Source organism: Scyliorhinus canicula, chromosome 9 (genome assembly GCF_902713615.1).
Source record: "Scyliorhinus canicula chromosome 9, sScyCan1.1, whole genome shotgun sequence".
In the NCBI taxonomy this organism is placed as follows: domain Eukaryota; kingdom Metazoa; phylum Chordata; class Chondrichthyes; order Carcharhiniformes; family Scyliorhinidae; genus Scyliorhinus; species Scyliorhinus canicula.
The window spans coordinates 164,259,892-164,331,980 of NC_052154.1; the positions used below are offsets into that span (position 1 = coordinate 164,259,892).

Here is a 72,089-nt window from a genome sequence, read left to right on the forward strand (position 1 = left end):
TCCTTTGGGAAGAGGAATTATCTTTCGCTTAAGCACACAAGAGGAAAGCAATGGTAAACCACTTTGTATGTTCCTTTCCCTAGTCATATTGAAATGAAATGAAAAATGAAAATCACTTATTGTCACGAGTAGGCTTCAATGAAGTTACTCTGAAAAGCCCCTAGTCGCCACATTCCAGCGCCTGTCCGGGGAAGCTGGTACGGAAATCGAACCGTGCTGCTGGCCTGCTTGGTCTGCTTTAAAAGTCAGCGATTTAGCCCAGTGAGCTAAACCACATTGAAATTGGAAATGGAAGCCTTTTATAATCAATTGCAGGGGAAAGTGCAAAATCATGAGGCGTGGAGAAATGAACAGAGGACCTGATCTTAGGCAGATCACTGCCACGTAAAGTGTGCCTGAATCCATGATGTTTCCCTTCTATATCAGGCTGGCTTCATGGTGCCGATAACCTGATTTAGTGCTCCTTTTCCCGAAAGCCCTATGGATAAAACCTGTGAGCTGGCAGGGGGCTGAGTGTCTGTATGAGGCTTCTGCAATTGAAGTAACTCAACCGGGATCTTGGCTTCATGTCTCGCTACATTTAACCCCCCACCATCTGTCTTGGGATTGTGAAATCCTACCAACTGTCCTGGCTTGAGACAATTCACACCTCTTTAACCTGTGATTATCCCTCTCTCCAGTCGCACCGTCTGGACCTGTAAAAATTTAATTACCTGCAAAGACTCACATTCAAAGTATCATCTTGCATTATTGGCTTTGTCTGCATATGCTGTGTCTGTGATGTGGAAATGCCGGCGTTGGACTGGGGTGAGCACAGTAAGAAGTCTTACATCACCAGGTTAAAGTCCAACAGGTTTGTTTCAAACACGAGCTTTCGGAGCGCAGCTCCTTCCTCAGGTGAATGCTGTGTTTTCGTAACCTACCTCTTCACTCACCTGATGAAGGAGCTACGCTCCAAAAGCTAGCGACTCCAAACAAACCTGTTGGAACACAGTACAGTGCAGAAGGAAGCCATTTGGCCCATCAAATCTGCACCAACACCCTTTAAGCCCTCACTCCCACCCTACCCCCATAACCCAATAACCCTTCCTATCCTTTTTGGACACCAAGGGCAATTTAGCATGTCCAATCCACCTAACCTGCACGTCTTTGGACTGTGGGAGGAAGCCGGAGCACCCGGAAGAAACCCACACAGACACGGGGAGAACGTGCAGACTCCGCACAGAGAGTGACCCAGCAGGGATTCAAACCTGAGACCCTGGTGCTGTGAAGCCATAGTGCTAACCACTGTGCTACCGTGCTGCCCATCTGGACTTTAAACTGATGTTGTAAGACTTCTTACTGTGCCCACCCCAGTCCAATACTGGCATCTCCACATCAAAGTAATTTTTGATCATTACACACATGGCTCAAACAGGATCCTGCTTCAGGTTGTAGCATATCTACAGCTGTGACAGCAGCCTTGCTCGCCCCCGCTTTCCGGCTGTGGTTAACAGAGGAGGGAGGCGGAATGGTGTAGATGCACTGTTATGGGAAGAAATATCTTTCACTACTATGTCCAGCTAACCGTGCTCCAAACCCTCTGTCAAGATACTTGTTGGGCTATACCACCCCCACCCCCCATCCCTTCCCAGTTACTGTCCAAGGTGAAAGGACAATTTGGTTGGTCTTCTGTCAATCTCATTCTTATACACTGCAGGCTTCATGTTGTACAATGGAGCCACTATTTTGAAAGTGCCCAATGCTGTCAACCAGTTTTACATATTAGGAATGTCAAAGTCAGATTGCAATTTTATGAAATGAAAAAATGAAAATCGTTTATTGTCACAAGGAGGCTTCAATGAAGTTACTGCGAAAAGCCCGGAGTCACCACATTCTGGCACCTGTTCGGGGAGAATGGTGTGGGAATTGAACCCGCACAGCTGGCCTGCCTTGGTTTGCTTTAAAAGCCAGCTGTTTAGCCCACTGTGCTAAACCCACCCCTTTTAGCGAAGATTGTTTCAGTGGCAAGCGAGTGGCGACTTTCACCCCTTCTGCAGTCCTCCGTTGCCAAGCCAACAAAGTTTCCATGAAAGTAGTTTCAGTCCTGTGTTAAATAGTTGCGCATTTTAGCCGGCGAGCTACTTTTCAAAAAGCGTTCGTGCGCGCGTAGAACCACAAGGGAAATCGTGTCTCTAGAAGACACCCCGGGCCACTAAACCACTGCCGACGCCACCTCGCTTAAATTTCTCGTTGAAGCTGGGTTTGCTTTTCAATTCCCGAAACCAGCTCAAAAGAGGGTCGCATAGTCTGCGACGGGTTGTAATGGATTGAGGCGGTCCCCAAGAATGAGAGCGGGGAAAAGGAGGGCAAATGAGCGCGCTGTCCGCTGAGGGTGAAATCCGCCTGAAGACCGCGAGTGGTAGCACGATGGGCCAAATGGCCTCCTTCCGCGCCGTGATTCCGTGCTCGGCGGGATCCCCGCCCTCGTCCCAAAGCACTGACGACTCTGAGCAAAACTATTGACAACATTCTCGACCAATCTGGGAACAAGGGCGGGATCAATCCAATGGGAGAGGGAATTGGAGCTGGGATTGGCCGGCCGGAGGTGAGGACAACATGAAAAATGCCTGTCAGTGAGGGGCGGCGGCGGAGTGTGTGAGGGGATGTCGGCCCTTGAGGCGATCTCCTTCTCGGGCACCTGTGCGGCCCTGGGCTCTGCCGCCTTTCTCCTCTTGGCTCTGCTCCTGATCCGCCAGCTCCTGAGGCAGAGGAGACCCCGGGGTTTCCCGCCCGGTCCCACCGCCCTGCCTCTCATCGGGAATCTCCTGTCACTCATCAATGAGCCGCACGTCTTCCTGAAGAAGCAGAGCGAAATCCATGGGCAGGTACAGAAATGAAACCGTTCGGTTAAAGAGAAAACTGCGCAGAGTGTCCGACATTCGGTGATAACCAGGGCTCTGCCATCACGAAAAGTTAGTCAACCTCCTCCTCCCTCCTTCCCACAACTAAGGTTCATTTCTCATTTGTGACTTTTAGATGTTGATCCTGACACTGGGGTGCTTTCATCTGCCGCGGATTTCAGCCGCTGTTGAGGATCGGTTCTATTTTAGCCTAATCTAACTGTAAACTGTGGAAAAAACCCAGCAGGGGACCTTTGTACTTTACTTGTTGTGCTGGCAGGGATGATCAAGCGCATAGCATCCGTACACTACACTGGAGTGAAAGGAGGTGGGAAAACCTGGGAATTACTTAGAATCTGCATTTCTTTAAAATAAAATTGTTAACCCCCCCCCCCCCCCCCCCCCGACAAAGAAAAGACAATTGAGCACGAAAAGAGTTATTAGGAAGGCGCCTCCGGACTTGGCCAAAATGTGATCAGTTGCAAGTTATGTGGACATATTGACTGGTCCCTCAATCCAATTAAATATCTGATATGCCCAATTTTCTACTACGTATGTCCTATATCCTTGAGCAATGCTGAGCAGCTGTTACACATAAGCTTCTTCAGTCTTCAGGATGAAAAATGGGATATCACACCATGGTTACTGTCTCAATTGAATCAACCATCCGATGTATAATTAGGTGCTTTGGGCAAATAATAAACTATCACCCATTTTCCATCTCTGTCTGCTCCAATACCGAAAGCTCGTATTTGAAACAAACCTGTTGGACTTTAACCTGGTGTTGTAAGACTTCTTACTGTGCTCCAATACCGGCTTACACTTGGGCAGTGGAGGAAAATCCTGCTGACTTAATCTAATTCTAATCTCTTGCTCACTCCCCATATAATTGTTAATATTCCTCTCCATTGTATTTTTGAAAGTACGAACGCACTCTGCTTCATTAAAGACCTGTGGCACAATTTCTACATTCTAACTTGCCTCAAGAAATGAAGATTTTTTCCCTACCCCATTATTCATGTTGACCTTAAATAGATACCCTTTCATGACCATTTTTCTGAACAATGGAAATATCATTGTCTATACTTTCATGTCAGGCTCATTCTTAGATTTTTTTGTGGTATTGTTCCAAGTTTAAGTATGTCAACTACTCCTGTAAGTGCTGCAGTGCTCCAGTGAAGCCCAACACAAACCGGTCGGAGCAGCATCTAATCTGTTGAGGCACTTTACAGCCCTCAGGACTCAACATTGAGTTCAACAACTTTAGTCTCTGAACTTTTTCCTCCATCTTAAAACCCCTTAAAAAAATATCCCAGACATGTATTGCTTCAATTCAACCCCCCCCCCCCCCCCCCCCCCCCCGTCCCCAAAACACACACATACACACACCGAGCCATCTGCCCCTTTGTTCTTAAAAGTTGCTACATCTTGTTGCAATCTCACACAGCTACAGTTTAATATCTAACACATTTTTCCCTCTCTTTAATTCTGATGAAGAGCCAAAGGGACTGGAAACGCTAACTCTGTTTCTCACCCTACAGATGCTACCAGACTTGCTGAGTTTTTCCAGCATCCTATGTTCCTTTAACCTTTGATCCAGTGTATATTTTTCCTGCTCAATATAAAGATAAACAATAGGGTCAAAACAGAGAGGGCTTACTCTGTTTCTGCACAGTTCTCCTCTCCTCAGAATTGTACTAGATAGTCATCCTATACGTATATATATATATATATATATATAAAATCTCCTAAAAGTGGCACTGGGTCAGGAGGATCCTGCCCACTTCCAGACTTTACCCAGCCAAGTTTGCATGCAAGTGGACAACTTTTGTGCTGCTGTCGGACAAGTTATTTAAATATTCAAACACTGGACCTTTCAATTTAACCCTGCATTCTAGCTTTAGCAGCCGAAACACAGGTTCCCCCATCTGTGCATCTCTGGGGCCACAAGGCAAATTTCCAATTGGAGAGAGTATATTCGCCCCTCCTAAATTTCCTTCCTGTCAGGCCTTATTGCAGCAAGGGGTCATTTTGCCGTCTTAGTCTGAGATATTGCTGTTCCGCATGACAGGGGGAACGGACACAGAGCTCCAGCTGAAAGGAGGTGTTGCCCCAGCACAGGGTGAACAGTGAGCTTGCTCAAGATGAGAAAAGTAACAACATCTCAGAAGCTTAAGCTTTCGTGGTGGGTTATTGCAGTTATCTGCAGCCTCCTGGAAAACGACCTTCTTCCAATAGGGTCAGGTGGCCGTCAAAGTTACAATACTCCTGTATTTCATTGCTTCTGACTTCTTCCAGGGATCTACTGGAGGTAGCTCCAGGATATCTCAATTTGCTAGCCATAATTGCATTCCCAAGCTCACCAATGCTTTGTTTTCCAATGCTACCAATGATGTGAACTTTTCCACGAGATAGGACAGTCAGACAGAGAGGGCTGTTGGTTTTGCTGTATTCTCCCAGATGCATGGGGTCATTGACTGAATGGGAAAGGATTCCTCTCCTTCAATTTCAGGCCACTTTGTGACCACGGGAAGGTGATCATGCATGTCTGTGCTAGGTATCTAGGGAGTTGCCATGTCTCACTCATGCTGTACTAATCACATCTCCTGTAGATGTTCTCTCCTGCACACAGCCTCGGCTTTAAGCTCCTGGAAGACAAAGGATAACCTGTAAAGACCTGCCTGCTGACTCCTATGAGGAAAACTATTAGTGAACTAGAGAAAAGGTATACAACAGGAGTTACATGACCACTAGGCCAATAATAGAACAAGTCATTAAGTACGCTTCATTGAAGATGGTTACGGTCTGTTGCGCCTTTCACAGCATCACAGTTTAAAGAGGAATAGAGTTACAGCAAGAGGGAGGTGCACACCAGATGATGTCTTCCTCTGAGGAAGGGACAAATATCACATACATTCTGCAGCCAGACACCGGATTCCCAGAGAAGTTTGCAATGGGCTCATCCAGGCATGCTTCACTTAATATGTGTCCATGAAGCTATCATAGAGTGCCATCAGAAACCCTGCACACCACCACGCCCCAACCCAGGGTAATCTGCATTATTACCTGAGCAAAATGCAAATTGTCAGAAAATTAAGCAAATTAGAGAATTAAATGAGTAGCTCCAAAAAATGGTGTGGGATGAAGGGAGTCTTATTTCCTTGCCAACCATACTAGAATAAGAGTTCTTCTGGGGTGGGCTCCACTTAATCTGATTGGAATTAGTGTCCTGGAAAGCTATAGGACTGTAGATGTTTTGGTATGGAATTATCTAAGCTTCTGCCATCATGCTTTGATGTTCTTTGTTGCTGTAGCCCATCTTTAATGAGGTTTTGCTGATATTATGTGGTTTTGGTTTACCTAATATTGATGAGGCTTTATATTCCTTTGGACAGGTTAGAAATAGCCGGTATGGTTTAAATTCAAACCTTTTAATAAGAACTATTTTCAAAGAGCCCATAAAAAGCATAGTATACAGGAGACAAACTGTTCTGCTCATAGTTCTCAGAGCCGCTCAGTCACCTGACTACTGATGTCACAGCTATCTCAAAAATATCATCATGGTCTCAGAAACATATTCATTAACCCATTACTCTCTACATCTCCCCTCAAGTATAATCACAAAGTGTTGCATTATTTTGTTCAATTATTTACACTACATTTTCCAACTTTTGTAAATCACCTATACTGTTACAGATTCCACCCAAACCCTACCCTTTTCCTCCCTCCTAGTCACTGTCACAAAGGGCTTCAATGTTGAAGTGTTCTCAGCTCGCTTGGAGGACATTGTGGACATATGCAGTAACTCTTTTCCCTGAAAGACAAAGACATTGGTGGAATGGGATAGCATTTTCCTCGTCGGCTGTTAACCGGGCTGTGATCTCTAAGATGTCTGAACTGTAAGGATTGTGAAAACATTTTAATGATAGTCTGATTCAAGAGTGAATTGCGCTGTCTTGAACAGGAAGAGGACTAACTAACATTCTCTTTGGAACCTTCTGCTTACTCTTTGCGTACTGGAGAAAGACCTGAGAAGGTGAAGTATCTTCAACACCTGTGAAGAATTTTGCAGCTTTTTCATTGCTGCAGGGTCAATGAATAAATGTCAATGTTCAAAAACTGAGATTTGAATAAATCTGGAAGATGAGAAGAAGAATGAGAAAAATTCTGACGGCATTGCCAGGTATGAAGAAAGTACAATTTCCCGACTACACTTAGGCTGCTATGTGCACTTTCTGCAGGTAGTGCTAATATTGTCAAACTTGTTTCAGTGCAAGACTGATCCACTGTAGGCAATGAGTTGACAATGCCAGCATTACTACACCATCTCCAAAAATGGAATAAATCTCTAGAAATGAATGTAGATGCAGTTCCTGCATCGGATTCTTCAGCTGCAGGAGCTGTGTAGTTTTGGCCTCTCTTTCTGCGGGACAATTTAGGTGTAAGGATGACTTGCTGATGAGATTGAATTCTGCTTGTCAACTTACTTCCACCCAAATTAGTAGGTTTTGCATCTCTCTCACAGTTTGACCCAACTTCAACTCAAGCATTTCATTCACCCTGGGTTGCTCACTGGTCGGCCGACTATTTACAATGCATCTCATTGGTGGGTTCAGTGGGAGAAGTGTACAAATTCAGCACTTCTGTACGAACACAGCTGCCTGCTCAAACAAAATAGAGACCTCACATGCCTTGACTGTGGGTTCGAAGAGTGCAACATACTCCAGGACCTCATCTTCCAAAGGGTCATCCATTGCTGTGACTGCCTCTTTCTCATAAGCTTTGTCAGGAAAGAGCCAACCTAGGTCTAGACGCTTCTGTGGCAGATGGTCACTGTCTTCTTCAGTGCCTACTATTACGACGCCTTCTAGCCTGTTTGCGAAAACAACAAAGAGATTTCAAGTCTCCTCGTGGGGTCCAGCGGATGATGCTTCTGTAACAAAGAACGACACACTGCTCAATGAATGAACTTCACCAACTGTTGCTGAATCAATCTGTCAGCCTTTTAACCAACTTTGGGAATTCCGCCTTGAATGGCCTGAGCTGAGACCTCACTGAGATTCTATAAGAGACCAAGTCTTAAACATGTTGACATGCTGAGCAGAGGAATTGGCTGATTGTACAAAAAATAGAGGGTTGTATTAATTAAATTTTCATCATAACAAAGGCTGGTGTTAAATCGACTCTTCACCAAGAAGGGTCCTCAGGCCCCTGTAGCATTAAATCAGATGGTTGAATTTTGACGATTTCTGCTTTATCTTTATTATTCTTTATTATTTATTAGTGTCACAAGTAGGGTTACATTAACACTGCAATGAAGTTACTGTGAAAAGCCCCTAGTCGCCATACTCCGGCGCCTGTTCAGGTATACAGAGGGAAATTCAAAATGTCCAATCCACCTAACAAGCATATCTTTCGGGACTTGTAGGAGTTAACCAGAGCACCCGGAGGAAACCCATGCAGACGAAGGGTGAATATGCAAAGTGCTTCACAGTCAGTGACCCCAGCCGAGAATCAAACCCGGTTCCCTGCCGCTGTGAATCAACAGTGCTAACCACTGTGCTGCCCCCAATTTGGAAGCCAGTCTAATCTGTCTCCGACTCCTGCCGTGGTATCAAATTAAAATCCTGTTCTATAGCCTTGAACTTTTCATTCCATTGATCAGAACTATTTATTGGTTTCTTTGATCTCTCCTAGGAAGTCACCTGGTTGGAAAGGTATAGCTCCATTTTCCTGGACTTTAAACCAGCTGGGAACATGTTCTAATTTTCTTCTCCAAAAAGGTATTCTTGATTTATAAAACTGTTTAAAATGACTTGGCCTGCCACAGAGAGGGCACTCATGCCCCCCCCCCCCCCTCCCCCAACCCCCCGGACACCTTTGTGGCAGTGTTGTCTGTTCATGTCACATCTTGAGCATCTGACTACAGATGGAAGAGTTTCCCCCATCCCTTCGCTGTTTTTGTCAGGCTTTTTCACAGATTGTTCAATCCATTCAGGCCTTTTAGCAGACTTTATCACAGACTTTTCAGTGAGGTGGCTACTGACATTGGGCCCACGTACTGGACCAAGCCTTCCCAAGCCTCCCTGTTGCCCGAATCACATCCCAATTTCAGGGTCTCAACTCTGCCTGAGGGTGACCAGTTTGGCCTTCTCCCAGGTCAGATACTGTTTTAACTCCAAATATACTGACAGTTCATCATCAAGCATGCCATCAACGATGAAATTGCAAATGAATATGTGTTTCAAAGCAGCATTACCACAGGGACTTGCGAACCAATAGAGATCACTAATGAAATAATTGATAGACATCCCTGGCCTTTGAGCTCTCTGATAAATTTTGCTCCATATATAACCAAAATCATTTTGGGATTAAAGTATTTCTCAAAGATCTCCATCACCTCTTCATATGCTGCCGTGTTTTCCTCAATACCCTGCGACATATGAACATCGCCAGCTATAGCTCCCATAGCATATAAAAGTGTATAGACCTGGTTTGTGAGGTTCCCTATGCGACCCTGAATCCTTCTGGTTCTTTTCTAACTCCAGAGATCAGGGACAGGATTTTCCGTTTCTGAGACTAAGTGTTGACGCCAACCCAGAATCCGTGCACGTTTACCACAGAAAAACTGCGCCGCACCTTGACCGATTCCGCTACCATTGAGAAGCTAGCACTGGCGCAGTGTGGAACACAATCGATTCCAATGAAAAACCGTGCGGGATTTGCCGGGTCCGTGATTGACACTTGGCAGGCTGACATGCTGCAGCCGCATATACACATTATAATTCCCCCACAATCTCATCCCAGCCAACGAGATGGCACTGGTTGCGCTGGAGTGTGCCCATACAGCTGATGGGTCGGCTGGAGTCAGAGGGCCAGGGAGGTACCCTGCAGAGGCACCTATACGACCCGTGGCACTATGTTCAAAGTGAGCTGTTAGCGGTGTGCGCAGCTGCACGACTGCCTTTCCGGCTGTGGCAATGGTGTTCCGTGCCCGTCCACCCGACCCCACAGCCCACCTCCTGCCTACTCCCCACTACTTCCCCAGCTCTTGCAGAAGCCCCCTGGCCAGCGGCATAACTGTCAGCAAACTATAGCGAAGTTGGACACCTTCTGTACCCCCTCTCTATCCCTCAGCAGCCGCCAAGCCGGTTTCACAATTTCTAAAAGCACAAGTGAATCACGCCGTCAGGAACACGGCCCATCAGAGGCGGAGAACCGCAGAGGCCCCGGAGAATACCGGCTTGGGCCCGCTAACGATTTGCAAATGGAGTCTATTGTAAGTGCGTTCCAGAATGCATTGACACTGCTGTCGAGGTGCTGGAGCATTGTGATTTGGCGTCAAATTCGCGTCTGCCACGATTTCGTAGTCAGAACCAATTCTTCACCCAATCGCCTTTCCTGATTTCAGCGTCGGCTAACAGAGAATCCCGCCCCAGATCGTTGTTCCTGCTTTGGACCTCCAATGTGTTGGAAAGGTTGTGGAAGGTGTAGTGGCTACTCCGTACCTAGTGATGAGAGGCTTTCACTGTCCCCCTCATTGCAGTAGTTTATGGGCCAATCTTTGCCGCTGCAAAATTGATTTTACCCCCATTGTTCGTCTCGCTTGGGCCAACAATCTGTGGCCACAATTTTGCAGACTGTGGCAACCAGCACTGCCACCATGTTTTGGCACGGATTTACCTAAGCTCCACCATCCTTTGGTGCTGGAGCTGATCTTTGTGAGGTTTCACTAAAACCATGCAGTCTTTGCTTCCCGAACCTTGATGATGATTTGCTTCCCTTTGGATGTACTTGAGATATTCGTTATGGTTTAGTTGAACCTTTTATTAACAACTACAAAGGCCTCCTTGTAAGCATATGATGTACAGGAGACAGACTGTTCTGCTGCTAGCTGTCTCGGAGCATCTCGATCATATGACTACTGATTTTACAGTTACATCACTAATATCATGGTTTCATTAACACATTCGTTATGCCATTGCCCTGCAGTAGAAATTTCAAAATTACCTTCACCTGATCTCTCCCCTTTAGTTTAAAGCCATTCAGGTGAAGGTTATTTTGAAATCTAAAGAAGGAGGTTGAGGTCATAGAGCTGTGTGATGATTTGGGTAAGAGCATTCAAAGTCGGAGAGGAAAGGACGGAAAATTTAATGGTAATATTATATCAGCAAATATGATCCATGAAAAGAATGATGTTCAAAAAGAAAGTTCTTTCTCTGAAAGCACAAAGGATTTGTGACAAGATAGATGAACAAGTGACACAAATAGAGATAAATGGGTTTGATTGAATCACCATTACAGGGACATGCTTGTGAGGTGATGAAGTTTGGACAATAAATTTTTCAAGAGACTTTAATGTTTCAAAAAGACAGGCAAAATGGAAAAGGAGGACGAGTAGCCCTGGAAATAAAATGAGGAAAATAGTAAGAAAGGATCTTGGCTAAGAAAGTTAGGAGGTAGAATCTGTACAGGTGGATGTTGGAAATGTAAGAGGTCAGAAAACACTGATAAGAGGAGTTTACCTGCATTGGGACCAGGGAGAGGAGGGAGGTCCTCTTCCTGGAGGGTGGCAGGAGAAGGAACCCCTGCCACACCGAGAAGGCCTGGCCGGAGATAGCTGGCATGATCAGCAGAAGGAGTGTGGTTCACAGAGACTGGATCCAGTGCAGAATGAGGTTCAATCACCACACTCACTCTGACAAGTTGGGTGCAATCCCCAACCCTCAGGACAAGCCTCTGGGTATTCACCCCCCTGATCATGGGAGGAGTGCCCACGAATCTTACTGACCCATCAGAATGACTCAGAGCGAGAGTGCTGCTGAGAACCTGCCAACACTGAAACATGCAGTGTCTAATGAATAGAAGCAATTGGCAGTGGTCAATGGAGGCCGGTAATGCCTTATCTACTTCTCTTTTATCCTTGCAAAGGAAACAAATTCATAATGCTCAGAATTCAGATGGGAAGAAGTAACTTAGGAAGATGGGAAATAGAAGCAGGAGAAGGCCATTTGGCCCCTTGAGTCTGCTCCGCTATTCAACTAGATCATGGCGATCTCCTGCCTCAGGAGCTCCATACCTGCACTTCATCACCACCCTGGCGGAAGGGATAATGGACATTTCCAGGGTTGCTAACAGCTAGGAAGTCAGGCAAGGTAAAATGAGTATCCTGGTGGAGATGGGGAATACAAAATGGAAAGTGTACATTCATCCAATAGCACACTGTCCAACAGAATGTTGAACACTGAGTTACATTGGGTAGCCTCAGTGCTGCAGTCTTCTGGTCTCCAAGGCTATTTCTAATGTTCTCTTCCTCTGTCTCCCACAGGTTGCAGTGTCCAGGAGCAATGACCAACCCATCACCGGGTCAAGAGCAGCCTGAGCAGACTTCAGAACAGGCACCATCACACCTTACAAGCACATCCTTCAGCAGTGTAATAACAATCAACTCAGTGGGTCCTCATACGCATTAAATAGGGTGGCATTTGATGATAAATACAGGGCGTGCAAGTGATAGAGGCATTTCTGGGCAGACCGTTACAAGGATGGATGACAGACTCAACCCTACTCAACTGAGCGAAGACCAAGGGCCACAGGAATCACAGAAAAGGAAGCCCAGATGTCCGAGTTTCCTGATGCAGCACAGGATCACGGGTTGAGAATGGAGGAGTCATCCAGGTCATGTCTACCACATTGGCCAGAATATTAAGCGCACAAGCTCCTCCAATCAGAGAGTGGCCAAACTCATAGAGCGCCACATCTGGCAGCACTCGGAGTGCATGCAGGAACTGTGTGCTGATGTACAGAGGATGCATGTCACACTGGTTTGGACCAGACAGTGGCGCTAATGGCACAGGGATGCCTTTAGGGGATGCCAATTAATCCCAAGCTGGTGCTCCCCTCTAGCCAACCACTGAGTCAGTCACCAAGGAGGATGAGGGTGCCGCTCCTCAACGGATGTCATACCCATTGGTTTCCTGGGCTCCTCTGATTGATGGAGCATCTATGCTGCAGGGCCCAGTGGCTGAGGTTTCCACTGCAGTGAGGTAGAAGCAGGGGCCAATGGAATTGCCTCAGTGGGAGCTTCCATGATGAGGATGACCAGTATGTGCATCTCTACCTCGAGCAGAGACAAGTGTGAGGTCACAGGAGGAGGCCATGGAAATGTGTTCAGGAGCAGGGGCCACCATGTCAGGGAGAATACTGAGGTCATCACTGGAGTGCCATCTTTCTGCAACTGTGCAATGTTTTAATGAGAACCGTGTAAATATTGACACATGAAACCAGACATGCAAGCATCCTTTTATTAATGGTGGTATATATAAAGAGGTACAAAGCAGTAAAGGCAAGCAAGGGTCCATGGTGAAACCTCATTGGCATTAAGAATTTACATGTCCCAGGTTGTATCTTCAATGGAAGTGCTCTCATATATATCTCGGTGTGAGATCCAGGCAGTGTTGTTACCCCGGTGTCAATGGAGCTCCCTCAAAATGAGTCAGATGATCCCTGATCGTAATGGCATCCTGACAAAATCCTCGCTCTCTGCACTAAGCCTGGCTACCACCCCGTGCAGGTGGGTCATGGCAGTATTCTGTATCTTCTACCGATTCTTGATCCTCCTCTTCCACATCTTGCTCCTCCTCTTCTTCCGAGGGGAGCTGTATTCATCTAGCACTTCACGGTCTTCAAGGCATATACCTGTCTGAAGGACCACGTTATGGAAAGTGCACCAGACCACCACAATATCGGAGATCCTTGTAAGAGGAGATTGCAGGGTGCCACCCGACTGATCCAGGCACGAGAATCACATTTTCAGATTCTCAGTGGCCTGCTGTATCGTTGCCTTAGTGACCAGATGGCCTCAGTTGCCATACCATTGTATCTCTGGCTCTCCTGGAGCTGAGTACCGTACATTAATATCCTTTGTGCCCTAGAATCCATCCTCCGAGTTTGAGGGAGAGGAGCTGTGTAGAATAAAGATCTGTGGCCTGGGCAACTGGAACTGCCAGGAAAGCAACTGCACACATGCAGGAGGTTCTTGTTATGCTTGAACATTGAAGGAGTGGAAGACCTTCCAGTTGATGATTTTGACTAGCCAGACGTTGGATGCCTTGAAGACTACATGGGTTCAATTGATGATGCCCTGCACCTGGCAGAATCCAGTGATCGTGGTGAAACCCAATGTACTCTGTGTCTTCAGAGTCTTGGCTGCCATGAACACTCCATCCAGGCTTCAGTTACATGAGGGATGTTGTGGTGTGCTGTGGTTTGCAAGGTAACATTAAGGTTTACAGCTGATCCTTGGAAGGAGCCAACAGTGATTTCAATGACGACTGACAAGGCATAACAAGCAGTACAGTGAGTAATGAGGTCCTCAGCAATGAGGCCAGAGATCTCTGGGACCATCTACCTGCAGATTTGCAGCCTCCTGTAGCACTGGATCTCCGTCAACTCAAGTTAGCTCCTCCCTTGCTGATAGATACTATGATAGAATTCTTCATCAAGATGGAGAGTAATGTAATTGATTCTGAGACTAGGGTCATGAATTTAAATAAAGGAAACTACAATGATATGAGGCTTGAGTTATGATGGATTGGGGAAGGTTACTTAAAGGGATGACAGTGGACAGGCAATGACAAACATTCAAAGAATGCATGGGTGAACTGCAACAATTGTTCATTCCCAACTGGCCCAAAAATAAAACCACGAAAGGTGGCCAAACTATGGCTTACAAGGGAAATTAGAGATACTATTATATCCAAGGAAGAGACATACAAATTGGCCAGGAAAACAGCAGACCTGAGGATTAGGAGCAATTTAGAATTCAACAAAGGCGGACAAATGGAATGTTTCAGAAGGAGAAAATAGATTACGAGAGTAAGCTTGCAGGAAAAACATTGGTGCAGACAAATTACCAATGAGTCCCTTACACTCAGAAACAAGCAAATTTATAATTGGGGATAAAGGAATGGCAGAACTAACTTTGGGTCTGTCTTCATAAAGGAAGACATAAATTAAAAAAACAAATGTTGGAAGCACAGGGTTTAGCGAGAGGGAGAAACGGAAGGAAATCAGTATTAGTAGGGAAATGGTGTTGGGGAAATTGATGGGTTTAAAGGCTGATAAATCCCCAGGGCCTGATACTTAAGGAAGTGGCCCGAGAAATAGTGGCTGCATTGCTGTTCATCTTCCAAGATTCAATAAACTCTACAGTTTGGAGGGTCGCTAATTTAACCCGACTATTTAAACGGGAGGTAGAGAGAAAACAGGGAGTTATAGACCAGTCAGCCTGATGTCAATACTGGGGAAAATATCCATTATAAAAGATTTAAAAGCACAGCACTTGGAAAACAATGGCAGGATCAGACAGGGACAGTATGAATTTCCGAATAGAAAAAATGCTGACAAATCTACTGGAATTCTTTAAGGATGCAACTAGTAGATTTGAGGAGAGGGAGCCAGTGGATGTAGCTTGTTTGGACTTTCAAAATGTTTTGAAATGTCCCACATAAGAGATTAGCATGTAAAATTAAAGTGGAAGGGATTGGGGGCAGGGTATTGAGATAGATAGAAAACTGTTTGGCAAACCGGAAACAAAAAGTATGAAAAAAGTGGTCTTTTTCCAAATGGCAGATAATGACGAATGGGGTATTGCAGGGATCAGTGCTAGGATCCCAACTATTCACAATATATATTAATGATTAGATGAGGGAACTAAATGTGATATCTTCAAATTTGCAGATGACACAAAGCTGGGTGGGAGGGTGAGCTGTGAGGAGGACACAGAGATCCTTCAGTATGATTTGGACAAGCTGAGTGAGTGGGCATATACATGGTAGATGCTGTATAATGTAGATAAATGTGAAGTTATCCACTTTTCTTGCCCTACCAAGACCACACCTACCTTTATTTCCCACACGGAGAGGCTCGTCAGTGCAGGAAGCAATCGGAGCACCATTTTTAACCAATTTCTCGATTCTTCCAATGCTATCTCCAGATTGCTCCAGTGCCTCAACTTGCTTGATGGGGGGCCCTCATTGCGTAAAGGCTGGGCACCCCCGGCTCCTATTGCCGGCAAGGGCAAAATGTCACCTTAGCATTACCAGCCTGGCACTCTGGCAGTGCCCCTGCCGGTGCCACCTGGGCAGTGCCAAAGTGCTCGGGTGGCATCAGCACTGCCAGAGACCAACAACCTGGGGGCCTCCAATCACCTGGGAAACACTCCCAAATGCTGTTTTGCTTGCTCCCCGTTTGTGGAGACCAGTGCTAGGCTTTCCTCGGCAATTCGTTCCTGGGGCTGGTTAACTCTGGCGGAGGCGACTTTCGGTGGTGACCATGGAATGAATGGTCATACATTTGGTGGCCCCCGTTTGCGGTGGAATATTTTGAGTTCTTTCCCACTCGATTTAAGGGGTGTTTGCTGGTTGTGATGTGCATGAGCACTGAGGAATTGAAGTATTCCATTGGCGGTTACGGTTTATGGCGGTTTGAGAGGTCGAGGATGAAGGAGTTTTTGTATTTCTCACACGTGTACCGGGTGTACTCCCGACCATCTTGTCTCATTTGGGGAATTGTCCTGTGAGAGCCTCCAGACGGGGTTGTCTCGCTTCCACAGTCGCCGTAGTGCTCGGAGAAGGGGGAGCTTGTGATCCCAAATGTGACCTCTGTGACGCGATTGGGAAACCCTGTTTTAAATACTGAACTTTCACCGACAGAGTTCGGGTGGTCACCACACCTGCCCTTTGTGATTGGCCAGGTGAGCCAGAAGTTGGATACTAAATACAGCAGCACTTTCTTCAATTAACAATGGATTCTCAACCTGCTACCAGCCTCCCCGCCGTGTGTGGGCCCATTCCATTAAGATTCCACCCTTTATCTTTAACGTGAATGGAATTTTAATTCTTTGATTTGTGGCAACAGTTAAAATGGAAAAGCTCCATTTCCCACTATTTCCGACATTTAATGCGACTGCTTTGGTGCAATAGTTGAGGCTCCAAAGAAACATGCCATGAATAAATGCAGATCAGGTTCCAATGTTGTACGTGGTAACTCAGTGACATTTTAATTCAGTCTTGAGCTGTGCACCCACCAAGGTGAAGATTTAGGGCCACTGAGGCCATCCATAGTAACACTTCCCTTAGAGGGACGAGGAGAAGCAGGACTGATATGTCAGGCCTGACGAGGAAAGTCCAGGTTGTTGCAGCCCTGGGCTTCTCATTCTCTCCTGACCATCTGTGAAACCCTCTTAACACCCTTCCCTTCCACCTTTCACACTACAGGGTGTACCGTGTTGCTGGTAACCTTCTCTGGATGGTTGTGATTGATCTCTCGGCTGCCTGATCTCCATCCCTTTCCACTGGCCAGCTGCCACATTCCACCCAAAATTTACAAGCAATTGACCAGAGAAATCCGACTAGAGTTGCCAACTCTGATTAATCTGTTGCTGGAGATTTTAACACATGACTTGAGCACACACTCCAGCCATTAGCCGGCCAATACACCGTCCTTGTGATGTACTGCCTTCCAATTGGAAAGCAAGAAGACTCGTTACCTGATTGGAAAATGTTTCACGATCAGCCTTTATTTTCCCATTTTCTACACTTTTACATCTCGTAAAGAGAAATGTTCAAAGAAAAGGACAAAAAAGAGCAATCTTTTTTAATGTCCCGATGGTTATTTCTCCGGGGTTCTGCAGATTGATCTTCCCTTCCTGGAGACTCCAGACCAATCCTGGAGGGTTGGCAACTCTACATTCAACCGAGGCCTGACGGTTAATGTTTCAGGCCTACGACTAAGGCCAAGTGGATTGCCATCCACTTTTTGCAAGATTCAAAATCCGTTCCAAAGAATTTATGCAGAAATGCACTAACTTTAGTAGCATTTTAACAGGCTGCCGTCTCCAATAATGGATACAGACGCACTGAATTACTTTGAGTGAGAGCTGGAGCTGTTTCTGGCTGAAAGAGGAAGGTGCCTTCTGGAATGATCAGGGGTGGGGTGACATCCAGGACTAGTCTCGATCTCCTAGGTGCATCATAGTGGTGTGGGAAAGGCTGGATGGGACAGATAATTTTTTCTTCTCCTTCATTATTCATATTCCAACTGACACCCAAGTCCCATTTACCTATCAATCTCCTGTGCTCACTGACCAACATTGGCAACACCTCGATTTTAAAATTCCCCTCCTTGTGTTCAAATCCCTTGATGGCCTCACTCGTCCCTATTGTGGTAACACAGTGGTTAGCAATGTTGCTTCACAGCTCCAGGGTCCCAGGTTCGATTCCCGGCTTAGGTCAGTGTCTGTGCGGAGTCTGCACGTTCTCAGTGTCTGTGTGGGTTTCCTCCAGATGCTCCGGTTTCCTCCCACAAGTCCCAAAAGACATGTTTGTTAGGTGAATTGGATATTCTGAACTCTCCCTCTGTGTACCCTCCCTCTGTGTACCCCAACAGGCGCCGGAATGTGGCGACTAGGGGCTTTTCACAGTAACTTCATTGCAATTTTAATGATCGCCTACTTGCGACAATAATAAAGATTATTATTATTAAACTGTCTTTCTCAAAGGTACTAAACTTTAGAATCGCTTGTTGATTCCAAAATTCAAATTGTGACAGCACAAATTATGAAATCATCAAATAAAATTCTATTAAGGGAGGCTTCTGACCGCTAAGATTCCCATTCCAGAGGACTCCTGGCAATTAATGACACTGACTCTCTTCTATAAAATGTCAAAGGCAGTTATTAATCACAGCTGCTAATCTATGCTTGCGTCTATTTTTTGACTTGTGCTGAGGTTGCTTGGTCCGCCCCAGCATTATTGAATTAAAAATAGTACATATGTCATTTTTCATAATTATGTTAGATCAAGCAGCCATTTATTGATGTAGAATGTAGGCAAGTTTTACAAGAGCAAAGCTGTCTTAATTGAATGTCTTGCATTGATCGAACACTTCAGAACACTATTCATAGAATTGTAGAATGAGACCTCATAGAAGGAGGCCATTTGGCCCATGGTACGCAGGCCAGCTCTTTGACAGAACTGCTCAATTAATCCCACACCCCAGCACTTGCCCACAAGCCTTTTTAAATATATTTTTTTAAGTGTTTGTCTCATTCTCTTCCAATTGTGACTACTGAATCTGCTTCCATCCCCATTTCATGGCAGAGAGTTTCAAATCACACCACTCGCTGTCTTAAAAAGAGGCGTCCTTGTGTCGACACTGGTTCTGTTGCCAAACACCTTCAATTTGTGTCCTCTAATTTCTGACTGTTCAGCACCTGGGAACAGTTTTCACCTCAGTTACTCTCAAAGCCAATCGTTATTTTGAATGGCTTTGGCAATTTTCTTTGCTTTAAGGAGAACAACATCAGCTTCCTCCAGTTTCTCCAAGGAACTGAAATCGCTTATTAATCCCCCTTCCCACCCACCCCAGGTTGCAAACCAGTAAAACTCTTCTGTAGCTTTTCCAAGAAATTGCCATCCTTCTTAAAATGTGGGTGCCTGGAGATGAACACAATCTTCCAGCTGACACCAGTCAGTGTTCTTTAAAAATATACATTTAGCATAACTTCCTTGCTTCTGTTCTCTGCCAATAAAGCCAAGGATCCCATGTGTTGTTTTTCTAATGGCCTTCTCAACATATTCTACCACCTATGAACCTCTGTGTACATATACACCCAGGTCCTCCTCTCTATCCCTGAACTACCTTTATGGTGGTTTATATTGCCCTTCCTCATTGCACCTACTTAAATGTGTCACTTTTTTGCACTTCTCTGTTAAATTTCACCTGCTATGTATCTGTCCATTTTACTAGTCCATGCCTTTCTGAAATCTGTTGCTATTCTCATTCTAAAGTTACGACTTTTGGATCATGTACAAGCTTTGAAATTATGCCCTGTATTCCAAAGTCCAAGTCATATACTTCCCGCTGGCCTGAAAAGCAACTGTCCACCACTATTTTCCTCTCTGTCCCAGGGCCAAGTTTTGTACCCATGCTGCCACTGCCTCTTTAATCTCATGCTCCACAGTTTCTTCAACAATTCTAGACATTGTCAGCTGCCCCTCCATTCGAAGATGATGTCGACTCAGAGTTCCACGTTTCTGCCATGGGTCTCCGTGTGGTGGGAGAGGCCGATTCCCAACCCACAATTCACTGAGCACAGAATGTTCTCGGACCCCATGTTGAGGTAGTGGCATCTAGAATGCAGAACTTTCTTCCTTTTACATTCCTTCTCTGCCTCCTCATTAAGCCATTGTAACTCAAAGCATGATGCAACTTTGGGCAGGTTGTCACCATTTTGAACCATTGGTGGCAAATTCCTCCCAGTCATTAATGTCAATGCTTCCAGGAGAGCTTCACAGCATCTTCAAAGCATTTTCTTTGTGCTTCCTTGGGACATAGGAACATAAGAGCAGGAGGAGACCATTCAGCCCATTGAGCCTGCTATGGCATTCATTACAGTCATGACTGACCATCCATTTCAATGCCTTTTTCCCCCACACTATTTCTTTACATCGTTGGTATTTAGAAATCTGTCAATCTCCACTTTAAACATACTCAATGACTGACCTTCGACTTCTTTAATATTAATAATCTTTATTGTCACAAGTAGGCTTATATTAACGCTGCAATGAAGTTACTGTGAAAATCCCCTAGTCGCCACATTCCGGCACCTGTTTGGGTACACAGGGAGAATTCAGAATGTCCAAATTACCTAAAAGCACGTCTTTCGGGACTTGTAGGAGGAAACCGGAGCACCCGGAGGAAACCCATGCAGACATAGGGAGAACATGCAGACTCCACACAGACAGTGACCCAAGCCGGGAATCGAACCTGGGACCCTGGAGCTGTGAAGCAACAGACAGTGCTAACCACTGTGCTGCTGTGCTGCCCCCCTCTGGAGCAGAGAATTCCGTAGATTCACAGCGCAATGAGTTCAAAGATTTCTCCTCATCTCAGTCCTAAGTGACTTCCCCCTTATTTTGAAATTGTGTCACTGGTTCTAGACTCCCAAATCAAGGTAAGCATCTTACCTGCAGCTACCTCTCTATCCCTTTAAATACTTTGCAGTTTTCAGTTAGATCATCTCTCATTCTTTGAAACTCTAGAGAAGACAGGGCAGTTTCCTCAATCTCTCTCCATGAGACAGTCCTGCCATCCTGGGAACAAGTCAGGTGAACCTTTCCTGAGCTTCCTCCCCGGCAATGTTGGCTATTTGAGAGTTGAAAATACTGGACCTAACGGGGGAGATGCTGGACAGCCATCTGGATACAGTACCCAATCCATTGTAGCTGATTTTTCAAGTGTTTTGCCTGAATGCTTGTGGAGCTGGCTTCAAGAGGGTCACTAGCATTTGTTTGACAGTTCTCCCATTGAGTCTGTGGGATGTGGTGAAGGTATTGCTGGTGGTATTTCTCTTGCACACTGTGTCGCTGATACATAGGCCGGGTCTCACTGCAGTATAGGAGTGTGGTATTGACAATTGCTCTGTGTAGGGCTTTTGTTGACTTGTAGAGGTCATTGCTGGCGAACACTGGATGCCTTAGTTTGCAGAAGGCCAAACTGGCACAGCGGGTCTGGTGTTGAATCTTCTCATCAATGGTGGCCTTCTGAGAGATGTGGCTGCCGAGGTATGGAGAGTGTTCAACATATTCCAGAGTCGTCTCTTGAACTCGGGTGGAGGTGGAATATTTGGCTGACCAGCTGTGGGTTGACGTAAGTTTTCTTTTGGCAAAATTCAAGGACAGGCCAAGTTCATGCATGCAGAATGGAAGAGATTGAGAGTGGCTTGTAAATCTGGTGCAGAGTGGGCAATGACAAACTAGATCATGCCTCTCTATGGTGGCCAGTTTAGTTTTGGTATGGAGGTGACTGAGATTAAAGAGTTTTCCAGCCAGCTGGCATTTAAAACTGACACCAGAGGGCAGTTGATCTTTGGTGAAGTATTTTTATTTTACGGGATGTGGGCTTCGTTGGCTAGGCCAGCATTTGTTCCCCATCCCTAATTACCCGTGAGAAGGTGGTGGTTGTGGTGAGCCGCCTTATTGAACTGCTGCAATCCATGTGGTGTAGGTACACCCACTGTGCTGTTAGGGAGTGAGTTCCAGGATTTTGACACAGCAACACTGAAGGAACAGTGATATATTTCCAAGTCAGGGTGGCGAGTGAATTGGAGGGGAACTTCCAGGTGGTGGTGGTGTTCCAATGTATCTGCTGCCTTTGTCCTTCTAGATGGTAGTAGTCGTGGGCTTGGAAGGGGCTAACTAAAGAGCCTTGGTGAGTTCCTGCAGTGCATCTTGTAGATGGTACACACTGCTGCTATGGTGCGTTTGGTGTTGGAGGGATTGAATGTTTGTGGAAGGGGGTGCCAATCAGGCTCTGTCCTGGGTGGTGTTGAGCTTCTTGAGTGTTGTTGGAACCTCACTCACCCAGGGCAAGTGGGGAGTATTCCATCATACTCCTGACTTGTGTCTTATTGGTGATGGACAGGCTTTGGGGAATCAGGAGGTAAATTATGCACCACAGGATTCCTAGCCTCTGACCTGCTCTGGTAGCCAGAATTTATATGGCTAGTCAAGTTCCATTTCTGGTCAATGGAACCCTCAGGATGTTGATAGTGGGGGATTCAGTAATGATAATGTCATTAATTGTCAAAGGGTGATGGTTTGATTCTCTCTTATTGGAGATGGTCATGGCCTGGCACTTGTGTAGCATGCATAGCCACTGTCAAAGCAGATTGGAAATAGTAAGGGGGAACTATCACCCAGCCTTTCTTGAAGCTTGCCATCCAAAGGAAACATTAAAGGATTATGATGAAGTTTCTTGGACATAATCTTTGGAGTAGAATCCACAGAGCCTCACGATTTATTGAGCCAAATGCTTTGGTTAGGTCGGTGAATGCAATGAAGCGTTCCCAGTGTTGTTCTTGTCATTTTTCTGGGAACAAAGACAATGTAACTGGCTACTCAGGAAGGTTTCAAGCCACACTGTGTCCCTGGAAGGATTTCCTCAGCCACAGGAAGTAGGAAATTCAGGGAACGTGGACTTTCCTGGATGTGGGCATGAGGGAAATACCTCAATCATTTCCACAGCTCGATTAACCTCCTTACTTGAAGATAGTTACAAGTGTCCCACTCCTGAAGTTGGTGTGAGCGGGTTTGGTGGCCCGGGGTTGGTGGGCCGGGATGGGGAAGTTGGGTATCCTTTGTCACCCAAGTCTGTAGGATGAGTGCACAGGATCTCAATGTAATCAAAAGCCCACTTGCTTAAAGACCTCAGTTGGAATACCATCGGAGCTGCAACTTTATTGATGGTTGTTCACCAATGGATTCTGACACAGGTACTGAGGCGTAGCCTGGAGAGTATTTCCTGTCTCTGTGGATTCACAGTGGAGGAATTTGGTGGTTTCAAAAGTGGTTAGCATTTTGTTGGGTCTTTCGGGTTTTCTCTTCTGTCCTTTATGTCCTTTATATTCCAGACTTGTCTTTGGGTGTCAGCCTTGAGCTGTCACAATGTTTTAATTTTATTTAGAATACCTAATTCATTTTTCACAATTAAGGGGCAATTTAGCATCTTCAATCCACCTACTCTGCACATCTTTGGGTTCTGGGGGCAAAACCCACGTAAACACGGGGAGAATGTGCAAACTCCCCACGGACAGTGACTCAGAGCCGGGATCGAACCTGGGTCCTTGGCGCCGTGAGGCAGCAGTGCTAGCCACTGCGCCACCGTGCTGCCCTTGCGCTGTTAGAATGCTGCATTATTGACTTGAGACCTTGGGTTGTTCTTCAGACAGTGAAGATTGCTTGTTTTTGTTCTGAAAGGTCACACATTTCAGCGTCATTTTTGTCCAACCAGTTCTGGTGACAGCAATGCTTGAACTCAATGTCTGGACACAGGAGCCTGGAAAGGAGTTCATTTGATCCCACTCTTCAGAAATTGAGTTGTATATGTAACAATTTCCAGATTGGTTCGTGAGCTGCACGTGGAATTCCTCTCTTAAGTTGGAATGCTTTAGGGCGAAGACATTGATCTTCCTCTGAAACCTTTGGGCCTTGTGATGTATTTGTGCTATCTGGATGTTCATCACTGATCAAACAAGTCTATCAGTCAACTGCATGGATTGAGCGATACAGACACCGCTTAGATCTTTGACCCAAATTAGTTTTATTCTTTCATGAGATGATATGGGTGTTGCTGGCAAGGCCTGCAAGGCCCTGACCAGAGCAGCTTGCTAGGTCATTTCAGAGTTAACTTAAGAGTCAACCAGATTGCTGTCAATGGCAGAGTTCCTTCCCTGAAAGATGCTAGTGAACCAGATGGGTTTTTACAATAATCATTCATAATTGTCATAGTCACCATTACTGAGGCAAACTTTCAAATCTAGATTTATTAACTGAATTTAAATTCTTCCAGCTGCCTTGGTGGGATTTGAACCCATGACCCCGCAGCATTAGCCTGGGCGCCTGGATTACTCGTCCATGGCATAACCCCTATTGCCACCGTGCTGGAAATATTCAGCATCCAGCAGCATGTGTGGACGGAGAAACAGATTAAAGTTTCAGGTCAATGATCTTTCATCTGAACTTGGCAAAGTTGGAAAGATGATGGAATTTGTGCAAATGAAAGGGTGGAGGGTGGAAAAAACAAAAAGGAAGGTCTATGATATGTTGGAGAACAGGAGAAATTAAATGACGAAAGGTTCTATTGACAGGCAGAGAGATCTGGGCGTACAGGTCCACAGAAAGTGGTAACACAGGTGGATAAGGTAGTCAAGATGGCATAGGGCATGCTTGCCTTCATTGGCCGGGGCATTGAGCATAAAAATTGGCAAGTCATGTTACAGCTGTACAGCACCTTAGGATACACTTGGAATATTGCGTCCAATTCTGGTCGTCACACTACCAGAAGGATGTGGAGGATTTGGAGAGGGTACAGAAGAGGTTAACCAAGATGTTGCCTAGTCTGGAGGGTATTAGCTATGAGGAGAGGTTGGATAAACCTGCATTAATTCCCCTGGAACGATGGAGGTTGAGGGGCCACCTGATAGGGTTTACAAAATTACAAGTGGCATAGATAGAGTGGATAGTCAGACACTTTTTCCCAGGGTGGAAAAGTCAATTGCTAAGGGACATAGGTTTAAAGTGTGAGGGGGAAAGTTTAGAGGAGATGTGTGAGTTAAAGTTTTTTTTCGCAAAGGGTGGTGAGTGCCTGGAATGCACTGCCGGAGGAAGTGGTGGAAGCAGATGCTACTGTGACGTTTAAAAGGCATCTTGACAAATGCAAGAATAGGAGGGAATAGAGGGACATGGACCCCGGAAGTGCAGACGTTTTTAGTTCAGACAGGCATTATGATCAGCACAGGCTTGGAGGGCCGAAGGGCCCGTTCCTATGCTGTACTGCTCTTTGTTCTTTGAAGTGGCAATGAGAAAGGTGTAGAAACTTAGAGGATGTGTGAATGGCAAGATCCTGAATAACTGCTACCAAAAGCAAAGAGAAAGTAAGAAATAAGAAAGAGGAGAGAGAAAATCAAACCAGTAAATAAAAATGAAACAAAGTGGAGGCAGCGGTCACAAGCTAAAACCATTGAACTCAACGTTAAGTCTGGAAGGCTGAAAAGGGGCCATTTGAAAGATGAGTTGCTGCTCCTTGAACTTCTGGAGAGCTTCATTGGAACACTGCAGCAGCCAAAGAGAGATAGGTCAGAATAGGAGTGTGATGCAGAACTAAATTGACAGATGGCTGGAAGTTCAAAGTCACACTTACAGACTAAACAGATTTCTTCCACAAGGTGGTTACCCAGTCTGCATTTGATCTCCCCCAGTGTAGAGGAGACCACATCATGAGCAATGAATACAGTGCTGTTGCTTTCTTGAGGATAAATCCTAATCAATGCATCAAGATTTGTCGCTGAAGTTAAAAGAAGCTTGCACCTAAATGTGCTGCACCTGACCTGGGTACCCACAATGGCAGACTGATCATTCTCCAGTTTTCACATCCCTTGCCTTGATCAGTATAAAATATCTCACATCATAAGCACAGACATTTCGTGAGATTTAAAACTTCCATAGATTGGAAGTAACCTTATATTATTGACCTCAGGTTATGTGAGGAGTACTAAACTTCTGACTGCTGAGCAAAATTACAAAAATATTTGGTGGCCAGCTTGTGAATTAATCCTGGTACCATAACTAGCTTATACAGTAAATAAGCAGATAGTGACTGTGTCTGCCCATTGAAAAGGAAATTCAGACATTTCAAATTACACACATTTATTTCATATATATTGTGTTTTATGGTGAAATTCTTTACTGGCATCTCAATTTTATTGTTAAATGTCACTTTCTTGTTTAACAGATTTACAGCCTTGATCTTGGTGGTATATCAACTGTTATCGTTAATGGGTATGATGCAATCAAAGAATGCCTTGTTCGCCAGAGTGATATTTTTGCAGATAGGCCATCTCTACCTCTCTTCAAAAAGCTGACAAACATGGGAGGTAACCCAATGTGATAAATACCATTCACCATAAAGTTATAGTTGGGTATATCTTTTGTAGGCCATTTTCTTTTCTTGTGGCTTTGAAATCTCACAGTAAAGAGAGTCTGTTCATTGAAATAACACAATGAAAGCATTTAGAAATGCACAGTGTTGCGAATACCATAAAGTTATAGTTGGGTATACCTTTGTCGGCCATTTTCATAGTTCATAAGTCATATGTTTTTGAATATAACTTTTAGTTTGAGGAATTACTGTTTTAACTGTAGAAAATGGGACCATCAAATTGACAAATTGATATTTTTTTTTAAACCCTGATGTAAATACAATTCAAACAAGCTTGGATTTATCACACTTAAAAGATTGCCTGTGTTTCTCTTGCAAGGGCAGAATGAAATAGCTCCAACAATGAAAGATCCATCTCTAAGCTTGTAATGGAGCAAGGGAGTCAGGAGAGATAGCAGTTACACCTGTTAGCAATGTAAATTATTTATATGGGTTGCAGAATCAAAGAGTCATGTTGCAGGTAAAATAGGTTGCTTGCATTTCTGTTTGAATCATACCAAAGCATGCCACTTCGCCATGGATATGGGGATGTGGAGGGGGTGGGTGGAATAGAAGGTTATTTTCTTTAATTTATCTGTGTGTATACTAACAGAAGTAAGAAGTTCGAATTGGAAAAAGCAGTTGCAACATTTGCTTCAGCTTACAGCTAGAGAAAAAAACTACAGTGGTAAGATAAGGGAAGGGGAATTAAAAAATAGAACGGAGTTTATGGCATGAGTATTTCTTAAATGTTTTTATTGAGTTTCTTGTGGTATACAAAACAAGGATAAGTGTGGACAAAGAGTAGGAGACAGAGGACAAAGAAAAATATTTACACATCAGTTGGTTTCGATTATCTACATACATACATGGTCGTTCTTTCTCACATTATTTACAGTGGTGGTTGTGATTTCCTATTTTTCGTTTCCCATTGTTTTTTAGGTTCCGGTTGTTTCCTCCCCCCCCCCCCCCACTTCTCTTTTCCTATGACCCAACCCCCCCCGGTCATTTGTCTTGCCTTCTTCCCTCATCTGTGCTTGTGCCCTGTTCCTATTATGTGGTGTGATACTGTGTCTCATCTTCTTTTGTTGGGCATGGTTGGGTTCCATGTCTCCCTGTCCCCCCCCCCCCCCCCCTCCCCCTCTCTCCAATTCCTTGCTGTGATGTGGCTGCCCCCTCCTGTTCTTTGGCTTCTTAGTTGTTGACTAAAAACAGGTCTTGGAATAACTGACTGAATGGCTCCCTTGTTTTGTGGAAGCCCTTCTCTGACCCTCAGATAGCGAATAAAATTTTCTCCATTTGGAGAAATTCCAATAGTCTGGCCAGTCAGGCTGCAGCTGTTGGTGGTGCTGCTGACTGCCAGCTGAGCTGGATTCTTCGGCGGGTGATTAGGGAGGCAAAGGTAAGGGTGTCGGCCCTCACCCCCATGAAGAGGTCTGGCTGTTCTGATACCCCGAAGACTATCACTCTTGGCTAAGGCTCCACCCTCATCCCCACCACCTTGGACATTGCCTCCAAGAAGGCTGGCCAAAACCTGACAAGTCTGGGCAAGACCAGAACATGTGGGCGTGGTTGGCCAAGACTCCTTGGCACCATTCGCATTTGTCCTCCACCACCAGGAAGAACCTGCTCATTCAGGTTCTGGTTAAGTGGGCTCTGTGTACCACTTTTAGCAAAATTAGCTTAGCCTTGCGCAAGTGGGGGTTGAGTTTGCCCTGTGCAGTGTTTTGCTCCAGAGTCCCTGCCCTATTTCAAACCCCAAGTCCTCCTCCCACTTCTCCCTCATCTCGTCCAGTTGGGTATTGGCCCTCTTAGTAGTCTCCTGTACACGTCACCACAGTTCCCTTTTCCCAGGATGTCTGTGTCCAACAGGTCCTCTCGCAGTGATCGTCATGGTTGTCGTGGATATGTCCTTGTTTCCCTTCGTAAGAACTTTTGAGTTGTAGGAGCTAGATTTGTCCCCCCCCCCTCAGCTGGAATATTTCTGTCGTTCCTCTGATGGCATGAGTGTTAAGTTTGTGGTGCTTGTTTTGTTTAATTTTTTAAATACATAATAAAGTTTGTTTTTGTTTAAAAACTTGAAATCTTGTGGTGTAGTTCTGTTGGTTTTTGGATGTCGTCTTTAAGCATCAATGGTCCCTAACAGGGTCGTAATCATAGCTTTTTTAAGAAAAAAAACCAACCTGAGAAGATGCTTTTGTCATTTGCAGGGTAGTCTAGTACTTAAAAATCAAGTCCAGCAGTGAGTTGATTGCTGACAAAAAACAAATGAATGCACAGCAGAAGATCCATTTACCATTTCTCTTTTGAAAAATTATAATCAATTTGCATTTTTCGGGTGGCATGGTGGTGCAGTCGTTAGCACTGCTGCCTACACCGCTGAGGTCCCAGGTTCGATCCCGGCCCCGGGTCACTGGCCATGTGGAGTTTGCACATTCTCCCTCTGTCTGCATGGGTCTCACCCCCACAGCCCAAAGATGTGCAGGATGGGTGGATTGGTCACACTAAATTGCCCCTTAAGCGGGAAAGAATTGGGCACTCTAAATTTATAAACAAGAAAAAAAATTGCATTTTAAAAAATAATTTATTGTCAATATCGCAAGTATGGCTGAAACCACAAACCTTTATATATTCTTTTGTTTCCCCTTGCATTTCCCTGCTCTGACATGGGTGTGTTAGGGAATTCAGCGATACAGAAATTGTAGATAAAAAGCTCATATTTTGCCACAACATAATACATTGATCATGAACATGTCAACACACTTTTGTGCCTGCAAAGATTTTGAAATAATATGATGAATGAGTGTGTTGCTTAAATATCATTTATCCAGTCTGTGACGGGAAAGATCTTTCAGGAAATGGTCCTTTGTAAGCATATACGGAGAGGAAAACCTATATTAAACACAGAGTAAGTGAAAATTCTTTGTGTTTAGCCCCCTCTGCTGGTGCATCCTCAGAATTGCCATGTGTTTCACCATTTGCAGTGATTATGGTGATTCCTTCTGCAGAGGATGATTGTATTGATTGAAATTTGTTCTTATTTCTAATTATACATATTGAACTATCCTGGATAATTATTTTTGTGCTGCAATGGGGTTTCTACTGTAAGGATAAAACTGTCAGCACAGTTTGTGGCCTTCTATTATCTTGACTGGGAGAGAAGCTAAACTTTACAAACGGTATAATTTCTAATCATTAAACAATTCAACAAACTACAATCACTATCAATTATGTAAAGCCACAGCAACATCACCCTGTGGAAGATGAGCAACCAATAATTTAGGATGAACTGGCAAGGAGCTATCCAGTATGTTGGTAAACCATTTGCAACTTTCTATCTGCTGTATAAACCGAAAATGGTGGAAATACGTGCAGCGGCGTAAGGTGGCATCAGTGGAGAGGGAAACCGATTAAATGTCCCGTAACCTTCTGGCTCTCCAGCGTCGGATTCTCCTCAATGTGTCCCTCGCCGAAGTTCCCACATAAGGGTTTACCCGGCAATTGTCCAGAAGGGCTAACTTCCCCTGGACAACTGCGCTGGGCTGGGAACCATCTGACAAAGCGATTTAAAGCGTTAACAGTTTTACCTTAAAGAGTTAGAAGGAAAAGAAGCATTTAGAACTTCAGTATAACTATGTAAACGTCCAGCACAGGTCAGGTGCTGTTACTCAGGTTTCTGATTAGCTTCATTGGAACAGTTTGGAAGAGCAAATCAAAAGTCAGATGGGAGTGGGCAGAGAATTAAAATGGCAGCCAATCTGAAGCTCAAATTCACACCTGCGCAATGAGCAGAAGTGTTCAGCAGTGCAATCACTCAATCTGCTTTTAATCTCTGCAATGTACAGGACACTGTATTGTGAGTAGTGAACGCAATATTCCAAGTTGAAAGAACAACACTCTTTCACCTGGAAGAAGTGTTTGGTACCCTAGACGGTGGGAAGGTAGGTGGTGAAAGGGCATGTGTTGCATCTCCTGTGCTTGCATGGTAAGGTACTATGGAAAAGGGAGGTGGTGTTGGAGGTGATAGTAGGCTGGACGAGAGTGTCACAGAACCTTGGAATGCTGAAAAGGGAGGGAATGATGCATTTGTTTGCAGAAATAGCGAAGGATGATCTGTTGTGAAGCTGTTGGGGTGGATTGTGAGGGTAAAAGGGTCGCTATTGAAATTCTAGAAGGGGTGCAGGCAGCGTGTGGGAAATGGGATGGACATAGTGGACGGTCCTGTCAACCGTGGTGGAGAAGAATCTTCAGACGAAAGAGAAAGCACTCATATGGAAAGTGGCATCATCAGAACAGATCCAACACAAGCACTGGAAAAATGGAATAGAATCCTTACAGGAAGGAGGGTAAGATGAACGATAGTCAAGGTATCTGTGGGGGTCAGTAGGATTAACTGTTAGATGTTGGATGAGCAAAAATGGAGGGGGAAGGTGGAGTGCAGGGGAGGGGGGGTGGGGCAGAGGACTGAAGAATTACAAATATTAACACCCTTCTTCAAAACGAATAAAGGTAGCAATTACAGGTCAGGCAGTTCAATATTGGTGGGTGGAAAACTGTTAGAGACAATAATCTGAGACAAAGTTAACAGAGTCTATATGAGGACCACTTGCTTTGCTTGACAATGATTTAGACCTAGATGTGCCTAGGCACTGTAATAAGCTGCACCCAACACATGGGAGGGTCGATTGTTTTCCCCATGTGGCTCGAGGAATATCAATGCCATGAGCGCCCCTACCGGCTTACATGGCCGGTAAGCATGTTGTATGAAAGGTCGGCCAGACAGAACCCACCGACACAGGGAGAGGACCCAGCGAGGTATAATCGAGCCTGATATAAATAGTCGTACTTATAAATTAACACCTTTTTTTGTTTACCCGTCAGACTCCCCTCACCTTTATTAAAGGCAGAACTTCAGAATTTGAGATAACCCAAAATCTGGAAATATTGTGAACTCTGATGAAAACTGGGATAAATTTCAAGAGGACAGTTGATTTACAAGGAGAGACAATATTAGGAAAAGGCATAATTCAGGACGGCACGGTGGTGCAGTGGCTTGCACTGCTGGCTCGTGGCACCGAGGACCCGGGTTCGATCCAGGCCCCGGGTTGCTGTCCATGTGGGGTTTGCACATTCTCCCCCTGTCCGCATGAGTCTCACCGCAACAACCAAAGATGTGCAAGGTAGGTGGATTGGCCATGCTAAATTGCCCCTTAATTGCAAAAATTTAAAAAAAGAAAAAGGCAGAATTCTAAAGGGGGTGCAGGAACAAAGAGACTTCGGGGTTTATGCACACAAATCGTTGCAGGTGACAGGACAGTTTGAGAAATTGGTTTAAAAGAGATAGGACCAGAGGCAGACTTACACTTTTTGGGATCCCACCCTCTCCCTCTCTGCAGGGCCCCTACTTATGTCCTGCCCCCTGGTGGCGCAGCAGATGGCCCCAATGGTGTCAAGCCCCACACCCAATAATGTCATGTTCCACCCCTTGACATCAATGCCCTTCTGACTCCGCCCACCCTCAGCTTACACAATGCAAGGCACAGAAACCCAGAGGCACTGCTTAATAGCTCCAGTGCTCTTCAACTTCAGACAACAACAGGCCTGTACCATAATTGATCAATTGGAATCCAAGCCTACCTGTTGTCAGCATCGGTAGAGATGGTAAGTAGTGCAATCTGTGTGCCTTGAGGCGAGCAAACAGGAGTTGGCTGGTGAGCAAAGGGATGGAGAAATAAGCCGATTATATAACTGCAGCACAGCACAGGCCAGTGCAGGACAGAATGAGCTAATAAAAGTCCAATTAAGAGGGAAATGCTCCAATGAAGTGGAGTGTCCAGTCTGAGTCATTTATCAATAGCTTTGCTGCCAATTATCTGGCAGATGTCCGTTCATAGGCCAGAAGAGAAGAGACTTTCTCTGAAGGCTAGTATTGGGAGTGATGGGGGATGCATCCATCCAAAAGGCAGCAAATTCAACATGCACAAACAAGTGAAGATTTTGAAAGTTCCACACCAGGGTTGCGGACAACTCTGTAGAGGTGTGGCACGTACTGGTTTCAAGAGACAGCCCAGCAAAAAACGAGCAAGCTACACGTATCCAGAACTCCAACAGAGCTGCAGAATAAGAACTGGGGCAGGATTCTTCGACCCCTGGCAGGGTCAGAGAATCGCCCGGGGGGGGGGGGGGGGGCACAATTCACGCAACACTGCCCCGACGCCGGTCCACCGATTCTCCAATGACCAGAGAATTGACGCCGGCGCGGTCGGCGCGGCGCCAGTCGGGGGCAAGTCTGCGCAGCCCCCCGGCAATTCTCTGCGCACGTTGAGCCGAGTGGCCGCCAAGATAGACCAAGTCCCGCCGGCGCCGTTCACATGTGGTCCTATCCGGCGGGACCTCAGCATTCATCCTGTGGGGGGGGGGGAACGGTCTGGTTGGGGGGGGAGGGTGCGGGGGTATCCGACCCGGGGGGGGGCCTCCACCGTGGCCTGGCCCGCAATCGGGGCCTACCGATCAGCGGGCCGGCTTCTCCTGATGGGAGCATATTTTACTCCGCGCCAGGCCCTTGTAGCTCTCCGCCATGTTGAGAAGGCAACTAGCACGCATGCACTAGTTCGCGCCCGTCGTAACGCGCATGCGCAGACCCGCGGCGCCCTTTGACGCTAGCATTGGCAGCTGGAGCTGCGTGAGTCACTCCAGTGCCGTGCTGGCCCCCCTGTGAAGCGCAGGATCGCTGATCCGGGGGTCAACACTTAGCCTCAGGATCAGAGAATCCCGCCCCCGGCCTCCATGATAAACACAGCAGAAGCATTGGCAAATTCAGTAAGGTTTCAAATCACTGTGACAAAAACAGACCTCCAATGTGTCATCATGCAAAGAGACTGCACATTCAGACCAAAATTATTCCCAAGTATTCAAAACATTGTGGTTGAAATGTCCGAATGGACTGAGCTGCCTTTTATTGACTCTCAATCCGGGTCCACACCAGTTGAACCTCATTTGGTGGGTGCTGAAGTAATGGAGCGCCCAGCAGAAGCAAAACCATGGGAATCCCCATCCAACTGCAAAGTTGAGGAATGCCAAATGGAATTTTATGTCGACTCCCAAGAGGGTGGATTGTTTGTTGGGGAAGAAACAGGGACGGAACAAATACTGGAATTTCCTGTCAGCTCGGGTGGCCGTACCTCCAGCCCCTGGCTGGCTGTCAAGCTTCATCCTGCTGGCTATCTGGCCTGGCTTCTGCTCTCTCGCTGCCCAGCTCTCTCACTCTCAGCCCTGGCGTCAGGGACTGGTCGAGTTGCCCCGCTGGCAGCTCCCCAAGAACCACAATGCCGCCGTTTGCCTGGCCTTTGCACCACCCGGTAGTCGAATCTGACTTTGACTCTCAAATGGCAGAATTCTCGGACAAGTTCCCAAAAGTGAAAATTCCCCTTGCTTTTCAAACAGTGGAATCTCTGGATGAAAGCCAGCAAATGAAATACCCCATTGAACTGCAAGAAACAGAGCCCATTTGAAAATCAGCAGCTTCAACAATCCCTCTCTGAATTCAAAGTAATGCAATCAAAGGTCATAGATTGAACGGCCAATAGCAAACATGCTGGATCAGGAATGGTATTTCCTGATTGGTTTCAAAAGTTGGATCCTCCAGCTCCTCGCAGGATTACTAAATCACCTCTAAAGCCAGGGATAGTTAGCCCCCAGCAGATGGAACTGCAGATCGACACCTCAGAGAAATTATCACAGCTTGACAGAAAACTGGAAGGTCTTTATCAAAGGTAAAGCTCACGGTAGAATGCCCCATTCAAGCATTCCCAGCAGAATCCCAAATAGGAGAATTGGAACACAGCATGGACAATGCTGTTGCTTTATAGACGATAACAACTGGACCTTGTTTTCAATGAAAACTAACTGATTTCCAAGTTGATATTCCAAAGTGCAATTGGTTGCTGCCCAGCCCTCTCACTCCCCATCCTGGCCTCTCGTTGAGTCGCCATTCCCCAAAAACTGCACCTCTGGTGCCTGCCTGGCTCTGGCACATCCCGACTACTTATACCTTTCTCTCGGATGGCCGTACCTCGATCCTGAGGTCAGTGGGTGCTCCTGGCTGGCTGCCTGGCTGCAGCTGCTGGCTATCTGGCCTAGCCTCTGCTCTCTCGCTGCCCTCTCCGGTTGCTGCTCAGCCCTGGCCTCAGACACTGGTCGAGTGACCCCGCTGGCCACTGCTCCCCAGCAACCACAATGCTGGCACTTGCCTGGCCTTTGCATCTCCCCTCTCGGATCTTGCTCGAGTGGCCACGCCTCAAGCCTTGACGACCATGTAAGCTCCTGCTTGGCTGCTGGCTTTATCTGGCCTGGCCTCTGTCCTTTGGTTGGTTGCCCATCTGCCCACCTTAACGTTGGCCTGGAGGTCAAGAAACACCTTGCTGCATCCCTCAATGGCCGTTGGCCAGCCCCACCTCACTGAAGGCTTTGCAGACTCGAACCCTCAAGTTAGGTTTGTGACGTCACTTTTGCCTCAGGCTGCCCACCGGGTCGAATGTCAGGAACCTGGCTGCAGCTTCACTCAATCAGAAACCTCACACCAATTCAGGAGATCCGTCTGAAGTGCTCTAAGTCTCCTCAATCTCTCAACACCTGACAAACTGTTTTCCCGCTCTAAAGTGGAGTCCGTCAATCAGAGCCCACCTACTGTATTGCCTGTTGATCGGCTCATTTGGGTCTATCAGCAAATTCAGAGCTACAGGCTTTGATTGGTGCTCCCACGCCACTGTCGCTGTCTTGTTATACTCTTGGCGTAGCATAAGCTGCTTCCTTGATGTTCACTCTGACAAAGGAAGGTTCAGACGTGGAGATAACTTCAACACGTTTATTAAACTATTTACAATTCTCCTACTCGGATTCGCCACTACTGTTAATCCTTCTATAGCTACTCAGACTGACGAACCAGTCTGCTACAATCCACGTGGTGGGTGTGATGTTGAATCAACCCTGTGTCTGTACTCACTGAGTGTCTCCAATGGAAAGAGAAAGATCATGTGTGCTGTGTCCTTTATATATGGGTTGGTGTAATGCCCCCCTGTGATAGTGTCACCTCTGTGTGTATCGTGAATGCCCATTGGTCGTGTCCAATCTTACTGACGTATTGGTTGAGTGTCTGTGTGTCATGTCTCTGATGCTCCCTCTAGTGTCTATCTAGTCTACATGTACTTATATTAACCCCTTGTGTATCTACAGTGATGCATATCACCACAGTCACCTCTCAGTATCCCCACCACCCCGCATTAGCCAGGGCCTTGCGCTGATGTGCTGTGTGTTTCATTGTAAGTCCACCTCTACATATGATTCTGGACTTTATAAATAGAGGAAGTTATGATGAACCTTTATAGAACTCTGATGCTGCCTTAACTGAACTGGATCATTGTGTCCAGTTCCGGGTACTGCATTATAGGAAGAATGTGAAGGCTTTAGAGAGGATACAGAAAAGATTGATGAGAATGGTTCCAGGGTTAAGGGGTTTCAGTTACATGGATAGCTTGGATAAAGTGGATTGTTCTCCTTAGGGAATCAAACGTTGAGAGGAAATTTGATAGAAGTGTTCAAAGTGACAGAGTAGATAGAAACCTTCTGTGCTGTAAGTATTCAATGATTCCATAATGCTAAATCATGTCTAATCCAGTCAACTGAATAATTTATGATTAACCATTCACAGGGAACAAAACCTTTTGCTTCTCGAGGTCAATCAGGTGACATTTGCAAGTTCCCCTCCAAGCCACGCACCATCTTTGCCATTCCTTCCTAGTCACTGGGTCAAAAACCATGATCTCCCTCGAACAGCACCGTGGGTATCTCTGCAGCCATTCAAATCGACAGCTCACGGCTAGTTTCTCAAGGACAAATAGGTTGGGGCAACAAACTCTGAGCCCTGCCAGCGATGTTCACGTCCCATGAAAATAAAACAATTGATGTTAAAATATGGGACTGGAAAGAGGAAGTAAAATTTTCCTGCCAGATTTTTGGGCAATTCCAATTTGGATAAGAGGACCTGGGAATGAGGCTGCGATCTTTCATTCCCAATTTATTGACCACATGGTTTACTGTTTTTTTTCTGAGCAGGTGGCAGAATCACCTCTATAAAAATGGTCATGCATTGAAATGAGATGATGAAAACGTGGGGCATTTCATTACCAGCTAATTTACACTGCTGCTTCTTTTTTTAGAACAGTACAGCACAGAACAGAACAGGCCCTTCGGCCCTCGATGTTGTGCCGAGCCATGATCACCCTACTCAAACCCACGTATCCATCCTACACCCGTAACCCAACAACCCCCCCTTAACCTTACTTTTTTTTTAGGACACTACGGGCAATTTAGCATGGCCAATCCACCTCACCCGCACATCTTTGGACTGTGGGAGGAAACCGGAGCACCCGGAGGAAACCCACGCACACACGGGGAGGATGTGCAGACTCCGCACAGACAGTGACCCAGCCGGGAATCGAACCTGGGACCCTGGAGCTGTGAAGCATTTATGCTAACCACCATGCTACCGTGCATATTGACTTCATTCCACTGCTATCTGGCTATCCATTTTTGGATATTATCTCCGTTCTCGTCACCGATGGCCAGATTTGTCTTGCCCAAGTCAAGAACTCTTGAAGTTCACTTTTCCAAAGCTACCTTATTGCCTCAGATTATCCCGAGCGAAGCAGACTGTTCCAGCCCCCTTTTCAGCACAGTTATCGCTTCTTCAAGCTCTTCTTCCTCTGCTCTTGGGGCGGAATTTAATCCAGGTGATGGGGACTTGACTGCCAACTCGAGAGGCATTCCCTATTCGGGAAGGCCTGCTGGTATTAAGTGTCAATCAGGCACTTAGGTGAAGAGCAGAGCCCCACGGACCGCAATCCCCTTCCATCCCCATCCCCCTGGCCCCATCTTCCCCAATCGCTGCAGGCCAGTCAGAGGTTGGCAGCTCCTTGTTGCCATCAGTGCTAAGGAAATCGCCGAAAGATTGATCCTAGACCTTCTCCCTCTTCCTTGCCCACCAACTGACCCTTGGGAAAGTCATCTGTTAGTGCAGGGTCAGCTTTCACATGCATATTGGCAACATCCAGTTCGAACTCTCCATCCCTTTTGTCGACTATTTGATATCATCCATTCTATCAGAATGCCTTTTTGACATTAAGTTAGTTGGTTAATGGGCAGAACACAGAGTAGAAACAAAAGGATAATTTTCAGGTTGGCAAGCTGTAACTAGTTAGGAATTCAAGGTTCCGTGCTCGGACCTCAACTATTTACAATCTATCTCAATGACTGAATTGAGAATACCCAGGGTAATGTTTCCAACTTTGCTGCTGGTAGCAAATGATTGAAGGGAAAGTAAACTTTGAGGAGGATGTAAAGAGGCGGCAAAGGGGAATAGCCAAGTTGAGTGAATGTGGAAGAATATGGCAGATGAAATATAATGCAGAGAAATGTGATGTCATCCACCTTGGTGGGAAAAGTAGAAAAGAAAATTACTTTTAAATGGTGATAGACTTGCAAGTGTTCATGTTCAGAGGGTCCACGTGCACCTATCACAGAAAGTTAAGTTGCAGATACAGCATGCAATTAGGGAAGCAAAATGTATATTAACCTTTTATTCCAAAATGAATGAAGTACAAGAGTAAATAAGTCTTACTACAATTATAGAGGACCTTGGTGAGACCACACCTGGAATACTGTATTCAGTTCTGGTCTCACTCCCCTGCCTTTTCTCCGTAGTCTTTCAGATCGCTTCTCTTCAGGTGCTTAACCAATTCCCCTCTGAAAGCCAAGATTGAATCTGTCTCAACCGCAGTCTTAGGCAGGACATTCCAGATCCGAACCGCTTGCTGCATTAATAAAAAATCAATCACTTTAAATTGGTTCCCTGTGCTCTTTGGCAGTTGTGCAAGTCTCCTCATGATTTGGAACACCTCAACCAAATCTCTCCTCTAAAGAGAACAGTCCAGTGTGTTGTCAATTTACCCAGGTAACCAAAATCTCTCATTCCTGAAACTATTCCTGCAAATGTACTCTCTCTGATGCTTTTACATTCTTCCTAAACTGGGACACAGGGCACTAATTGAGGCTGAACCAGTGCTTTATAAAGGTTCATTGTAACATCCTGAGGGTTACCATTGATCAGAAACTGAACTGGACGAGCCACATTAATACTGTGGCAACCAAGGCAGGTCAAAGGCTAAGTATCCTACGGCGAGTAAAACTTACCTCCTGACGCCACAAAGCCTGTCCACCACCTGCAAGACATGTCAGGAGTGTAATGGAATACTCTCCACTTGCCTGGATGAATGCAGCTCCAACAACACTCAAGAAGCTCAACACCATCCCAGACAAAGCAGCCGCTTGATTGCTCCTCCTTCCACAAACATTCAGCCCCTCCACCACTGACGAACAGTGACAGCCGTGTGTACCATCTACCAGATGCACCGCAGTAACGCACCAAGGTTCCTTAGAGAGCACCTTCCAAACCTACCATCTAGAAGGACAAGAGCAGCAGCTACCTTGGAACCCCACCACCTGGATATTCCCCTCCAGATCACTCACCACCCTGACATGGAAATATATCACCGTTTCTTCATTATTACTCGGCCAAAATCCTGGAACTCCCTCTCTCACAGCACAGTGGGTATACCTACATCTGAAGGACAGCAGTGGTTCAAGAAGGCAACTTACCACCACCTTCTGAAGGGCAACATGTGATGGGCAATAAATGCTGGCTGAACCAGTAACGCCCGCATCCCGTAAATTAATTTTAAAAAACCTTCTTGCTTTTGTACTTGATACCTCTATTTATGAAGCCCAGGCTCCTCTATGCTTTAATGACTGTCTTCTCCACCCGCACTGCCATGTTTAATGATCTGTACATATAACCATCCCAGGTCCCTCTAGTTCTGCACCCCTGTATTTTATATTGCCTTACCTCTTTGCATCACTTCACATTCCTCTGCATTAAATTTCATCTGCCTCGTGTCTGTCGATTCCACCGGCCTGCCTATTTCTTCTTTCCTCCTCATAGTTCACAATACTTTGAAATTTTGTGTCACTGCAAATCACTGGCCCAGTTAGGTTTCTGATCAATGGTAACTGCTGGGAGGTGACAATGGGAATTTTGCAATGGAAATGCCTTTGAACGTCGGGTGAGAATGTTGGATTCTCTCTGGTTGGAAACGGTCATTGCCTGACACTTGTATGACACAACTGCAATTTACCACTTATTAGCCCAAGCCTGAATGTTGTCCAGATCTTGCTGCATGAATGCATTGACTGCTTCAGTATCTGAGGAGTTACAAATGGTACTGAACAGTGTGCAATCATCAGCAATATCCCTACATTTGACCTCATGTTGGAGGTGAGGTTATTAATGAAGGAGCTGAAGATAGTTCAGTTTACGAACCCCTGCAGCAAAGTCTTTGGGCTGATGATTGACCTTCAACAACCATAACCATGCTTCAGCCTTGTCTTTTACACTGATGTGCTGAGCTACTCCATCAGTGAGGTTGGGGAGGTTTGTGGAGCCTTCTTATTATTGTTCATTGTTATCCGTGGCTGGGTGTGGCAGGCCACCTGAGCTTTGATCTGACCTGTTGGTTGTGTGGTCACTCAACTCTGTTTATAGCATACTGCTACTGTTCAGCTGTCTTGTAGCTTCACTAGGTTGGCACCTCATCTTTATGAATGCCGGGTGCTACTCCTGGCATTCTCTCTGACACACCTCATTGAGAGAGGGTTGGTTCCTTGCTTCATGGCAATATTACAATGAGGATATGCTGGGCCATGAGGTTACATATTGTAATTGATAACAATTTTGCTGTTGCTGGTGGCCTTCAGCCCTTCATGAATGCCCAGTTCGAAGTTGCTACATCTGCCCTGGATCAATCCCATTTAGCATTGTGGTCGTGTGATCGAAGATACCCTCAGTGTGCAGATGGGACTTTGTTGCCATAAGCATTGTCAGATGGTCACTCCTACCAATACTGTCATGGACAGATGCACCTGCACGGCAGGTAGATAGGCAAAGATACCGTCAACCTATCTTGTCATATGTGTCCTTCAGGACTCGGCCAGCTCAGTCAGCAGTAGCGTTACCAAGTCACTGTTGGTGATGGACACTGAAGCCCCCTACCCAGAGCATATTCTGTGCCCTTTCTACCCTACGTGCTTCTTCCAAGTGATGTTTAACATAGAGGAGATCGTTATTCATCAGCTGAGGGAGGGCAGTTGGCAATGAGCAAGAGATTTCCATGCTCATGTTTCGCTTGATGCTTGGAGGCTTCATGGGTTCTGGAATTAATGGTGGGGATTTGCAAGGCTATCTCTGCTGAATGTGTACCTCTGTGTTGTCATCTCTGGAGGGTCTGTCCTACAGTGGGATTGTTACACTAGAAAATAAGTTGACCATGCTAATCCATTGAGTCTGAGACCAATCCTAATCTTGATAATTTCTGTTAGTTAACTTAATGGTATTGAAGAGTGCATCAATATTGTTTTTTTTTTATTGTTCTATTCCTAGGGCTTTTGAACTCCAAATATGGTCGAGGTTGGACTGACCATCGTAAGATTGCTGTCAATTGCTTTCGTTGTTTTGGACCAGGACAAAAAGGCTTTGAAAACAAAATATCTGAGGAATGCATGTTTTTTTTAGATGCTATTGACACATACAAGGGAAAGCCATTTGATGCCAAGTGCCTTGTAACTAATGCAGTTTCCAACATCACAAACTTGATTATTTTTGGAGAGCGTTTCACATATGATGATACAGAGTATCAGCATATGATTGAGATATTTAGTGAAAATATTGAATTGGCAGCAAGTGTATGGGCATTCTTGTATAATGCTTTCCCTTGGATTGGCATCCTGCCTTTTGGAAAACATCAGCGTTTGTTTAAAAATGCAGCAAAAGTGTATGACTTCCTGCAGAAGATAATACAACGGTTTTCGCAAAACAGAGCCTCTCAGAAACCCCGGCATCTCATTGATTCATATTTGGATGAATTGGAAAAGAACATTAATGATGCTGAATCGTCCTTATCCACAGAAAACTTAATTTTTACTGTTGGGGAACTTATTATAGCTGGAACTGAGACTACAACTAATGCACTTCGATGGGCCATCTTGTACATGGCACTGTACCCAAATATTCAAGGTGAGAGAACAATCATAGACGTTCAACAGATATTATGAGGTGATAGAGTACTTAATGACAATTCTTATTGTGAATTTCAACCATCTTCTTTCTGACTTTAGTCCTTCTGGGAAAACCTTAACCCAACCTAAATTTAAATGATTAAATATCAAAACTCACTTGAATTCATTGGCAAAGTGCAGTTGTCATTCTATTAAATCTTGCCATTCAGTTCTACTAGAAAATTTAAGACATCATTTGTTCAGTGGAGTTGCCTTGCAATAGCTTAAAAGGCGAATTTTGTATTGCAAGCTTATTTTTGCCACTGTAAATTACTGTAAGTGGAGAAAAATATTTATTCAAGTGAACAATAGTGAATTCTTGAGGTTCCACATGTGGCGAGATCTTCCAGCTGTTCACATCAGTGGGATGGTCTGGTCCCACTGACGGCGCAGTCCCGCCGCGAGCTTCCCAGTGAAAGCATGGATTCAATAGGAAATCCCATTGACCATGGTGGGATCAGAAAACCCACTGCCGGCCAACGGTTTGCAGTGTTGCTAAACTCATCAACATATCAAAAGCACAAGTTCTATCAATAGAACCAAACTGTTCCTGCCTTCAAGCAGTTTACATTTTCCCATTGGTTTCAACAATATATTAAATATTTAAATATTAAATATATTAAAATATTATTCACTTGAGGAAGGAGCTGCGCTCTGAAAGATAGTGATTCGAAACAAACCTGTTGGACTTTGACCTGGTGTTGTAAGACTTCTTACTGTGCCCACCCCGGTCCAACGCCGGCATCATTGAAAATATGTAACCAGCAGAAAACATGCCAATTTATTGGATTTCTCTGAAAGTTTTCAGACAGCTTAAACAGTGGAAGATTTCAATGTCATTTGAACATCTCAATCAGCTTAGTACTTTCTTAGCTATTCCCACTCAACCCCTATCATTTACATCATAGTTCTAAAGTGCTCTTAAGTTTAAGTGTATTTTCGCAAATGTATTGCAAAATAAATCACTAAGGTTTCTTATTTGTGCCCATGGCAGAAAAAGTACACCGAGAAATTGATACTGTTGTGGGAAAAAATCAAATACCTTCTCTGGAAAACAAGTCACAGATGCCGTACACAGAGGCAGTTTTGCACGAGGTTCTTAGATTTTGCAATATAGCTCCACTTGGTATTTTCCGTGCAACTGCCAAAAATACTGTTGTTCGAGGTTATACCATTCCAAAGGGAACAACAGTTATAACAAATCTTTACTCTGTACACTTCGACGAGAAATATTGGAGCACTCCTGACATATTTTGTCCCGAGAGATTCCTGGACAACAACAAACAATTTGCAAAGAAGGAAGCATTTGTCCCATTTTCTGTTGGTAAGTAATTAGCTATGTGAAAGCAATGTTGCATTTTGATAAGGAAGTGGTGCATTTGAATTAGGCAGAGCAATATATGCTGGCATAATTTCGAAATTTTAAAAATCTTTTGCATTAGTGAGCATTGTTGAATAATTTATGAAATGCTTTCAAAATAAGAGTATCTCTTTAGTGACGATACTGCTTCCATACCATAGCTGTCATGGAAAGAGGTATGCTTTACTCAATCAGGAACAAACATGTTAAAACGTGTATCTATGGAACTTTCCAAATGGTTCAATGGTAAAAGGAGCAGACATATAGACTGGATAGTCCCCAGTTCAAAGTTAGCTGAGGGTACAATTGTTTCGAAGAAAAAACTTAGCCAAAGTTTCTGCTCCTGAATACCATCTGTTAGATGCTATTGTAAAGTAGGTGTATAAAGATGTCCAGCGAGAACAGGATGCATTTGAGCAGCTTGCAAGCAGAGATTACAGAATAGAAAATGCATTTGTGTGGTTACTAGTGAGTTACTTGTTTTTGTATAATAATATCTCATTTAGATACAGAGCTTCCAAGAGCTAAGTGGAACAAATAAACTTTTTGAAAGTGGTTTAAGGTTTCCCAGGTTTGGAGTTGGATAATGTTCTCATAGTATCCTAATATCGTATTGACAGCATAATTACGTTTCTAAGTGTTCATTTGAAAACATTTGTGAATTTTCACACCTTATCTCAAACAACAACTAAAATGGAGGATTGCGAATCCGTACTTACAAAGGTTTGTTTACAGTGCCAGAAGGGTTGTTTGACAATAATTAAGAGTTATCACACCATTAACGGGATACAATGACAATTTCAATTGCATCTGTGACGGGAGTACAGGAGTTTCACACTGTTCGCATGCAGTGGCACATTCTGGATTTGCACATTTAACTTCACAAGTCTACAATTTGATGTTCCGTTTTCACATCAAAAAAAGATGATAACCTTGCTGTTATTTTCATAGTCATATCTCACACATAGGGCAGCATTGGGGTGAGCAATTTGGAATTCTTTGGGGAGGAAGAAGAGTTATTACACAATGAGATGGGTTTCATTTTCCTGAACTGAGTAACTAGTCATCCATTCTATTTTTCATAGGACGAAGGCATTGTCTTGGAGAACAGCTTGCAAGAATGGAGCTATTTCTATTTTTTACCATGTTATTGCAACGATTTCATCTTCATTTTCCACCGGGAACTATTCCAAATCTGAAACCTAAACTGGGAATGACACTGCAGCCTCATCCATATCTCATCTCAGCTGAAAGGCGGTGAGGTGCAAGGGAATTTTAATCTCGATAAATACCTATTAAAACAAATAAATTCATAATGGTGGGGGGTGGGTGGAGAAAGTGGAACCCAATGTTTTAAATGTTTGGTGGAGCTGAAATTCTCTTGTTTTTCTCAGTCTGTGATTTTACCTTGTGATATAACCAATCCTACATTGAAGTAGTGTGCAATGAAATCATTCAGCAAATAATGCCAGCTCTTTAAAAAGTACAATCCATTCATGCACTCCTCTGCTCTTTCCCCATAGTCCAGCAAATCTCTCCTTTTCAAGAATACAGATAATTATATTTTGAAAATTTGTCTCGAGTCTGCTTCCACCATTTTTCAGGCAATGAAGTCCAAATCATAAGAATAGTCTTTCTAATAATCTTTATTGGTGTCACAAGTAGGCTTACATTAATCCTGCAATGAAGTTACTGTGAAAATTCCCTCGTCACCACACTCGGGGGCCTGTTCGGGTACATTGAGGGAGAATCAGAATGACCAATTCACCGAGCAAGCACATCTTTTGGGACTTGTGGGAGGAAACCAGAGCACCCGGAGGAAACCCACGCAGACACAAGGAGAACTTGCAAACTCCGCACAGACAGTGACCAAAGCCAGGAATCGAACCTGGGACACCGGCGCTGTGAAGCAACACCGCTGACCATTGTGCTAACGTGCCACCCATACCTACCTGCTCATTTCCCTCTTAGCTCTTTTGACAGTTATCTGAAATTCGTGATTAACCATTCTCCTGCCAACGGAAACAGCTTCACCTCATTAATAGAGGGGTTTTGATAGAATAAAACTTTCCCTTAAATTTCTAAGGCATCCCTAGTCTCTCCACATACTGAAGTCGGCTCATCCCTGTTAACGTTCTAATAAATCTCCTCTGTACCCTTGCTCAAGCCTTGATCTAAGTTAGAAACGGTGATCCCAGAAGTGGACAGAATGCAGATGTGGCCTAACCAATCATTTATAATGATTTGGCATCACTTCCTTGCTTTTGGATTCTGTGCCTCTACAAAGTCAAGCATGTTTTTAACAGCCATATCAACTGTTTGTAGCTCTTTCAAAGAGCATAATGTGCTGAATAGTTACGTTGTTCAATGATTTATGCTAACTTGTCATTCAACCTTCAAAGAATTGTATATATATTAGCTCCCAACCATCTTTGTTCTTGCACCCTCTTTAAAATTGCACAAGTTTGTTAATTTAGCCTCTCCTTGTTTTTCTTTTTGAAATACCATCACTCCACATTTCTTTACATTAGACCTGCAAAAGTCATTCGTAGTATCTTTAAATTGGGCTGTTAAGACTAGCAGTTGCATTGCTGTGTCAGCTATAACTACAATGCAGAACATGAAATAGTTAAGTTGGTTCATGTGAGAAAATAGCCTTGCGCCTAAGTTTTAACAGTTTCTGGTAAATGCAGATTCATCTCTAACTTCTGTACTCAATTTAATGCAAGTAATCAGTTCCCAAACTTCAGCCAGCAGTGCTCTATTAGCAACTACTTTATAATACGCAAGTATGGTCCTCCATGGCCAGATCACCTTCCTTTCTCGAAGGAAGCCCTTTATTTTGGTGGCCCAGTGAAGACGGGATAAGAATAATCTGCTGGCTGTCTCTCGCTTCATAAGTGATGTATATTCGGGATCATGAGTTTCTGCCATGGGTCTACATACAACTGAGTAGAGTAATTCTTAACCCGCAGATCTTTGGGGACAGTGGGGAGGATGTCCCATGAGGTGGTGGGATCTGAAGAGCAGGATTAACTTCCTTTCTTTCCTTCTCTACCACCATTCTGCGTCATTGTTAACGTTTTCGGGCTCAAAGAGTGACAGGTTGTCGGACAGGTTTTTGCCTTTCTGAACAATTGATAGCAAGCTTCTCCCAGTCATTAATGTCAATGCCACCTCACTTCAAGGAGAGCTCCATTATATTGGAAGTGTTCTCTTTGTCCCCTCTTGGAAGATTGGCCATTTGAAGAGTAAGGAGTACATGACTTGTGAGAGAAGACAGTTTTCAACCATCTGGCTAGTCTACCAAAGTTGATTTTTGATTGAGTTTTGCCTGAATGCTTGTGAAGCTGGTTTCAAGAAAGATGTTAGGATTTGTTCAAACTGTCCCCCCCATTTAATCGAACAGATATGAATCATATGTAGAAAAGCAGTGCACTCCTATATACAATCACTCTTCTGGCAAAGGCATTTTCATATTGTCTCGAACAGAACCTCTTCTGCTGATCGGAGTTAACATGTCAATTGTGGGATTGGCTACATTACTGTTTCAAATCATCTTGTTAAAAAATTTAGTAGTCGAAGCAAAATGAGAAGAAGAAAACATACAATATAATCTCTGACATTAAGTACAATATGGTTGTAGTAGTCAGAATTTTGTTTGACCTTTTCCACCCTGTTCTTGGCATTGGTGTCAGTGTTCACATGTTTCGCTACCAATCAGTTTGTTATAAGTTTGCATAATTAAATATATGAAGCACTTTTTGCATCAGAATTTATTCCTGGAAGATCTGAGAGCCTGTGTGCGTATAAAACAAGTGTGAAAAGCAAGAGCTGGGTAACAGAAAGCAAAATAAGGCTGTGGAATGATATTCCGGCCTTGGAACTGATGTAGAAAACATGGCAACTTTCAAGAACAGGTTGTTGAAGGAAAATAGAAGTACCTGTGGAGTATGGAGGAACAGGGGATTAAGACTACCATTTGTGTGAAGCATAAGCACACATAACAGAAAGGAGTGAGAGTCGGTGATTCGGCCCTTCCAGCCTTCTCCACCATTCAAAATGATCACAGTGATCTTCTGCTTCAACTTCACCTTCCCCCACTATTCACATCTCCCTGAAATGAACACAAACAGCGGTCAAGGTGTTCACGGCTTGTGTTCTAACTGCTATGAATGTAATTCTATGATTCCGCTTGAATTATCAGCTATTTTCATGTAACTTGTTTTATACAGTATTTTTTAAAGATTCTGCTTTTTGAGAAATATTAAATATATAACATAGAATAAAATAAGGTTATTTATATTCACGGTGCATGTGGTTTCTTTGACTATAGTTTCCATTTTCTTCCTCTTTGAGAACTCGGTTGATTAATTACCGTTCACAATAAACAAACTGAAAGACATCCAAAAACCTCCAGTCTCCTGTTTAGCTGTGTTCTTGCACCACAGGAGCTGAAAGTATTTTAATGATGGTAACTGTACAACTAGAAAATAGTAACTTGAAACTTTCTCCACTGTAATGTACCTCCAATGACAGAGCACCTACTGAAAACAATCACCACACAGGTCTACTTGCAATTCTTGACAATGCCGAAAGACAATGTTTTGGATTGTTTTCTCCATGAGAATTAGGAAGTGTTGCGAAATTTGTTTTAACATTCCACATTTGACCTTGTTTGCTTTCCCTGCTTCTTTCCCTGATTACAACGGGTTGTGGTTGCAAAGCTTTGCACTGAACAAGTTTCATCTCCAGAGCGGTGGATAGAAATGTCCCAATGCCGATTTGTATAGAAAGCTGATCAGTTCCAAACTTGCTCAGTCGGCTGCGTTTCAAAAGACAATCTCCTTGGAACATTAAAGTTTTCCATGTTCAACTTTCCTAAAAGGTTTCATTCAGAGGAGAATGCTCAAAGAATGATGCAGCGTGGCTTGCTCCCACAAGTCCTGAAAGACGTGCTATTCGGTGAATTCTCCCTCTGCGTACCCGAACAGGCACCGGTCTGTGGCAACCAGGGGATTTTCACAGTAGCTTCATTGCAGTGTTACTGTAAGCCTACTTGTGACAATAATAAAGATTCTTCTTACTATTGTTAAGACAATGCAATATTAGCCTTTAACATGAGTGAAGCAAGTTTCAGTTCGGTGCAGGATCAATTTGGTGCCCAATTATCCTTCAAACAACGAGGGTGTTAGAAGTTGCCATACATTGTGATTATTTAGGAAACATTATTTAGGAAAGTCCCTAGCTGATAAAACTATCATATTTACTTGCATTACGTTAGTCCGTCACCATCAAAAAAAGATTCAAGAGAAACAATGAGCGGGATTCAGCAAACATAAAACAAAGTCTGCTTTTGGGCATGTCTGATGGGGTGTTCCTTGATGTCTGCAGTGCCGAGATTCACGCTGCTGTTCACCAGCACTTTGCCAGTTTTTTTGGACCTCGGGAGTTTCTCTCCGTCAAGGCCACACTATAGCAGATTTCCTGCTCTGGAGAGTTGACCTCGCCAACAAGACCAGCTCCTCACTGACATTTTGACCGATTACCATGATCTCTGCACACATCCTTTCAGCACCCCCCCCCTTCCCTCTTCCCCATGGGCAAGGTCCCCCGGGCCCGACCCTTGGCAATGCAAACCAGACGCACATGCACCTTGGCACTGCCAGGTTGATGATGCCCAGGTGCCAAGTGAAGCATCAGTCACCAAACACCTGCCCTGTCACCAAACACCCAGGGATCTCTAAAGGTATTCAAGGTGGCATCATGCCTGCTCCACTTTTGTGGAAACCGTGCTAAACGGTGACCGGTTGAAGTCTTGTGGGTGAGGCCATTAACCCCGGGGCGTTCGGGTGCTTAAATGAGTCCAATGGCTCTCTTAAATATGCTCACCTGGATCATGCCCGGCACAGAGCCCAATTTGAGGCTATTGCGGGATTCACCCATTACGCGCAGTGGGGAACACAGGTGGCTGTATTGCGCACGATTTCCGTTCACACAGAGACAAATAGCACTGTTTCCTACCCGAGTGCCATTTACTATGACTTTGGCTCCTGGTAGTCCTGCAGCCTACATAACGCTGTGCAGACTGGTTGATGCTTTATGGTAATAGTGTTGCAAAAGAGCATCTGCCACATGCTGCAGTTTTTTTCTACCTGTCTAGTTTGGAGTGAAAGGGAGTAAAAGGGGGAGTGTATTGAGGGTTAAAAGTGAGGGGCAAGAAGAATAGATAGTTCAAAGCAGGAGACAGAGGTAGCAATAGAGGTGAGGAAATATAGGACATGGAGTTTGAATGTGATGGGGCAAGACACAGTAGGTGCAATGTGTGCATGCAAACATTTTCTCGTCGAATGGAATATAAAATTATCTTCTGGAAAATATGCTCAGTTCCTACTCTGAAGTTTCTGATGGTTAACAAATTTCACTTCTGGTAAATGAAAATTTCTACATGAACAGTTTTCCATTATACTGGTTATTAAAGTATCTAATTGACACCAGTAACTGCATTGCTAAATCACATTGATCAACAATAAGTAAGAAAGTTTCACCGATGTCTTGCTAATTACAAAAGAACTAGTAAATCACAAGGGGAGTGCTGGAAATGATGAAAATATCACCGTTGTGACTTGTTTTTCAGTGTTGGCTATGGCTCATGTGGTAGAACTCTTGCTGATGAGTCACAAGGTTGTGGATTCTACCTCAAAGTCCTACGTGCAAAATCTAGTCTGCGCTGCTTTCATTATCATAGAGTCTACAGTGCAGAAGGAGGCCATTCTGCCTATTGAATCTGATCCGACTCTTGGAAAGAACACCCTACTTAAGCCCACACCTCCATCCTATCCCGTAACCCAGTTACTCCACCTACCTTTTTCTTTGGAAACTTGGGGAAATTTATCATGGCCAATCCACCTAGCCTGCACATCTTTGGGTTGTGGGAGGAAACCGAAGCACCTGGAGGAAACCCATGCAGACCATAAGACATAGGAGCAGAATTAGGCCACTCGGCCCATCAAGTCTGCTCCGCCATTCAATCGTGGCTGATATTTTTCTCATCCCCATTCTCCTGCCTTCTCCCCATAACCCCTGATCCCCTTGTTAATCAAGAACCTACCTATCTCTGTCTTCAGTATTTAGACCTCCACAGCCTTCTGCGGCAAAGAGTTCCACCAATTCACCACCCTCTGGCTGAAGAAATGACTCCTCATCCCTGTTTTCAAGGATCATCCCTTTAGACTGAGATTGTGTTCTCTGCTTCTAGTTTTTCCTACAAGTGGAAACATCCTCTCCATGTCCACTCTATCCGGACATGGGGGAATATGCACGCACTGCACAGACACTGACCCAATCCGGGAATCAAACCTGGGAGCCTGGAGCTGTGAAGCTACAGTGCTAACCGCTATGCTATCGTGCCGCCACCGTACTGAAGGAGTGCTGTATGGCTGGAGGTGCTATCTTTTGAATGTGATGATAAACCAAGTCTGCCCTTTCAGGTGGTTAGAAAATATCCTACAACACTATTTCAAAGTTGATATCTTGGTCAATATTTATCGCTTCGGTAACGTGACTAAATCGGATGATATAGTCAATAGCATTGTTTCGGGAAAGTTGCTGTACACCAAGTACCTGCCACACACGCTACATTGACAGCAATGAAAACAATTCAGAAAGCACTTCAGTGGCTGCAAAGTCCCACACACCCCTGAGTTATGGAAGGCGCCAAGGAAATGCAATTCCATTCTCTCAGGCAAACAATGTTTTTACTTCTCTTTTTATTTAACTGCTGTTTATCACATTTGGGTCCTTCTCTCCATTTCCTGTGACAAAATCGGACATCATCTCATTTCCCTCCTCTTATGCACCCCCATCCCCCAAGTTTGCATACCAATACTTCAGTATTCTGTACCTCTCTATACCTTTTCCCTCTCCAACTGCCACCCAAGCTTGAATCCCTCGTGGATAATTGTGCAGTTTTCCCCGTTTAACTCTCAACTTTCTACAAATGCCCACTTAAGCAACTCAATGCTACCTCCTAATGGTGGAACCGCAGCTGCCACATTATCCACTGTCAAAATATTTGACAACCAGCATACCTGCTGGGGATTATCCTGCCAACCTTGCAGTTTTGCAGTCTCAATTCCTGCCAAAGGAACAATCGGTCCAGCAAGGCCTTTGCCATAGGACCTTATTATGGTTGATTGCATTGACATTATAGTTTGACAGAAGCTTAGCTCATGATCATGATACCTTGCCCCTTACTGAAGATTCTCCCAGGCAATCGGGGACCCCTGGGTGGTTGGGCTCTGGTCAGGATGGTACCTAGGCGTCTGATGTCACATGGGCACCCTGGCAATGAGGCGCAGTTTAAAAATGGCGCCCCGATCTCTCCCAGCACTGGCGAGCAGAGCTCATTAGTGCTGGAAATGGGACTAAGTGTGCCAGGGTGTTCCTCGTCGGGGTACAGAAATGAAGCAGAGTCCCATTTAATAATGGAGTCGTTCTCGGTGCTGCAAGTGCCGGGAAACACACAGCTAAACGCACCCGGCATTTCTTTTAAATCGCACTATGGCTCTCAATATAATCTATATTTGCATTTGAGGGAATTAGAAATAAAGTATAGCTTTAAGCAAGTTTAATTTTGTAATTCTGTATTTGAAAGGGTTAATTACTTCCGTTTGGTTCAGGTGCCTGCATAGTAATGAGAGTTTACAACCTGAAAGCAAACAGGGTTTAAAGGACAATTAACTTGTTGCTAAGAAACCAGGGGCCACCCTCAGGTAGAAAGAACTTTTGAGTATCGTTTTAAGTTGGACTCAGGAGAAGCTGGACAGGGTCAGGGAGCTGGAACAAAAAAGTACACTTCCTAAAAGAAAGTCCAGAAACATAAGAACATAAGAACTAGGAGCAGGAGTAGGCCATCTGGCCCCTCGAGCCTGCTCCGCCATTCAATTAGATCATGGCTGATCTTTTGTGGACTCAGCTCCACTTTCCGGCCCGAACACCATAACCCTTAATCCCTTTATTCTTCAAAAAACTATCTATCTTTACCTTAAAAACATGTAATGAAGGAGCTTCAACTGCTTCACTGGGCAAGGAATTCCATAGATTCACAACCCTTTGGGTGAAGAAGTTCCTCCTAAACTCAGTCCTAAATCTAATTCCCCTTATTTTGAGGCTATGCCCCCTAGTTCTGCTGTCACCCGCCAGTGGAAACAACCTGCCCGCATCTATCCTATCTATTCCCTTCATAATTTTAAATGTTTCTATAAGATCCCCCCTCATCCTTCTAAATTCCAACGAGTACAGTCCCAGTCTACTCAACCTCTCCTCATAATCCAACCCCTTCAGCTCTGGGATTAACCTAGTGAATCTCCTCTGCACACCCTCCAGCGCCAGTACGTCCTTTCTCAAGTAAGGAGACCACAACTGAACACAATACTCCAGGTGTGGCCGCACTAACACCTTATACAATTGCAACATAACCTCCCTAGTCTTAAATTCCATCCCTCTAGCAATGAAGGACAAAATTCCATTTGCCGCCTTAATCACCTGTTGCACTTGTAAACCAACCTTCTGTGACTCATGCACTAGCACACCCAAGTCTCTCTGAACAGCGGCATGCTTTAATATTTTATCGTTTAAATAATAATCCCGTTTGCTGTTATTACTACCAAAATGGATAACCTCACATTTGTCAACATTGTATTCCATCTGCCAGACCCGAGCCCATTCACTTAACCTATCCAAATCCCTCTGCAGACTTCCAGTATCCTCTGCACGTTTCGCTTTACCACTCATCTTAGTGTCATCTGCAAACTTGGACACATTGCCCTTGGTCCCCAACTCCAAATCATCAATGTAAATTGTGAACAATTGTGGGCCCAACACGGATCCCTGAGGGACACCACTAGCTACTGATTGCCAACCAGAGAAACACCCATTTATCCCAACTCTTTGCTTTCTATTAATTAACCAATCCTCTATCCATGCTACTACTTTACCCTTAATACCATGCATCTTTATCTTATGCAGCAACCTTTTGTGTGGCACCTTGTCAAAGGCTTTCTGGAAATCCAGATATACCACATCCATCGGCTCCCCGTTATCTACTGCACTGGTAATGTCCTCAAAAAATTCCACTAAATTAGTTAGGCATGACCTGCCTTTAACGAACCCATGCTGCGTCTGCCCAATGGGACAATTTCTATCCAGATGCCTCGCAATTTCTTCCTTGATGATAGATTCCAGCATCTTCCCTATTACCGAAGTTAAACTCACTGGCCTATAATTTCCTGCTTTCTGCCTACCTCCATTTTTAAACAGTGGCGTCACGTTTGCTAATTTCCAATCCACCGGGACCACCCCAGAGTCTAGTGAATTTCGGTAAATTATCACTAGTGCATCTGCAATTTCCCTAGCCATCTCATTTAGCACTCTGGGATGCATTCCATCAGGGCCAGGAGACTTGTCTACCTTTAGCCCCATTAGCTTGCCCATCACTCCCTCCTTAGTGATAACAATCCTCTCAAGGTCCTCACCTGTCATAGCCTCATTTCTATCAGTCGCTGGCATGTTATTTGTGTCTTCCACTGTGAAGACCAACCCAAAAAACCTGTTCAGTTCCTCAGCCATTTCCTCATTTCCCATTATTAAAACTCCCTTCTCATCCTCTAAAGGACCAATATTTGCCTTAGCCACTCTTTTTTGTCTTATATATTTGTAAAAACTTTTACTGTCTGTTTTTATATTCTGAGCAAGTTTACTCTCATACTCTATCTTACTCTTCTTTATAGCTTTTTAGTAGCTTTCTGTTGCCCCCTAAAGATTTCCCAGTCCTCTAATCTCCCAGCAATCTTTGCCACTTTATATGCTTTTTCCTTCAATTTGATACTCTCCCTTATTTCCTTAGATATCCACGGTCGATTTTCCCTCTTTCTTCCGTCCTTCCTTTTTGTTGGTATAAACCTTTGCTGAGCACTGTGAAAAATCGCTTGGAAGGTTCTCCACTGTTCCTCAACTGTTCCACCATAAAGTCTTAGCTCCCAGTCTACCTTAGCTAGTTCTTCTCTCATCCCCTTGTAATCTCCTTTGTTTAAACACAAAACACTAGTATTTGATTTTACTTTCTCACCCTCCATCTGTATTTTAAATTCCACCATATTGTGATCGCTCCTTCCGAGAGGATCCCTAACTATGAGATCATTAATCAATCCTGTCTCATTACACAGGACAAGATCTAGGGCCGCTTGTTCCCTCGTAGGTTCCATTACATACTGCTCTAGGAAACTATCGCGGATACATTCTATAAACTCCTCCTCACGGTTGCCTTGACCGACCTGGTTAAACCAATCGACATGTAGATTAAAATCCCCCATGATAACTGCTGTACCATTTCTACATGCATCAGTTATTTCTTTGTTTATTGCCTGCCCCACCATCTCGTTACTATTTGGTGGCCAATAGACTACTCCTATCAGTGATTTTTTCGCCTTACTATTCCTGATTTCCACCCAAATGGATTCAACCTTATCCTCCATAGCACCGATGTCATCCCTTACTATTGCCCGGATGTCATCCTTAAATAACAGAGCAACACCACCTCCCTTACCATCTACTCTGTCCTTCCGAATAGTTTGATACCCTCGGATATTTAACTCCCAGTCGTGACCATCCTTTAACCATGTTTCAGTAATGGCCACTAAATCATAGTCATTTACGATGATTTGTGCCACCAACTCATTTACTTTATTCCGAATACTACGAGCATTCAGGTAAAGTACACTTATGTTGGTTTTTTTACCTCTGTTTTGAATCTTAACATCTCCAGTTTTATTCCTTTTGTTATTACTGGGCCTATTCACTGTGCTCCCCTCAGTCACTGTACCTTGTACTGTCGCCCTTATGGATTTCTGACTATGTCTTCTCTGCCTTGCACTTTTCCCCTTACTTCCTTTTGTTTCTGTCCCTGTTTTACTACCTTCCAACTTCCAGCATTGGTTCCCATCCCCCTGCCACATTAGTTTAAACCCTCCCCAACAGCTCTAGAAAACACCCCCCCTAGGACATCGGTTCCAGTCCTGCCCAAGTGCAGACCGTCCGGTTTGTACTGGTCCCACCTCCCCCAGAAGCGGTCCCAATGCCCCAGGAATTTGAATCCCTCCCTCTTGCACCATCTCTCGAGCCACGCATTCATCCTATCTATCCTGACATTCCTACTCTGACTAGCTCGTGGCACTGGTAGCAATCCTGAGATTACTACCTTTGAGGTCCTACTTTTTAGTTTAACTCCTAACTTCCTGAATTCCGTTTGTAGGACCTCATCCCGTTTTTTACCTATATCGTTGGTGCCTATGTGCACCACGACAGCTGGCTGTTCACCCTCCCCCCCCAGAATGTCCTGCAGCCGCTCCGAGACATCCTTGACCCTTGCACCAGGGAGGCAACATACCATCCTGGAGTCTCGATTGCGTCCACAGAACCGCCTGTCTATTCCCCTTACGATCGAGTCCCCTATCACTATAGCCCTGCCATTTTTCTTCCTGCCCTGCTGTGCAGCAGAGCCAGCCACGGTGCCATGAACCTGGCTGCTGCTGCCTTCCCCTGGTGAGTCATCTCCCTCAACAGTATCCAAAGCGGTATATCTGTTTTGCAGGGAGATGACCGCAGGGGACACCTGCACTGCCTTCCTACTCTTGCTCTTTCTTTTGGTCACCCATTTTCTATCTCCCTCAGTAACCTTCACCTGCGGTGTGACCAACTCGCTAAACATGCTATCCACGACCTCCTCAGCATCGCGGATGCTCCAAAGTGAGTCCATCCGCAGCTCCAGAGCCGTCAAGCGGTCTAACAAGAGCTGCAACTGAACACACTTCTTGCACGTGAAGGAGCCAGGGACAGTGGACGTGTCCCTGAGCTCCCACATCGCACACGAGGAGCATGACACGGGTCTGGGATCTCCTGCCATGTCTTAAACCCTTGGTAAACTAGAATTTCAAAATAAAAATAAATAAATTAGACAATGAAAAGAAAAAGAGAGACTACTTACCAGTCACTTACCAGGGTTAAAAAGCACCTACTCACACTCTGCACCGAATTACCTCACTGCACAAAATTACCAAGTTTAAATCTCTCACTCTGTATGAGTCTCACTCCGGATGTGTCTCCTGGAAAAGTGCTCGCTTACTGTGCGCGCTCTCGGTCTGTCTTTTATACAGACCTCAGCTAACCGATGACTCAAAAAAAACCTTAACTTCAAAGAGAATAATACAATGTGCCCCTAAACAGGCCTCAACAGGCCTCAGGTGATTGACAGATAACTGCCTCTCAGCAATTAGGGTGGGGGCAGCTTCAACCAATCAGACACTAAGCTCCACACTGCACTTTTAACTGAAAAACAGCAGAATTAGATTTTCCACTTACCTTTGCTGATTTACCTCACTGCACCAAATTACCAAGTTTAAATCTCCCACTCTGTATGAGTCTCACTCCGGATGTGTCTCCTGGAAAAGTGCGTCTTAGGAAGACAGTTAGATTAAAGGAACAAAGAACAAGAAATTAAACAAGGTCCTTTTGGGTGAAGTTAAAGTGTAACGCAGAGAAATTATCCCAAGTTAGAGACAGCTGCAAAAAACAGATTTAAAGTGAAAATCAGACATCTGAGCTAAATCAAAAGTTGGGTGACTTCTTAATACAGCCTGTGGAGCAATAGTGTTATGGCTGGGTATCTGAGTGATAGTGGAAGCTTGAATGTACGTGGCAATCTAAGACAGAGAAATACTGAAAGGAGAGATTGACATCTTGGAAGTGGATCCTTGGTGAGGGCACCCAAGAGAAAGTCTTGATTGGGAGAAGATTCTAAGACATGTTTTTTTGAGACTGGAGGATGAAACACTCGCATGGAAGTCAGAGTTCCAGTTGTCTCACAGTATGACAAGTACCTGGTGAGGGGTTAGGATTTAATCAGAAATCCACTGAAGTTCTGCGGACAGGGTGAGACTACCACTGGATGAAGCCAGACGAAAGTGGGGAGACTAACTGGGAACAGAAGTGGGCTGGGGTCTCTGGAGCGAAGCACTGAGCAGAGCCAACTCCACCTCCTCCTGTTCAAGGCTCAGCCTCATGCAGTGTAAAGTGGTGGACAGAACGCATCTAACCAGAACCCAAATGAACAACTTCTTCCTTCTTCCCGGAGGTGGAGGATAAATATGAACGGTGCCAGGAAGGCCCGGCCAACCACCCCCGCATGTTCTGGGCTTGCCCCAGACTTGTAGGGTTCTGGACAGCCTTCTTCGAGGCAATGTCCAAGGTTGTGGGGATGAGGGTGAAGCCGTGCCCGAGAATGGCAATCTTCAGGGTATCGGAACAGCCGGAACTACACATGGGGAAGATGCCCTAGCTTTCATTTCCTTAATCGCACGCTGGAGAATCCTGCTCAGCTGGCGATCAGCAGCACCACCCACAGCTGCAGACTGGCTGGCAAACCTGGTGGAATTTCTCCACTTGGAGAAGATCAAATTCACCATCCAAGGTTCGGAAAAAGGCTTCGCCAAAGCATGGGCACAGTTTTTTGGCCTGTTCCAAGACCTGTTTGAAGCCAACAACGAGTCGGGAAAAAGAGAGAGATTGGTGAACATGGACAAAGGCACACAACTCTGGGGGGAGGGGGGGGGGGGGGGAGGAAGAGAGGAGTGAACTCAGGGGAACTACAGGGAGAAGCTGGGGAGGCGGGTAGAAGGCCTCCCTCAAACCCACAAGGCCGGCAACAGAAAGATAAAGTGAAGAGGAAAGAACAGGAGTTCAGGGACAGAACACCCTGAACGAAAGAGGGGGATGCCAAGGAGGGGCTAGGGAGGTGGGGGCGAGGGGTGGGAGGAAACACCAAGACTGACAAGATGTATATAAGAACCACACGTGCTGTAAATATTAAACATAAAGTATTACTGTGTATAAATTGAAAATACCAATAAAAATATATATTTTTTAATCCACAGAAATTATATCAGGTGGCATCTGTGGCTGGTTTCAGCCTGTGGTGCATCTGACCACATTTCACCTGTTGGTTTACATGGACTTTGTACTTTCTGAGGCTACGAGAGTATAAGATATATTTTGTGACTGGTGTTATCTTTATAAACATGTGTACATCTGTAAAGATATAGGTGAGTTGAAGGGGTATTGTATTATAGTTAATAAAATCTTTATTAAACAATAAAAAATTATTTGTTAGAAGCTAATCAGCAGTCATAGAGATCTGCAACACAGAAAATGCCTTCGGCCCATCATGTCTGTACTGGCCAAAAACAACCAGCTAATTATTCTAATCCCATTTCCAGCACCTGGCCCGGAGCCTTGTATGCCTTGGTATCACAAGTGTACATCTAAATACTTCTTAAATGGTATGAGGGTCTCTGTTTCAATCACCCTTACAGGCAGTGGGTACCGGACTTCCAACACCCTCTGGGTTGAAAGGTTTTTCCTCACATCCCTCAAGACACTTCTGTCCCTTACTTTAAATCTATGGCCCCTGGTCATTGATTCCTCCACCAAAGAGAAATTTTTCATCCTGCCTACTCTATCTATGCCTCTCATCATTTTATATGCCTCAATCATGCTCCCCCTCAATCTTTTCTGCTCCAATGGAAAACAGCCCCAGTCTATCTGATCTCTCTTCATAACTAAAACTCTCCAACTCAGGCAACATCCTGGTCAATTTCCTCTGCACCCTTTCCAGTGCTATCACATCCCTCCTGTAATGTGGATTCCAGAACTGCACACAATACTCTAGCTGTGGCCTGAGCAACGTTTTATATCGTTCCAACATAACCTTCCTGTTCTTAAGCTCTCTGCCTCAGTTAATAAAGACAAGTATACCATATGCCTTCTCAACCATTGTATCCACTTGCTCTGCTATCTTAAGGAGCCAGTGTACATGCACCCCAAGGTCCCTCTGATTCTCGGTGCTTCCCAGGGTCCTGCCGTTTATCATTTATTTCCTTACCTTGTTTGTCCTGCCCACATGCATCACCTCACATTTATCCGAATTGAATTCCATTTGCCACCGATCAGCCCATCTGATCAAGCCATCCATATCCTCCTGTAATTCAAGGCTATCCTCCTCACTATTTACCACCCCACCAATTTCGTAGCATCTGCAAATTTACTGATCAACCCTCTTATATTCATGTCTAAATCATTCATGTTAACCACAAACAGCAAGTGTCCCAACACTGATCCCTGCAAGACCCACTGGACACAGATTTCCACTCAGAAAAACACCCCTCGACCATCACCCTCTGTTTTGCTGCCACAGCCAATTCTGGATCCAATTTGCCAAATTTCCTTGGATCCCATGGTTCTGACCTTCACTATCACTTTCCCATGTGGGATCTTATCAAAAGTCTTGCTGAAATCCAAGTAGTCTACGTCAAATGCATTCCCCACATCTACATATCTGATCACCTCTTCGTAAAATTAATTCAAGTTGGTCAGACACGACTTCCCATTAACAAAACAATGCTGACTGTTCTTGATCAATCCCTGCCTCTTCAGATTAATTTGGTCTCAGAATTGCTTCCAATAGTTTCCCCATCACTGAGGTTAGACTGACTGGCCTGGAGTTTCCTGGTTTATCCCTTCTTCCATTCTTGAATAATGGTACCACATTGGCTATCCTCCAGTTCTCCAGCATCTCTCCTGGGGCGAGAGTAATTGAAAATTAATGCCAGTGCTCCTGTTATTTCCTCCCTTGCATCATTCAACAGCTGGTATACATTTCATCTGGCCCTGGTATTTGTCTACTTTTAAGCCTGCCGGATCACTCAGCCTCCTCGCTGTCAGAGATGGCCTTGCCTTTGATGGGAGTATAGAAACCACCTGAGATGGCAATGATATGTGTACTTCTATATCTTGATAACAGATATGATGCCTTCACTCTGCAACAGTCCGTTGTGCCATCCGCATTTATTCCATTATGACAAATCAGAGGGTGGTTACCGGAATGACATGGTTCCTGACTTGAGTGCACAACTTGCGCACACATGGACACCTGCATTATAACAAACATCATGCTGCCAGATGAAATATGATCGATAAGACTATTGGGCTGCTTAAACATTACTTCTGTTTCCTCGACTCCTCTGGAGTTGCATTGTAGTATAGAGCGGGGCATGTCAAGATTTGTGGTGGTCTACCACATTACACAACCTTGTCGTCATGAGGGCATATATATTTCCATCAACTATATGCCCAAGGGAGGGGAGAAGGGAGGATTCACCAACATTGTACATTTCTAGGTAGCCTCGGAGTTTGACTTATCCATGATGCCAGTAAATACAATCCCAATTCCCCACTTACCACCAGCACCACAACTTCCCTTCCCTTTGGGACAGACCATCTACTTCATGGTGGAGGGGGGGGGCATGATACAGCCATACCTGATCCCACCAGTTAGATGCTGCTATCTGCAAAAGAGTTCAAATGTGCTTGTCTGTTCGTGATGTAGTGCAGTGGATTTGGTTGTTGTGACTGCCATGGTTGAATAGTTGGCAGAGTATGCAATCTATGAGATGTGGGTGTGAAACTTGCAGCAGTGCTAATTGTGCGACGGTGAAGTGAAGCTTTGAATGTTTGTGTAAATGATGACCGATAGAGATCACTGGCAGGCGAGTAATGGGGGGAAATGATTTGAGCAATGTATGAGGGTTGTGATCGGATTTGGAGCAGTTGAGGGTACATTCACGGACCTTGACCATTCACGCGAGGTCCTTGAATCTCTTGCACAACATCCATGTCAGAACGCGGCTCCTAAAATTGACAGCTGTGAATGTCTGGAACCACTGCCGTTGCAAACTTCGTCTGGAGGGCTTCCCAATTCCTCTGTGGCTAGATTGCATCTTTCCACCTCTCGGACAAGATCTCCAGTGCAGCTTCTGAAAATATCGGTGTCCCCTCTATATGTTGTGCCGTTCTTGTGTATTTCCCAGGTTAAACTCACTTTTACAATGACTTCCATCACCTCTAGCCAAATGCACTGCCCCTTTCAGAGTTGCAGGTTGGCTGCTAGGAGTTCCTCATGATTTTGTGCCCCAACTTCCATCCAGCCACTGCACAGGATGCTTAGAAAGGCCTATGTTACAAGCATATAAATGAGGAAGCAGGATAAACCTTGTGTGCTCCCTGCATCAAATGCAGTAGGCGCCATTAATCTCAGATCACAACTGTGCCAGTAGTTGGCTTTTAACTCACCTTGGAGCCCAGACTCCTTTTTACTGCTCGTTAATAATTTTAGCCTTCAACTCAATCACCCTGCCCTTTCTCCTCCAAGTTCACTGCCCTCCTTTCTTCCCTTAACCTCTATCTACATATAATATTTTTTACATTAAGATATATTTAAGCATACTCCCTTTAACTTACCATCTCAGGTGGCTTCTCTACTCCCATCATAGACAAGGCCATCTCAGATAGCTTTTGTATCCTTCACCATTCACATCCCTTCCAATATCTTCTACATCATCTCAAAAGATTAAACTTTGTCTGCTCAGCCATTCCCTCACTTCTACCTTTGATCTCTTAACCCCAGAAAAACAATTACACAATCTCATCCTGGTCACTGACTGCATTATGGCTTTGATGCTCTGTCCCTGAGGGGTGCACGACTGACTGAGCTTTCATTGCACTACATCAAGCACTTATATGAGTTGTGCTATTTGCCAAAACTGGCCACTACTCCACAAATACCCTCATTATTTCACCCCTCCAACACACCTCACCATAGATCCGCCTGCTGCTCTCTTGACAATATTCCCACTGACCATTCAACTTCCTTCTTTCAGCCACAAACTCCACATGCCCATAATTGATTCCACTGTCACCTCACTGTACCAGCATGACAGTAGGGGAATTTAAGTTCAATTAATTAGTACATCAAACTTCATCAATAATGACCATGAAATGACTATCATAAAGACCCATCTGTTTCACCAATATCCTTCAGGTGAAGAGATCTGCTGTCCGTAGCCGGTCTGACCTACAAACCCAAAGCAATGTGCTTGATTCTGAACTGCCTGAAATAGACCAGAAGGTCACTCAGTTGTATCAGGAATGGGTGGCCTTGTGGGTCTCCAACATTGACTCTGGATCCCATGAATCTTTCAAGGCTTCAGGTCAAACACAGGCAAGGAAACCTCCTGCTGATTACCAATTATCACACTTGCTCAGCTTATGAATTGGTGCTGCTCCATGTTAAACGTCACTCAGCACAGGGTAGAAAGGGACCAGAATGCACGCTGGGTGGGGGATTTCAACATACATGGCAAAAAGAGAGGATTGACGGCATTATTACTGACAGAATTAGTCAGGTCCTGAAGGACGTATCTGCCAGATTGGTCTTGTGGTATGTGCAATTGAACCCACAAGAGAGAAAAGCATACTTGACCCCATTCTCACCACGTGACCTCTCTCAGATGAATTTGGCCATGATAGTATTGAGAGAGGTGACCACTGTGCAACCCTTGTGGAGATGAAGACTGGTCTTCACACCGAGAATACCCTCCATTGTGTAGTATGGCACTACCACGATGCCAAATGAGATTGATTCAAGTAGGTCTAGTACCTCTAAACTTCATGGGCAACCATGAAGCATTGTAGGCCTTCAGCAGGAGCAGAATTGTATTCTACCACATTGCCTAGCATATCCCTCACTCTACCACTACCATTACACTGGGGACCAACCCTGGTTCACTGAGGAATGCAAGAGGGCATGCCAGGAAGAGAATCAAATATACCGAAAAACAAAATGCCAACATTGTGAATCCTGAGTACATCTAAAAGGTACTTAAAAAGTTGAAGGAGCATGTAAATTTGACCACAAACAAAACTCATTAGTTCTTGACTGGATGTGGCAGGACTCAACAACTAAGGAGGAGGCTCCAAATACATCCACAATGATGAGGAAGTCCAGCACATTAGTGGAGAAGACAAGGCTGAAGCATTTGCAACTATCTTTAACCACAGGTGTCATAGAACATAGAAAAATACAGCACAGAACAGGCCCTTCGGCCACGATGTTGTGCCGAACTTTTGTCCTAGATTAAGAACAAATTAATCTACACCCCATCATTTTACCACAATCCATGTACCTATCCAATAGCCACTTGAAGGTCCCTAATGTTTCCGACTCAACTACTTCCACAGGCAGTGCATTCCATGCTCCCACTACTCTCTGGGTAAAGAACCTACCTCTGACATCCCCCCTATATCTTCCACCATTCACCTTAAATTTATGTCCGTTGTAATGGTTTTTTCCACCCGGGGAAAAAGTCTCTGACTGTCTACTCTATCTATTCTCCTGTTCATCTTATAAACCTCTATCAAGTCACCCCTCATCCTTCTCCTTTCTGAGAAAAGGCCGAGCACCCTCAACCTTTCCTTGTAAGATGGGGCTGTTTAGCACAGGGCTAAATCGCTGGCTTTGAAAGCAGACCAAGGCAGGCCAGCAGCACAGTTCGATTCCCGTATCAGCCTCCCCGAACAGGTGTTGGAATGTGGCGACTAGGGGCTTTTCATAGTAACTTCATTTGAAGCCTACTTGTGACAATAAGCGATTTTCATTTCATTTCATAAGACCTACTCTCCATTCCAGGCAACATCCTGGTAAATCTCCTTTGCACTTTTTCCAAAGCTTCCACATCCTTCCTAAAATGAGGCGACCAGAACTGCACACAGTACTCCAAATGTGGCCTTACTAAGGTTTTGCACAGCTGCATCATCACCTCACGGCTCTTAAATTCAATCCCTCTGCTAATGAACGCTAGGCCTTCTTCACAGCTCTATCCACTTGAGTGGTAACTTTCAAAGATCTATGAAAATAGACCCCAAGATCTCTCTGCTCCTCCACATTGCCAAGAACCCCAAGGTTAACCCTGTATTCCGCATTCATATTTGTCCTTCCAAAATGGACAACCTCACACTTTTCAGGGTTAAACTCCATCAAGTGGATAATTTATCTCAGCGTCCTCTTGAGGTCCCCAACATCACAGAGTCAGAGGTTTACAGCTCAGAAAGAGGCCCTTCAGCCCATCGTGCCTGCACTGGTCATCAAGCACCTATCGATTCTAATCCCATATCCAGCACTTGGTCTGTTGCCTTGTATGCTATGGTGTTTTAAGTGCTCATCTAAATGCTTCTTAAATGCTGTGAGGGTTCCTGCCTCTACCACCCTTTCAAGCAATGAGTTCCATATTCCCACTACCCTTTGGATGAAAAGGTTTTTCCTCAAATCCCCTCGAATTCTCTGGTTTAACTCACTGGGCTAAATCGCTGGCTTTTACAGCAGACCAAGCAGGCCAGCAGCACGGTTCGATTCCCGTATCAGCCTCCCCGGACAGGCGCCGGAATGTGGCGACAAGGGGCTTTTCACAGTAACTTAATTGAAGCCTACTCGTGACAATAAGCGATTTTCTATTTTCTATCATCTTAAATCTATGCCCCTGATTTTTGCGTCTCCCTCCCCCTCCCCACTAAGGGGAAATATTTCTTCCTATTTACCTATGTCTCACATAATATTGTACACCTCAATCCTGTCCGTCCTCAGACTTCCCTCACCCAAGGAGATCAACCCCAGCATAACCAGCCTCTCTTCATAGCTGAAATGCTTGCGCCAAGGCAACATCTTGGTGAATCTCCTCTGCACTCTTTCTCGTGTAATCCCATCCACCTTATAGTGTAGTGAGCAGAACTTTACAGTACAATAGTTGTGGTCTAACAAGTGTTTTATACAGCTCCATCATAACTTCCCTGCTCTTGTATTCTATGCCTTGGCTAATAAATGCAAATATCCCATCGGCCTTCTTAACCACATTATCAACCTGACTTGCCACCTTCAGGACCACAGACATGCACCCGTATGTCCCTCTGATTCTCTGTACTTCCTAGCATTCTACCATTCATTGGGTATTTACTTGCCTTGTTAGTCTTCCGAAAATGCATCACCTCACACTTTCAGGGTTAAACTCCATTTTCCACTATTCTGTCCATCTGATCAGCCCGTTTATAGCACCCTGTAATCTATGGCTCCTTGCTATCCACCACAGCACCAATTTGTGCATCATCTGCAAACATACTGATCATACCCCACATTCCCATCTCAATTATTAATGGACACTACAAATTGCAAAGAACCCAACACCGATCGCTGAGGTGCACAACAGGACACAGACTTCAAGTCACGCTCTGCATCCTGCCACGAAGCACATTTGGGTCCAATTCGCCAAATTGCCTATTGGGCACGATTCTACAACGCGGCCGGAGAATTCTGGGAGAGCCCTCCACCCGGCCTCCCAACAGCCTCCATGCCTCGCAGAATTCACCGAAATCCTGTGAGATAGAGTCAGAACTCTGCCCAAATAGACGTGACCAACACCGCTCCCAGAAGTAGATCACAGACCTACTTACGACCTACCTGCCCGGCATCCACTGGCCTCCCTTGATTCTCCGGCTTCTCCAGGGAGGGTGTGCAGCCGGGCACCGATCAGTGTTGGTCGACACAAATGTGGGCCTGGTGGAACGGCAGGCACTCTTGTTGGGGGGGGGGGGGGGGGGGGGGGGGATCTGCTGGGCCATTGGAGACCCCTGGGTGGTCAGGGTATGTGCAAGTGGCTCCCTAGCCCTCCCCCTGGAATGTTGGCACCTTAATACTGCAGGATGCAGGTAAGGTACATAGGGGCCTCTGGGAGATTGGAGGAGTGATGGGTGGGGGTCCCAGAAGGTTGGGGGTGCATCCCAGGGACCCCACAGCAAGGTGTCCTCACTTGTGGTGTATGGGGTAGTGCCCATGTGTGTGAGAGAGGTGACACTGCCCCTGACTGCGGGGTGTGTCGACATGCTCACTTAAAGTTCGGGGCACTCTTTCAAAATGGCAGCCCAATCTCAGCGTTCCACTCCCCAGTACTAAAATAATTTGAATTGTGGCAAAACCAGTGCGAAACTCCCCAGGGCCCTAAAAGTGGCTATGTGTCATTGAATACCAGTGGGGGACTTGCCGCTAGGAAACTCACTGAAAAACCTGCCACAAATTAACTCAAATTGTTAGGGAGGATCGGGCCCAATGGCCCGTTTCTCCCTACTTCCCTTCTTGAATAATTGTTTTACGTTAGCATCCTAGGATACATCTCATCTGGGCCTCGGGATTTATCCACTTTTAAACCTGCTAAAAATTACTGACACCTCCCCCCTTTCAATGCTAACTTGTTCAATTATTACACAGATCACCTCCCTGCTTTCTATAATCATCCTGCTCCATAGTGAATACAGATGCAAAATACTCATTTAATACCTCACCGACACATTTTGGCTCCACACATAGGTTGCCACTTTGGTCCCTGGTTACCCTCTTATCTTCAATACATAGAAACATAAACACAGTGGGATTTTCCTTTCTTTTGCCCACCAGTATTTTTTCATGCTGCCTCTTTGCTCTCCTGATTTCATTTTTAAGTATCTCCCTGCACTTCCTATACTCCTCTCAGGCCTCCAATGTTTCCAGCCCCCTGTATTTACCATATGCCTTCCTTTTTATCCTTATGCTATCCTGTATTTCCTTTGACGTCTAGGGTTCTCTGAACTTTTTGGTCACATACCTTTAACTCAACAATATAGACTTGGATGTAGAGATGGAAGGTACAAAAGCCAAATTTGCAGATGACACTAAAACAGGTGGGATAGTAAGTTGCAATGAGGAAATAAGAAAATTACAAATGGATCTGGATAGGCTAGGTGAGTGGGCCAAAATTTGGGAGATGGAATTTTTGAGAGGTTATCTATTTTGATTAGAAAAATGGAAAGGCAACTTATTATCTAAATGGAGAGAAACTTCAGTGTGCTTCACTACAAAGGAAACTGGGTGTCCTTGTGCATGAATCGGTTAGCTGAGGTCTGTATAAAAGACAGACAGAGAGCGCACACAGTAAGCGAGCACTTTTCCAGGAGACACATCCGGAGTGAGACTCATACAGAGTGAGAGATTTAAACTTGGTAATTTGGTGCAGTGAGGTAATTCGGTGGAGAGTGTGAGGAGGTGCTTTTTAACCCTGGTAAGTGACTGGTAAGTAGTCTCTCTTTTTCTTTTCATTGTCTAATTTATTTATTTTTATTTTGAAATTCTAGTTGTTTAAGTTTACCAAGGGTTTAAGACATGGCAGGAGATCCCAGACCCGTGTCATGCTCCTCGTGTGCGATGTGGGAGCTCAGGGACACGTCCACTGTCCCTGGCTCCTTCACGTGCAAGAAGTGTGTTCAGTTGCAGCTCTTGTTAGACCGCTTGACGGCTCTGGAGCTGCGGATGGACTCACTTTGGAGCATCCGTGATGCTGAGGAGGTCGTGGATAGCACGTTTAGCGAGTTGGTCACACCGCAGGTGAAGGTTACTGAGGGAGATAGAAAATGGGTGACCAAAAGAAAGAGCAAGAGTAGGAAGGCAGTGCAGGTGTCCCCTGCGGTCATCTCCCTGCAAAACAGATATACCGCTTTGGATACTGTTGAGGGAGATGGCTCACCAGGGGAAGGAAGCAGCAGCCAGGTTCATGGCACCGTGGCTGGCTCTGCTGCACAGCAGGGCAGGAAGAAAAATGGCAGGGCTATAGTGATAGGGGACTCGATCGTAAGGGGAATAGACAGGCGGTTCTGTGGACGCAATCGAGACTCCAGGATGATATATTGCCTCCCTGGTGCAAGGGTCAAGGATGTCTCGGAGCAGCTGCAGGACATTCTGGGGGGGGGGGGGGGGGGGGAGGGTGAACAGCCAGCTGTCGTGGTGCACATAGGCACCAACGATATAGGTAAAAAACGGGATGAGGTCCTACAAACGGAATTCAGGAAGTTAGGAGTTAAACTAAAAAGTAGGACCTCAAAGGTAGTAATCTCAGGATTGCTACCAGTGCCACGAGCTAGTCAGAGTAGGAACGTCAGGATAGATAGGATGAATGCGTGGCTCGAGAGATGGTGCAAGAGGGAGGGATTCAAATTCCTGGGGCATTGGGACCGGTTCTGGGGGAGGTGGGACCAGTACAAACCGGACGGTCTGCACTTGGGCAGGACTGGAACCGATGTCCTAGGGGGGGTGTTTTCTAGAGCTGTTGGGGAGGGTTTAAACTAATGTGGCAGGGGGATGGGAACCAATGCTGGAAGTTGGAAGGTAGTAAAACAGGGACAGAAACAAAAGGAAGTAAGGGGAAAAGTGCAAGGCAGAGAAGACATAGTCAGAAATCCATAAGGGCGACAGTACAAGGTACAGTGACTGAGGGGAGCACAGTGAATAGGCCCAGTAATAACAAAAGGAATAAAACTGGAGATGTTAAGATTCAAAACAGAGGTAAAAAAACCAACATAAGTGTACTTTACCTGAATGCTCGTAGTATTCGGAATAAAGTAAATGAGTTGGTGGCACAAATCATCGTAAATGACTATGATTTAGTGGCCATTGCTGAAACATGGTTAAAGGATGGTCACGACTGGGAGTTAAATATCCGAGGGTATCAAACTATTCGGAAGGACAGAGTGGATGGTAAGGGAGGTGGTGTTGCTCTGTTATTTAAGGATGACATCCGGGCAATAGTAAGGGATGACATCGGTGCTATGGAGGATAAGGTTGAATCCATTTGGGTGGAAATCAGGAATAGTAAGGCGAAAAAGTCACTGATAGGAGTAGTCTATCGGCCACCAAATAGTAACGAGATGGTGGGGCAGGCAATAAACAAAGAAATAACTGATGCATGTAGAAATGGTACAGCAGTTATCATGGGGGATTTTAATCTACATGTCGATTGGTATAACCAGGTTGGTCAAGGCAACCGTGAGGAGGAGTTTATAGAATGTATCCGCGATAGTTTCCTAGAACAGTATGTAATGGAACCTACGAGGGAACAAGCGGTCCTAGATCTTGTCCTGTGTAATGAGACAGGATTGATTCATGATCTCATAGTTAGGGATCCTCTCGGAAGGAGCGATCACAATATGGTGGAATTTAAAATACAGATGGAGGGTGAGAAAGTAAAATCAAATACTAGTGTTTTGTGTTTAAACAAAGGAGATTACAAGGGGATGAGAGAAGAACTAGCTAAGGTAGACTGGGAGCTAAGACTTTATGGTGGAACGGTTGAGGAACAGTGGAGAACCTTCCAAGCGATTTTTCACAGTGCTCAGCAAAGGTTTATACCAACAAAAAGGAAGGACGGAAGAAAGAGGGAAAATCGACCGTGGATATCTAAGGAAATAAGGGAGAGTATCAAATTGAAGGAAAAAGCATATAAAGTGGCAAAGATTGCTGGGAGATTAGAGGACTGGGAAATCTTTAGGGGGCAACAGAAAGCTACTAAAAAAGCTATAAAGAAGAGTAAGATAGAGTATGAGAGTAAACTTGCTCAGAATATAAAAACAGACAGTAAAAGTTTTTACAAATATATAAGACAAAAAAGAGTGGCTAAGGTAAATATTGGTCCTTTAGAGGATGAGAAGGGAGTTTTAATAATGGGAAATGAGGAAATGGCTGAGGAACTGAACAGGTTTTTTGGGTCGGTCTTCACAGTGGAAGACACAAATAACATGCCAGTGACTGATAGAAATGAGGCTATGACAGGTGAGGACCTTGAGAGGATTGTTATCACTAAGGAGGGAGTGATGGGCAAGCTAATGGGGCTAAAGGTAGACAAGTCTCCTGGCCCTGATGGAATGCATCCCAGAGTGCTAAAAGAGATGGCTAGGGAAATTGCAGATGCACTAGTGATAATTTACCGAAATTCACTAGACTCTGGGGTGGTCCCGGTGGATTGGAAATTAGCAAACGTGACGCCACTGTTTAAAAAAGGAGGTAGGCAGAAAGCAGGAAATTATAGGCCAGTGAGTTTAACTTCGGTAATAGGGAAGATGCTGGAATCTATCATCAAGGAAGAAATTGCGAGGCATCTGGATAGAAATTGTCCCATTGGGCAGACGCAGCATGGGTTCGTTAAAGGCAGGTCATGCCTAACTAATTTAGTGGAATTTTTTGAGGACATTACCAGTGCAGTAGATAACGGGGAGCCGATGGATGTGGTATATCTGGATTTCCAGAAAGCCTTTGACAAGGTGCCACACAAAAAGTTGCTGCATAAGATAAAGATGCATGGCATTAAGGGTAAAGTAGTAGCATGGATAGAGGATTGGTTAATTAATAGAAAGCAAAGAGTTGGGATAAATGGGTGTTTCTCTGGTTGGCAATCAGTAGCTAGTGGTGTCCCTCAGGGATCCGTGTTGGGCCCACAATTGTTCACAATTTACATTGATGATTTGGAGTTGGGGACCAAGGGCAATGTGTCCAAGTTTGCAGATGACACTAAGATGAGTGGTAAAGCGAAAAGTGCAGAGGATACTGGAAGTCTGCAGAGGGATTTGGATAGGTTAAGTGAATGGGCTCGGGTCTGGCAGATGGAATACAATGTTGACAAATGTGAGGTTATCCATTTTGGTAGTAATAACAGCAAACGGGATTATTATTTAAACGATAAAATATTAAAGCATGCCGCTGTTCAGAGAGACTTGGGTGTGCTAGTGCATGAGTCACAGAAGGTTGGTTTACAAGTGCAACAGGTGATTAAGAAGGCAAATGGAATTTTGTCCTTCATTGCTAGAGGGATGGAGTTTAAGACTAGGGAGGTTATGTTGCAATTGTATAAGGTGTTAGTGCGGCCACACCTGGAGTATTGTGTTCAGTTTTGGTCTCCTTACTTGAGAAAGGACGTACTGGCGCTGGAGGGTGTGCAGAGGAGATTCACTAGGTTAATCCCAGAGCTGAAGGGGTTGGATTATGAGGAGAGGTTGAGTAGACTGGGACTGTACTCGTTGGAATTTAGAAGGATGAGGGGGGATCTTATAGAAACATTTAAAATTATGAAGGGAATAGATAGGATAGATGCGGGCAGGTTGTTTCCACTGGCGGGTGACAGCAGAACTAGGGGGCATAGCCTCAAAATAAGGGGAAGTAGATTTAGGACTGAGTTTAGGAGGAACTTCTTCACCCAAAGGGTTGTGAATCTATGGAATTCCTTGCCCAGTGAAGCAGTTGAGGCTCCTTCATTACATGTTTTTAAGGTAAAGATAGATAGTTTTTTGAAGAATAAAGGGATTAAGGGTTATGGTGTTCGGGCCGGAAAGTGGAGCTGAGTCCACAAAAGATCAGCCATGATCTAATTGAATGGCGGAGCAGGCTCGAGGGGCCAGATGGCCTACTCCTGCTCCTAGTTCTTATGTTCTTATGTTCTTATGAATCGCAGAAAACTAGCATGCAAGTATACCAGGTAATAAGGAAGGTAAATGAAATTCTGGCCTTTATAACTACAGGAAGAGGGTATAAAAGTAGGGAACTGTTGCTGCAACCTACAAGGCATTGTAACAGATCTGTACAGTTTTGGTCCCCTTATTTGAGGAAGGATGTAGTTGCAATAGAGGAAGTCCAGAGAATGTTCACTAGATTGATTCGAGATGAGGGGTTTAGGAAGAAAGATTGAGCAGTTTAGGCTGATATTCTCCCGAGTTTAGAAGAATGAGAGGAAATCTAATTGAGGCAAAAAGATGATAAAAAGTATTTACAAAGTAGAAAGAGTGGATATTTCCTTTTGTGGGACAATCTAGAATGAGGTGTCATAGTTTTAGGATAAGGGGTAACAGATTTAAAACAGAGATGAAGAGAAATTACTTCTCTCAAAGGGTTATGAATCTATAGAATTCACTACCCCAGAGTGCAGTGGATGCCGGGACGGTGAGTAAATTTGAGGAGATAGACAATTTTTTAATTAGTAATGGGTTGAGGGGGTATGGAGAATGGGCAGGAAAGCGGAGTTGAGGTTGAGGGGAGATCAGTCATGATTGTATTGGGGTTGCAGGCTCGAGGGTCTGAATTGCCTACTCCTGCTTCTAGTTCTTATGTTTACCTTTGCAGGAACATTTTGGCTTTGTACTTTCTCTATTCCCTTTTTGAATGACTCTCACTGCTCGATGTGGATTTTTCTACAATAGTTGCTCCCAGTCCACTTTGGTCAGATCCTGTCTTATCCTATCAAATC

The 72,089-nt window shown here is 44.8% G+C and overlaps 1 protein-coding gene across 2 annotated transcripts; it reads left to right on the forward strand.

Moving 5' to 3' along the window:
• Window positions 1–2,621: 2,621 nt before the first annotated feature.
• Window positions 2,622–58,141, forward strand: LOC119971860 (vitamin D 25-hydroxylase). Of its 2 annotated transcripts, XM_038808095.1 has the most exons (7): window positions 2,739–2,867; window positions 8,580–8,665; window positions 26,238–26,379; window positions 40,972–41,604; window positions 42,640–42,969; window positions 44,091–44,262; window positions 57,993–58,141. In XM_038808095.1, the coding sequence occupies exons 3-7, from the start codon at window positions 26,373–26,375 to the stop codon at window positions 58,084–58,086; spliced, it is 1,236 nt and encodes a 411-aa protein (XP_038664023.1). In that variant the 5' UTR covers window positions 2,739–2,867; window positions 8,580–8,665; window positions 26,238–26,372; the 3' UTR covers window positions 58,087–58,141. The 2 variants fall into 2 exon arrangements, with proteins under 2 accessions (XP_038664022.1, XP_038664023.1); XM_038808094.1 differs by lacking the exon at window positions 8,580–8,665 and having other exon boundaries at window positions 2,622–2,867.
• The last annotated feature ends 13,948 nt before the right edge of the window (window positions 58,142–72,089 follow it).

Excerpts from the sequence above, each read along its gene's own strand:
- LOC119971860 (XM_038808094.1), top strand. The coding sequence starts at position 2,646 with ATGTCGGCCCTTGAGGCGATCTCCTTCTCGGGCACCTGTGCGGCCCTG. Across the intron at positions 41,605-42,639 it reads ACTGTACCCAAATATTCAAG|AAAAAGTACACCGAGAAATT; the intron begins GTGAGAGAACAA and ends TGCCCATGGCAG. Across the intron at positions 42,970-44,090 it reads ATTTGTCCCATTTTCTGTTG|GACGAAGGCATTGTCTTGGA; the intron begins GTAAGTAATTAG and ends TATTTTTCATAG.